This window comes from Eublepharis macularius, chromosome 2, assembly GCF_028583425.1.
Source record: "Eublepharis macularius isolate TG4126 chromosome 2, MPM_Emac_v1.0, whole genome shotgun sequence".
In the NCBI taxonomy this organism is placed as follows: domain Eukaryota; kingdom Metazoa; phylum Chordata; class Lepidosauria; order Squamata; family Eublepharidae; genus Eublepharis; species Eublepharis macularius.
In genome coordinates, this window is record NC_072791.1 from 152268519 (window position 1) to 152337947 (window position 69429).

The 69429-nt window shown below is 42.1% G+C and overlaps 2 protein-coding genes across 7 annotated transcripts in view; one reads left to right on the plus strand and one right to left on the minus strand.

The window, feature by feature from the left end:
* The window catches only part of MAX (MYC associated factor X), a 22149-nt gene extending 8222 nt beyond the window's left edge, over positions 1–13927 (plus strand). For 2 of the 6 annotated variants that reach the window (XM_054972354.1, XM_054972355.1), the window contains 4 exons: positions 1360–1467; positions 2763–2859; positions 8108–8231; positions 12728–13927. In XM_054972354.1, the coding sequence (XP_054828329.1) occupies positions 1360–1467; positions 2763–2859; positions 8108–8231; positions 12728–12915 (517 nt within the window). In that variant the 3' untranslated portion in view covers positions 12916–13927. Of the gene's footprint in view, positions 1–1359; positions 1468–2762; positions 2860–8100; positions 8232–12727 lie in introns of all 6 variants that reach the window. The other 4 variants (XM_054972357.1, XM_054972359.1, XM_054972356.1 and 1 more) reach the window with 2 other exon arrangements.
* A 2986-nt stretch (positions 13928–16913) lies between these two features.
* FNTB (farnesyltransferase, CAAX box, beta) lies at positions 16914–48240 on the minus strand. The gene is made up of 12 exons (XM_054970857.1): positions 48093–48240; positions 38819–38883; positions 34470–34542; positions 33822–33913; positions 30958–31104; positions 27899–27982; positions 26515–26601; positions 26204–26333; positions 23690–23822; positions 21593–21704; positions 19669–19783; positions 16914–17762 (listed from the first exon to the last, which is right to left on the minus strand). Exons 1-12 carry the CDS (start codon positions 48210–48212, stop codon positions 17655–17657), a joined length of 1266 nt encoding a protein of 421 aa, XP_054826832.1. The 5' UTR covers positions 48213–48240; the 3' UTR covers positions 16914–17654.
* Between the last annotated feature and the right edge of the window lie 21189 nt (positions 48241–69429).

Below are 69429 nucleotides of genomic sequence, written 5' to 3' on the forward strand. Positions count from 1 at the left end.
GACACTCAACCTCTGCTGCCTGTGTCAGGAACTGGGTGTGGGATTGTTGCCAAACCTGTGTGACTGCAGGCTGACTTGACATCTGGCAAGTGGAGTTTCATTACTCATAATTTGATTTCACTGGTGCCACCTGAAATTGTAATGAAAACTAGGCACTAGGCAGTTTGAAGAAGAGAAGTCAGAAGTGAGTTGCTGCAAAAATATTAAACTCATAAAATCTCAGTGTCATTCAGACTTGTGTTGCTTTAAAAATCTTAAAAACTGCTTTTTCTTGAGGTGCTGGATCTTTCTATAGCAATACTCATAATTATAGAGGGTTGGATTAAACTCTTTAATGAAAAATTCAGGTATGAGATTTAAATTCCATGTCCTGCACTATATTTGGCTTTAAATAACAATGGCTTATTAGGGTGTCCCTTTCAGTCAAAGATAGTAGATGACTTGTCTGCATATAAAGTTCATTTTAAAGTGCCTGAAGAGATTACACTTCTGTACTTGATAGGGACTGGCTGATAAGTATTGAATATTTGAGCAGTCTCTCAGGGATGCAGTGGGAACAGAGAACTGAGCTATTCTTGTGTATGCTGTTTGTTTTGCTTAAGCAGTCTCTTGCAACTGTTTTCATATTCTTTGCCATTCATAAATTTAGGTTAGAAGCAGCCTTTCTAATTATGTGCATGGCACTGCTGAATAAAAATAATCCAAATGTTTGCGCGTCAGGTCAATTACTTCTAGTTGAACAAGGACACAATCTTTGATGTAGAAAGACAACTTAGCTATGATGCTGTGGCTGAGTCATGAAGTTGCAGCTCCTTTTGTTTCCTGGATTATATGGTTAAAATCAGTTGCACTGGATAAAACTACATTCTGGGGTCCCGCCCCCCAGTGTTTTGGTGATCCTATGAGCTCTGATTGATTTATGTTGCACGTCTTTGTACAGTATTTGGGGATGCTAGCAATGGGAAGGGCCCATTTATCTGATTAATCTGTGGCATAATTAGAATGCTTGAAACTTTCTCCAAGCATTTTGGAGAATGCTTACAGATACAGGCTCTTTGATCTACGAACTGACCCTGGGAACTTTCTGAATAATCATGTGTTGATCACTTACACAAAATTAAATGTTGCAGGGCAGAAGCTCACACTACTTTAACTAATCACAATTGATTTGCACGCTGGACCAAACTGCCTTAAATGGTTACTATCACTGACTCCCTTTATTTCTTCCCCTCAGTTCGCAGGGCTTTGATTCTGAACTTCCTTCTCACCTTATGATGGGCATCCTAGGCCAAGGATGCAGTGCAAGTCACCAGTTGCAAACACTAACATATAGCTTATTCTCCTCCTTGTCTGCCCTAGGCTGATAAACGTGCTCATCACAATGCGCTGGAGCGCAAGCGTAGGGACCACATCAAGGACAGTTTCCACAGCCTGCGGGATTCTGTGCCATCACTTCAAGGAGAGAAGGTGAGTTTATTGAGAGAAGTGATGTTTTCCCTGATTTCCATCTGTGTATAGAGCAGGAATGGCTTTATAGCCCAAACTATTGGGTTAGATTGTATGGTATGAAAGAGCCAATGCCAGTAATTCTGCAAGGGTCTCAGTCTTCTCAAAGATAAGTTCACCATTAGCCTCTTCATCCTGTAAAATGTAAGTGAAGCATCACTTTGCATTAGACCATATATTTCTAAAAGTTTGACAGTCTCTTCAAGCCACTCAGGATTTTGTGTAGCTTTGCCCCTCGTCTCTGTCTGCTTTTAGTGTTGCTTGTCTTGTGACAGCCTCATATATAACCTTGCAGGCCTACTGAAATAGTACATGGACAACAGGGCTCTGTCACTTTATGCAGAGGCTCTGTGGCTTCTGCTTGTTACAGTTGCACATTTTGTGGAGAATGTTTGGTCTCTACTCATCCCTTGTCGAACTCCTTACTTTCAACAATGATGTCCCACCCTGTATATTTAGATGACAGTATTGTACACATTAAAGTGAAGTCTAAAATGGCAAAGGTCATGAAAGACAAGCAGAACCACCCTCCCAACCCCATTGCTTCTCTATACCTTGCGCTTCAGTCACATTATTTCCAATTTGTTAATACCAAAAAACTTCCAAGTGACCGTGGAACTTTAGCTGGTGGCAGAACCTGCTCTTCCACTTGGTTTTCCTGTCCCAGAACAACTAAGAATAGAGTTTGTTCTGCTGGAAGGAGGGTTTCTGGCTTATTCTGATTAATGACTGGGTGGGCAAGGCTGATCTTTTCCCTTGCGGAGGTGTTCTTTCTGGGAGGAAGAGGTTATGCAACTTCCTCGTAGACTGTGTACTGGTGGCAGAGGGTAGGGTGTCCCCTGTAGTCCCAGGGCAGCACTCTCTAATCCTGGTAAGTCTGTTATTCTCTTAGCGTTTTTTCCTGTGGCACTGGTGGTCATTCAGGTCCATTGTATATGACCACTTTTTTCTCTTGCCCAGGTTGAAGTATGCTCAGGACAAAAGAGTTTCCTGAATTATTTGTCCATGAGCACATGCCACCATTCAATCTGTGTTTGGAAAGTTTACAGTAGCATGCAGAATTTCAGCTTGAGTATATGGCAGTCACTTCAGATGTGGATATTTCATGCTGTGGGATGGGGGAGAGAATGACTACTTAAAAGTTACATGATTGTGTGATGTAGCCCTAAGTCTGTTGAATGTGTAAAAGCTGGCTTTCCTTCTTCCATGGGCTTTAAATGTAATTATACTAGCAGGTAACTTGTAGCTTTCTATAGGGCTAACGTGTGTGTCCTGAAAAGGAATGAGGAAATGACCTGCTATTCATCAGTGGCTGGAATAACTACAGAGTTGTCTGCAGAAGCTCAGTACAAGGTACTTAGCTTGATAGACAGCATTTTTTTGTGTGCAATCACCTCTGATGACTCCTAGACATCATCAAGGTACACCCATTTACTACTCATGTCATGTAGACAAAGATCTTCGGACAGATGCATAACATTTAGGTGAACTAAAATGTGTGGTCTGGCTTTCAGTGGTTTTGGTTCTCCCTTGAAAGCAGAGAAAGCTGCTGAGTAGTTATCAGCCTGGAATTTCAGGCTGTCTCATGGAAGGTTGCTGGAAACATTTTTGCATGAGAATTGTAACTGCACCCAAAGTTTTGGAAGCCACGCCACATAAACTGCAAAATACATGTTGGCATGGAATCAGTTCTAATGCTTTTCCTAAGATGTGACTCTTACGAGTTACTCCAGTTTAATCCCACTGGTTTTAGTTAGCTTCGACCGGAGTAACTCTGATTACACTGTAAATTTCTCCCTGCAATGTTGGAAGCATTAAAAGGTCTGTTGACCAGCATCCATGGGGAATAGGATTCTAGTTTATCTGCTAAGCTAGTTGACAAAGCTTTTACCTGGGAACGAGAGGGCAGCAGCGTCAAACGTGTGGCCGCCGTTCCAAGACCCAGCTAGGACCCACAGGCTGCTCCCCCAACAACTTGGTAGTAGCAGATCTGGAAGCAGGTCCCAAACATGCTGGTTAATGGCGTTATCAGTTAAAAGGCTTTTAACCATAAATTTTAGCCATGTAAGTATGCCAGTTTTAGTCACTTATATGTGGTACTATTGAACGCACATCCCCTCCATCTTTTAGTGTAAGTAGTCAGGTGTAAATACTTTATTAAAAGTATAAATGAAGCTGAATTGAAATGCGAGTGATTTGATCAAATTAATCTTGCTTAATTCAAGAAAAAACTCACCTCTTTGTATTCTAGACTTTTAGACTGGCCCATCTCAACAATTTGCGACAGATTTTTAAAAAAATAAGAATTAACAGAATAAAGCAAGATTAAATATATGTATGAATTCATTATAAAACCTTAGCCTTCTACCATTTAAGACTTGGCTTCTATTAATCAGCTAAAGAAACATTTTTACAGTGCTTCTGAAAATTGCCCATAGAAGAAATTAACCTCTGAAGAAGCCACTGAGAATGGCTTTTTTCACATCCTTACAGCTTGAATTTGGCACACTGATAGAATCAAGTATCCTTTATTTTAAGGACCCTAAAAGAATCTTGGCAGTCTCGATGGACATGCCGCCCATTATGTTAAACTGGAAGACCAGTGTTGGCAAAGCACGTGAAAGTTCTTGGTGCATTAGGCAAGGGTCTGAAATTTTCCATTCCAGATAGTGATTTTTTTTTAAAGAAAAAAAAATGGCATCTCTGATACTGAAAGCTGCTTCATCATAGCTCTGCTCCAGTGGGGGTATACTTGGCTGGAATTCCATCTGCTTGAAAATCCTTCTTATGGCTTGCTATTCAAGAAGATAAAATCCAGGCAAGGCAATTATTAAAGTATTGCAGAATTAAATCTTATGCTCTGGTAAGCTGAGGGCTCAGCTCTTTACCATGCTGGGAGTTCTGTGAATGGAATCAGATGGGGGAGGTGGGGGTATATGATTGGGATTGTGGCACAGGGGATAGGGTTTAAGCCTCTCCCTGGAATTGCCTTTGAAGCTGCTGTTTGTCCTAGTTGGACAAATATACAGGTGCTAATATGGGTATGCTTGCCAAACGGGAGATATTTACTTGTGGGTCCATTTTAGATTCCGAAAGTGGCAGGATGAGGGGGTGGGTTCTTAAAAAACAAACCCTCCCCATATGGTATGGACCTGATCGTGGTGGTGGGGCTCAGTGTGATTTTGTAAAGAGAATAATTCTGGGAGTTTTCTGAGCACATTTAATTGAGCTGTAAAATGTGCCATTGCATAAAAAATTGAGACAGATTACCAAACAAGATCAAATCATCAGGAAGAGTTTACTTTCTCTTTGCTTTGGATTCACCAGTCTGTAGTAGAATATGTGTTTATCTAGCCCCTCTGTGTAGGTCCAATTGGTTAGAAAATAGCATTTGTTTTTTTCTTCTCCAGAACTAAGTGACTTTCATTACAATTTGAATTGTATACTACCATATTTGTTAGTGACTTGGAGATGGCCAGGTAGCAACATCTTTGCATTTAGTGTTAAGTACTTTGACAGAGGCCATAAGTTGCAGGTGTTTGTCATGATATGGGAGCATGGACCATGAAGAAGTAGATAGTGCCTCACTGGTGCATGGGAGATGGGAGAAATCCAGTCCCTGGCTTGCATACAAACTGGTCAAGTTGCTGTTGTCGTCTGTTTTTATTTAAAGACGTCTTGTCCAACTGAGCTTGCTCTCTGAAAATAACACTACAGTCATCAGTATGAGAAAAGGGAATGGGCATGATTCTGCCAAAGTTGAACACTTTCCTGTCCCGCTGATTTCAGTAAGAGCATTAAGCATGTGTTTAACCTTCCATTTGACATGAATGTTGTGAAATATTTTAATACAGAAGAAAATTGCATTAAAATAGAACATACACTGCAAAACTGGTGGTACACTAATGCACAGAAATCTGTTTATATTCCTTGGATCCCCCATTGGAGAAATTAGATACATTAACTGATTCAAGCTGGAACCTAGATTGCCCAGGTGAGCCTGATCTCATCAGATTTCAGAAGCTAAGCAGGGTCGGCCTTGGTTAGTAATTGGATGGGAGACCTCCAATGAAGACCAGGGTTGCAGAGGCAGGCAATGGCAAACCACCTCTGATAGTTTCTTGCCATGAAAACCCCACTAGGGGTTGCCATAAGTCAACTCTGACTTGAGGGCATCACACACACAACTGGTTCAGATTGGACATGGGAAAAGCTGGGTGCTATTTACGTATAAGTAAAGACGATAAACATTGTTTCCTACCATGATGTGTTTTAAGAGTTGGGGTGAATGGTTACTGAAGGAGAAATTAATTTTAGACAATAAAAAATGCCAGTCATCAGAAAATGAAAGCTGTTCGTTGTGTGGATTTTTGTAAAAGCAGTGCTTGTAATGCATTCTTGTCCAGTTTTCTTGACAGTGTAGAACAAATAGTATCAACTCCTTAGATACTCTTGATCTCTTTATCACATCAGAACAGATGTTCTGTTAACATGTTGCCAGATGGGCCCAGACTGATGTCTAAGTTTCTTTTTCCTTGTTTAATATTTCTGTTAGAACTGTGGGCTCTTGATTTTTTAAAAAAAAAATTATTAAAAACTAGAATGTCTTGGAATACAGAATGTTAATCTTAAAAAAGTATTAAAATGTGTGTATATTCTGCTTATGTGACCACCATAAACCTGCCTTTGATATTTATAATTTGAAAATGAAACTAAAACTTAACTGTATAATCAGTCTTGTTTTTATGAAGAGAACGCTTCTGCTAATGGAAGATAAAATAACCCTCTGGTGATGTTAAAACAAGGGCTTTTTAAAATGGGTTGGGTAGCTTTTTTAGCGTGTTTATATTTATTCAGGGCATTTCAACTTGTCTTTCTCTAACAAAAGACTTAAGGTGGCTTGGCTAACCAACCCTACTCATGCTGTTCTGCAACAATGTAATTGCTCTGCTCTCCCTGTGTGTACACCCAACTGTTCCATTAAGGGGCCCAAGTCCTTTCTGCTTGTAAGGTTTCACAGCTTCACATGCTGTAGTGAGAATCATTAGTACCTTTTGCACAGTCCTCAAAACAAGGTGCATACAACAAATTCTACTCCCTCTAGACCAATAAAATAAGTCCATTAAACTAAGTGGCTCCAACCTGTCTTTTGGGCACTGACTAGATTCATCTTCAGCAGGACAAATTTGTCTCAGGTGATCAGTAATGAAGAATTTTCTTCGCAGCAAAATTCCTCCAGTCTGTCCTCTTTTCTGTCTAGCTGTAATTCCTTTTCTGTCTAGCTGTGAATTCCCTTTCTTAATAATCTCCTTTGCACGAGTCTCCCAAATAGTGATTTCAGTACAAAAGACATGTTGCCATGCAAACTAGTATCTTCCAGAAGCATTTCATAAATACAAGTGTGTTACAGGGGAATACCCTCTCATACAGCCATGTACTACTGTAAAGTATACTGCCCAATTCTGCATTGTCCCAGTTGTTGAGAGAGCTTGTAAGTCTAACTCCTAATTTATTTATTTATTTTTATGTCCTTTATAGTCTGCTTTTCTCACTGAAACTCAGGGCGGATTACACAGTGTGAGATTAGTACAGTCAGTATCAAGGACATTTCTATAACAATGCAATAGGGTAAATAAATACAAGTTCACTTTATTATTGTCGAAGGCTTTCACGGCCGGAGAACAATGGTTTTTGTGGATTTTCCGGGCTGTATTGCCGTGGTCTTAGCATTGTAGTTCCTGACGTTTCGCCAGCAGCTGTGACTGGCATCTTCAGAGGTTTAGCACCGAAAGACAGGGATCTCTCAGTGTCAAACACTCTCAGATCCCTGTCTTTCGGTGCTAGACCTCTGAAGATGCCAGTCACAGCTGCTGGCGAAACGTCAGGAACTACAATGCCAAGACCACGGCAATACACGGAAAATCCACAACAACCATCACTTTATTATTTATTACATTTCTAACCCGCCCTTCTCACAAGCGGGCTCAGGGTGAGGTACAGCTGTTATAAAAATACAATACAAATATTAAAAACAATTCATAAAACAGTTCATCATAAAATCAACAGACAGATAATAACTATCCCAAGATGGGGTCTTGCCTGTTTATCAGTTTGAGTATTTTTGCGTATTTGATGCCCTGTCTGCTAACCCCAGGACATTTAAGTTCACACTCTGGTGACATATGGAACTTATTTGTATTTAGTTTTATCTCTGCTGCAAAAACTTAGGAAGTTTTCTGTGTGCTGAATGGCAGTTGACAGCCTCTCCATTGCTAAAGAAGTTCTTGGAAACATGAGGAGATCTGCTTGCAAAGTTGCAGGTGCAAGGAGTTACCCAGATGCTGTTGCTCCATCAAACACTGTGTAACGCCGAAGCCTGATACCATTCAGTTGTTTCTGTAAAATAAATGATGCAGGGCTAGAACACGCTTAACAGAACCTGGGTTTCAGTACCTCTTATCCTCTAGAGATTAACTCTTTGCTTTAATGCATCAAAGAGAGCTAATATGCTCCCTGGTCTCCCTGCAGAAAGGAGAGTTGATCTAGCTCCCTGTGTGAAGTAGGACTTTATCTGGTTTTTTTTTCCCTACTATTGCAACAGGCATCCCGGGCCCAAATCCTAGATAAAGCCACAGAGTACATCCAGTACATGCGCCGAAAAAACCACACACACCAGCAGGACATTGATGACCTAAAGCGCCAGAATGCCCTACTGGAACAGCAAGGTGAGTGGGGCTGAACTGGAGTTCATTATGTGTAATGTCCTGGATTGTACTATTTTATAGCTCTGCCATATTTATTTTCCTGTGTTGGCTGCCTAATGATCAGGTCTATCAAGCCTTTTTCTACAATCAGTAAAGCTGTGGTTGCTTGCAAGGACTTCATATGCAAGTAGTATGTCATTGGACCTCTGAAGTCAGTTGAACCCAGTCTCTCCAACAGCTGAAGCTTTTATTGTGAATGGTCTTTTTCTCCTTTGTCAAAGCTTCAGGACTTTGATCAGGATGTGGCCCATAGTTTTGATTGGAGATGCATTGGATAACCATAAGGCCTCTAATTATCAGGCAGGATACTTGTGTCACGATAAAAACAGACTGGTAACCTGTTCACTAGAGATAAATAGATGCCAGCAATCAGTCTTGTGAGATGGAAATATGTTTTTCTACTCTTAGTTCCAATCTTGGCCCTCTTTCTGGCAGTTGAATTTGTAAAAGTGGACAAATGTATTAATGTACAGTGTTAACTGCAAGAATGTATTAATGGAAGATGAAGGATATATTAGTGCTGGCTATTTGTCATATTTGTATTCCAAAGAGCTCAGAGTGACTTACATATTGTTCCCATGTAGTTTCCGATTCAGGTAGGCATAGAACTGCATCATAAGCTACTGGACAATTCTCAAGCCCTGTTTAGACTAGATCAGGGTAAGCAACTCCTGGTCCATGTGCCTAACTGATCCTTTTGCTTGGCATACTTGATTGGGTTCTTGGCCCAGGCATGGAAGGCAAGTCCCCGAAGTGCTGGTAGTAGCTTGGGAGAAGGTAATGGTCATGGCTTAAGCCCGTGCTCACCTGAACCCATGCAGCTGCTGCCCAGGTCAGACACAAGCCCATGAGGCACTGGCCAGACACAGTGAAGCACCACCATCACTGCCAAGTACAATTCTTGTCTCCCTTCCCCAATTTTGTTTGCCAGCACACATATTCACAGTCAATGTGGCATTTTCTGGCACTCAGGCCAAAAAGGTGGCTTACTTCTGAACTAGATACTCTTTCACTGATAAGTGTGAGATTTTCTGTTGCTTTCTTAAGTGGGCAGAATGGTTTGGCTGTTTTTAGTCACCCTTAGAATATTCTGACATAGGTCCCTGCCTTTACATACAAGGCTGAGAGGGTGATCACTCAGTCACCATGGGCTTCTAGTATTTGAATTCATGCCTACTAAATCCAAGTTTAGCGTTCTGTTTATAAAACCCCTCTGCCTCTTTAGTTATCTGATTACTTCTATGCACAGTTTCTATTTAGGTGGTTCATGCTCAGTGCTTGCTGAAAAGACCTGAAATGATTTGTTTGAACACTCAGCCTTCAATAAAGGGGCAGGCTTGCTAGTGCCTGCTTCCAGTAGTGTGTTCAGAAGGCTGGTCTTTCCTTTTCAGACATACAAAGAAAGACATGCTAGCATCACCCCAGACTTGTGCACTGCCATGGTGCTTATTCTTTCACATGTGGATTCTTTGGAACCTAAAGTACAGAATTTTCTGACATTTTGAAGTCGTGCAGAAAAGGCCTGGATTTTTTCCCCAGGCCTTCTAAGGAAAAACAGAAATAAATGCAATGCCAGCTGGCATAGTTTGAGATTTACCATTTTAATAACACGTAGGACTTGGTAGCTAACATATAAATTAGTACAGTTTTAAATTATTTATGAAATACATAAGAAATATGATGGATCAAACCATTGTGCCATTTAGTCCAGCATTCTGTTCCCACAGTGGTCAGACAAATCCCACAGCAGGACGCAGCAGCCAAATTCACCTTGTGCTGCTCCCCCAACTAGCCATCAGAGATATGCTGCCTCCAAACATAGAAGTTCCATTTAGTTGTCAAAGCTATTGATAGACCTGTATCACATGGCAGCGAGTTCCTTGAGTTAATCATGAAATGTATGAAAAAGTACTTTCTCCGCCCCCCACCCCCTAAATCTACAGTTGTGTCTCAGAGTTTTTGTATTTGGGGAGAGGGCAACGGTTTTTTCTTTCCACTTATAGCAGCCCATGCACAAATTGTAAATTCCTTAGTTGTCATCATTTCTCTAAGCAAAAAAACCCTGAACTCCTTAGTCTTTTCTTGTAAGGAAGACTCTGCAGATTTTTGATTATTTGGTCGCCCTTTTTTTACGTTTTTTTCATTTGGACCAACCAAAACTGAACATGTACATGGTACTCCAGCTGCAACTGTACCACAGATCTGTTCAAGAGCATTATAGTACTGGTTGCTTTATTTTCAGTCCCCTTTGTAATAATCCATAAAATAGCATTTGCCACTTTCATTGCTTCCATACACTTAGTTACATTGAACCTTATTTGCCTCTATGCCACTCACACAATTCATTGGTTGCTTTGGTTCTCGCCATCCTGAATAACTGGGTGTCCTCCTCAAAGCTGGCCATTTCATTGCTCATTCCTGAGTCCAAATGGTTATGAATACATTAAAATAGTGCTAGTCCCAGTATAGATCCCTGCTGAATTTTTTTCATTGAAATTGTCTGTTTGCTCCTACTATCCATTTCTTGTAGTTTAACTGGTTACTGCTTCATGATGAAACTCTTCCTTATATCTCATGGTTGAAAAGTTTATTTAGGGGTTGTAGGCGAGGGAAAATATAATCATTTTAATTATGTAACGTGCATAATATATACAAAGAAACCATCAATATCATGGAAAAGGGAATATTGTTCACTAAGATTTAGAAATATTATGTTACACACAAACATTAGAAGCAAGAGACGGGGATGGAAGAGGAGCTCAGAAATTAATCTTCCCTTATGGTATAAGATAATAGGATCTTTTTAATGGATTAAAAGTTAGCTAAATGGAAGGAAGTAGAATGTAGGAATAAATGACCAGTTACCACAATTGAGGAGCAGTTGGATCCCGCAAAGATTAGTACTGTTTAATTTGTGCATAAATTATTTGGAATTGGCAGTGGACAGTGTAGTGGCCAGGTTTGCAGATGGTACCAAGTTATTCAAGATCATGAATACCAGGTCCTGATTTTGAAGAGCTATAGGACAATGTCTCTAAAATGGGTGAGCTGGGTATCAGCATAGCAAATACATTCAATATTCATAAGTGTAAGGTGATGTACATTGGAACAAAAAATCCTAATTTTAAGTACATGTGGGTGGGCTTGGCTGAGACCAAAATTGTAAGAGATCTTGGGGGAGGGGAGTTTATAGGGTATAGCTCAATTAAAATGTCATGTCACTGTGTGGCAGTAGTGAAAAAGGCAAGTTTCATGCTGGAGACTATTGGGGAAAGGATTGAGAATAAAACGGCAAATATTGTAATGCCATCGTACAGAGCCACGGTATAGCCTCATTTGGATTACTGTGAGCAGTTCGGGTTACTGTGGCTCAAAGAGTATTGCAGAGCTGGAAGAAGTACAGAAGAAGATAATGCTTTCTTTCTGTAATTCTTACACTCTACAATAACAGGAGCTCCTCTTATGCTAAAACAAAGGCAAGTCTGGGGCTTTTCAGTCTAGAAAAAGACAGCTGGGAGGGGCATGATAGAGGTTTATAGTATTATGTATAACAAGGCCAAAGTGGGCAGAACTTTTCCCCCCTCTCCCATAATAGTAGAATTTAAGGGGCACACAATGAAGTTTTTAGGAAGTAGAATCAAGACAGGTAGGTAAAGTTAGTCCCCTTTGTAAGCACTGAGTCATTACTGACCCATGGGGGGGACGTTGCATCACAACGTTTTCTTGGCAGACTTTTAACAGGGTGGTTTGCCATTGCCTTCCCCAGTCTTCTATACTTTACTCCCAGGAAACTGGGTACTCATTTTACCGACCTCAGAAGGATAGAACGCTGAGTCAACCTTGAGCTGGCTACCTGAACCCAGCTTCCGCCAGGATCGAACTCAAGTTGTGAGCAGAGCTTGGGTTGCAGTACTGCAGCTTACCACTCTGCGCCACAGGGCTCTATACTCAAGACAGACAAAAGGAAATACTTTACTCAGTGAGCAATTAAACTGTAGAATTCACTGTCAGTAAATGTAGTGATGGCCACAAGCATAGATGGCTTTAAAAGTGGGTTAGACGGATATATGGAGGCCTATCAATGGTTATTAGCCATAGTGAGTCAAGAGAACCTCTGTAGGCAGAGGCAGTGATGGGAGGCAGGATGAAACAAACTACTGGACTAGATGGATCACTGGGCTGATGCAGCAGGCTCAGCTTACATTCCTATAATGCAGTTAACAGTTTTACTGATAACTCTGAAATAAGATATTTCATAGTGAGTTTTCTGCCAAACTTCCCATTTTTCCTTCTCCGATTTTGAAAGAAGTGTGTTCACAAAATGCACTGGGTTGTCTCTCTCCCCCCACCCCTCCCAACCAGGTGATAACAGATGAACATGTGCCATGTCATGGTTTATGTATAATGTTTGCCTTTTCCTCAATCCATATTTCTGTATTCTTGGTATTGCATTTTAGTTCGTGCACTGGAAAAGGCAAGATCAAGTGCTCAACTGCAGGCCAACTATTCCTCTTCTGACAACAGCCTGTACACCAATCCAAAGGGCAGCACCATCTCCGCCTTTGATGGAGGCTCTGACTCCAGTTCAGAGTCTGAGCTGGAAGAGCCTCAGAGCAGGAAGAAACTTCGTATGGAGGCCAGCTAGAAGAGGTCGCTGTTCCCGCTGCCATTAGACACTTGCTGGCTGCTTAAGGACTTTCTTTTCCTTCTTTAGTAGAGGCTCTTGGACTGCAGCTTTCCCAGTTTCTTGTCCCTTACTGACCCCTTCTGAGTTAATCTTAACCCCTGGCTTGGCAGCTTATCCTCTGGAAGACACCAGCCATGGCTTGGAGCAGGATATCGCCCTGTCTTGTCCTGCCCTGTGGCTGCAAGTTTCTAGTTCCAGGAATGCTCGGGCTATCTGATGAACTGACGATTGCCTGTGATTGCCTGGGCTGCATGAGGACAATGACTGCTCCATTTGTCCACTAGAGTTGCACCACTCTCTGTTGTTTTGATCAGAATATTTCTATTTATGTCAACAAGGCCAAATATCCCCCTGAAGAATCTTTGAGAGGGGTGGGGTTGCGGGGAGAGGTTATGCACAGAAGCATTTGTGTATATTCTTGCCTGAAGTGGTGGTGCAGGATTCAGGGAGATGAGTTTTCTTTTGTATTTGGCAGGTGATGAATTGGTATTTATTTCCTCTTATGGAAACTCAATGTGGTCAGGTTCCTCCTCCTGCTGTGGATATTGGTGACATGAAGCTACAGATTCATACTATGAACTTCCTATCCGTTTCTCAAAAATAGAGCCAGCTTTTAAAATGTAAATACACCATAAGCTTTGTTACCTGGTACTAATATGCATCAAAGCGTGGACCTCTGGCAAATGGGCCAGTTACCCACATAAGTTAAAGGGGCATAGGCTGTGAGTGAGCAGAGGCCTCTGTATGTGTGCGTGCATGCGTGTGTGCGTCCTTATATTTTTGTCTTCTTCCCATTCTTGTTTGTGATGTTTTCTGAATTTAGTGTATACAAATGTAGCTTGGTCTCTGTCCAGGTGTGAGTCTATTTCATGGAACTGAAGTATGTTGTACATACTGCCCAAGAATTGTCTTGCAAGTTAAGGCTTCCCTTTACTATAAGACTATAAATAAAAAAAAATATTTTATCCTTGTAAGTGGTGGTAGTTTCTTTTTTGGGACAACTACAAGATCTTTTAGGAACAATATGCCATCATTTCCAAAACACAAAGCTAAATCCAGGTCTGGGGGTAAGATCAAGTGTCCCCCCTTTCTATTTAAATGTGTGCCAGCAGCGGCAATGCTTACAGACAGCCTGAACATATTGGCCAGGTAAAGTACAGATATTACTAAAGCTCAGATTTATTCTAGATCCAAAATGCTGTATTTCTCTTATGTAACAGGCTGCTTCATCAGGGTGCCAAGAACTGTATCTTGGAACAGGTGAGTAAAGGAGGAAATTTGGAAAGTACACCTTTTCTGTTATTGTTCAAAGTAGTTACTTCTACTAAATGCTTTCAGTTGTTAAAAATGTTTGGACCTTTGTTTTGATAAGCCAAAGGTCTGTGATAAGCCTCATAGAAGAGTCAAGTTAATACTGTATTAGACACATAATATGGAAAGGTTGGCAAGATTTCTGTAGTTTAAGAAGTGTATAGGAGGAAGACTCTAAAGAACCACAGCTTATTGTGCTGCAAATAATCAAATATTAAAGGAGCCCTGATAGAAGGAACATTTTTGAAATAGTTCTTTTGGACTGTAATAGTAGATCCTTTATCGGTGCATAATTTTGACTAAGCCTTTTTTGGTGCACAATTTTTACTAAGCCTTCTTAACTGGTGTAATATTTCAGGAAGTGGTACTAGTTCCTAATTTCTAATTTTTTTAAGCATCGGAATTGCAGCAGTTCCTGGCCTGTGCTTCTTTCTGACATTTCCTTTCATGTAAACATTTGAGTTGCTTATGTAGTGATGCCACAGGCTTCTAACAGTTAGTTTACTATACCATTTTGTAGTGGAAGACTCCCTCACTCCATGCTGTACATAGTGGTTAGGTGGAAGCTCCTTGCAAAATCTGTTCAGGTAGCAGAGTTTTTATAACAGTTTTTGCTGTTGTACAAATCTAGAGATGTTGTGATACCTATATTGAATGTTTAGATGAAGAACATGTGTGGCTCATTTCTCCTTCCCTCAACTGTCTACTGACCTCCAAAAATCCAGCGCTCAGGAACAGAAAAAATGCTATGGGGTACAGCTGTAAATGGGGAGAACTGGCTTGCCCCTATTTCCCTTGTGTGCTACTGGAGCCTCTTCCATCAACAGAAATTCTACCAGTAGATTAGCAAGGAGGGCCAATGTCACCAAATTTCTCCTCTTGAGAGGAGCCACCCTGTGGTATTTTGTCCATCCAGGATTTGCTGCATCAGCTTTCCAGAGGTTTTCATAGGCTGCTGGGGAGAAGTGCACCCATGAATACCCTTGTACTTATGGCTTGTAGGATCCACCTAAAACTATATGAATTTAGCCTCAAGAACACTTCAGTGTGTGTTTTTTTTAACTTCATTTCACCCATAAGAAACTGGCTTTAGGGAGGGAAGGGCTGAGGTTTCTGGCTGTTAAATTTTGCATTCAATATCACATTCTGTCATTTCTCCTGTACTTGCATGGAATACAAGCATAGGCTTAGTTCTGCTAGTACAATAGCTTGACAAATTCAGCAAAGCGATACCTCTAATAAGCAATTAACTTCATATCCCAAGTTACCATCCATAAAGGACTGGGGCTCAAAACAAGCATTTGACCCAGGATTTACTATGAATTAAGGGAGAGAAGTACTTTGGATTTTGCTGTGCTTTGAGCTTACATGGATTTAAAGTACTATTGCTGCAGAAAATGGATGCTGTGCACTTGCTTCTGCAGCACCTGTAACTCCCACTCAAATCTGAGAACCAGAGGGGGTGGAGTGTTGTGACTAGGGCCTGCCAGGAAACTTGATAACCTTCTGCCAGTTTTTCTTTCATAGCCTAACGTACTTCACAGGGGTTTGAAAGGATAAAATAAGAGGACAGGAGAACGACTTGAAAGAAGGATGAGATAAAATGCACTAAAAATAAAGCAAATTAATTTACAAGTCAGTATTCGGAGTACTGTTTCCTATTATAGAAGAATCTGCTTAATTCAAGCTTCTAGGTTGATCCCCTTAGGCACCCAGCCAGTTAGTCTCTCAGCACCTATTTGCTTCTCACCCAGTGCAAGTAGCCAGTTCTGGCTTTTCCCCACCTTATTGGAACAGGTGAAACTTCAAAAGAACTCTGGGGGCACCTCCTCAGAAACAGCTGCCTCCATTGTAAGAGGAGGCTTGGCTTGCAGCCCCCATGGCAGCCATTACTGTAGTAGTACTCATTCCTTCTCAAAATTTCAAAATGCCTACAGATACCCAAGAAGTAAACATCTGTATCAAAATATTCCAGCTCAGGGTCAGACCTCATAATTTCAGCAACAGAACTATCATGTTGTTTCAGTCTTTTTTTCTGGAAGAAGGTGCCACTAGTGCCAATAATCAAAGATCTCTCACACAGTTCTAGGACTAGTACTTGTGCCCATAACTGTTCCAGACATAAGTAGTAGTTTAGATTAGTGAAGGATCAAGTTTATCAAATCTCTCAAATAAACCAGTACATCCTCCCAAAATGGAGGGGAGGCATCACATTAAATGTTTCCACACATCCAAGATTCATTTTAACAGCAGTTGAGCAATTACATAATCTCCTCTTACACCAGTAAATAGTGCAGCAGGGCAATAGCCTCTCCGTAGGTAAGTCATACCCAAATGCCCTGACAACCTTTAGGAACTGAAGTGACAGACTTTCTCTACATGAGATATCTTACAAGAGAATGCTCAAGTGTAAGGAGACGCAATGCTAGCTGGGAAGTGTAGTTTAAAAAGGCAGAGTTCACCTCTCTATAGAGCAGGCAAAGATCTTTGCCTCCCTAAAGGTTCTGTCAATTTCACCTCCCCTTTGGAGAGGGGAAGAGGAAATTAACAAACCTGCATTCTCATGTAAGCATTCTCATGTAGATGCACTTAGATGCATTTAGGTTGAAAAAATTTGTGAACATATACAAGACTGGGCAAGGTAGTAAGAAAGGAATTAGTATATCTTTAATAAAATGCAGAAACATATTGTCAATTTTCCCCAGGAGGGATATTAATTTGCAGTGAAAAGTTTTATCCAAGAGTCTTGCCTTCAATCAGTGCCAAAACAGAGCTTCTAGGCACAATTTTATATCATAAGAAAGGGAGTGCTCCCTGGTATGCTCCAGCAGCTCATAGACAAAGGAATGTGTCTACTATTCTTTGTCTAAACTTGTTTATTTCTGATCTGTTGATTTGGAATACTCTTTGTTTATAAACTGGAGTCTCACCTCCTGGCCCATAGTGCTTGAAATATCTCAGGGAGTGTAAAATGGACAAAACTCGTATTGCCTAAATGGGGTCTAGAGTAGGGCATCTGCAGCCAGACCAGTATACAGCATAGTGCAAGTGCAGCAACAGGGCTGGTTTGCCAGACACTAAAAATATTAACATGCTCCTTTGTTTGGAAACCAAAACCGCTCCTGCTAGTGAGCAACCAGCACATCTAACCATATACCATCACGCAACCAATTTGCTATCAGGTACTCAACACTGCTTGTTTTTGGTATGGCTAGCAGAGCTCTCACACATACAAAAAAAAAGACGCATACAGTCAAGCCCAATTTTGTAAAAACGAGAAAGTTAACTCTGTAGATGGGCTCCATGGTGGCTGAGACAATTTGCAGCGCCATGTGCTGAATGGTAGGAAGATGCATCACAGCATTTAGCAAGGGCAGCAGCTCCTATTAATCAGCAGCAGTCTTCTCTCTGTTCGGAACAGGCTTCTTCAGAAAGTACATTACAGCTTGCATCACTTTGTCAGGGGAGATATTGTATACAGGATGTATAGGCTGCTGTTTTGGAGAAAGGGGAACAAACAGGAATTAGAGTTCAGGAAGCTCAAACCCTCTGCTGCTCTTCCTCCCCAAGTCAACAGCAAGAACAGCCAGATCTGGCAATCAACCTGCGTTACACAGCTGTGTACATAATTCCACGTTAGTGCAGAATCCTGAAGTCTTGCCCAACTGTAACTACAGAGAATACACAGTGTCCAAATGGTTTAAAGCGGATTTTTGCAGACATAAAGGATAGATAATTGCTTTTTACAGTCAGAAGCCATGAATCCTGAATACTGTACTCCATATCAAAAGGGGTGGGGGGGGGTAGTTGTGAATTGCCAGCAACATATGCTGCGGAAACAAGGAATGTGCATAACCCTGCTCAGACAGTAAGTTAAGCTCATACTTTCACAGAAGAACACCATGATATAAACAGAACAAATAAACTAAATAATAAAGATGATGCTGAGGCAAAAGTATCCCCATGCAATGAGTAAGGAGCACAAAGAAATGCAATCTTTACTGGTCAAAGTTAATTCACATCAAGGAAACTAGGCTCAGAATTTGCCTTCCTGAGACATAGAAAGTGCATCTCAACTATGGGTGCTTATCAGAAAAGGTCTGAAAGTGGGTAGGTAATGGAAGCTGGATGCACAGAAAACTTCCATCGAGTCTCTTGTACCTGGAGGATGAGGCTGTTGTACCTTGTCAAAGACTTGTCTTCCACCATAGTATCCATTGCCATTTCCCAGTATCCCTACTGCCTCCCTACCCCAAATATCTGGAGTGGCCATGCTTCCTATTACAGTGATTTTTTTTGTCCTCCCCCCTACCACAAAAAAGTGTTACAGCAGTTGTCTGAAATTCTTTGAAATTAATTAATGTCATGACTTGATTAAATTTGGCCAGTATGTGGCAGCAGATGCTTATACCAAAGAGACTATTTACACCCAATTGCTGACACATTTCACTAGTGAAATATGTTAAAAAGTATAATCAGCCGTTTTCATTTTCTCAAGAAGGCAGGGCTACACAGACACTGGGGCAATCAATTTTTCAGGCCTGTGGCTAGCGCTGAATAGCCATTGTCAGAAAGACAGCTCTGTTCAAGGGCTTTTATGATGCCTGTGGATTCTTGCCCCAGGCTGGACTTCTGTGTCCCCTGCTCCCCCCCATCTCCTCTTAAGCAGCATTGGCACTGCTTGAAAAATATGGACAAGCTGGAGACGGGTGAGGCATTGCAATACCTAAGAAAGATGGCAATGGGACTTCAGACTCACCAATATGGAATGGCCTCACCTCCCATAAGCCATTGTGTTATTTTCTGCCATCACAGTAAATGAAATTAATTTGCCATTGCTACAGCAGACAGAAAATCACTTCTGGAGGCACAACTGCACAGGTTCTACCCTACACATGGTGTAGGTCTGCAATTACTCACCTCCACTTTGAAAACAAAAAAAACTAAAATACAACTACAGGGATTGGAATATAAAGGGGGAGAACTATTTCACTCCCTTTGCACCGTTATCCTGCCAAAACTTTCTATTCTGCCCCTCCCCCTAAGTTGCTTTTACCCCCTCCATCAGGGAAAATTTACCACCAAGATTCATTCCATGGAAAACAAGTTGAGGAAAAGTCATTAGAGCTACACAGAACAGAATATATCATTTTGTCCTTCTTTCACAGTTATGGGAGCTACTCGCCACACACAGCCTTTGTTGAGGCCTCCTATTTCCAAGTGGCTTCCTAAAAGCACCAGTTTGATTTCCTCTTCCTCCATTCAAGTGAATGTCCACAATCACTTCTATGGGAATAAATACAACAAAATGGGTGATGAGAATGCCTGTCAAGTGGCTGCGCCTACACGCAAAGGGAGCACAGCATGCAACACAGCCCAACTCAACGAGGCGCAACTTACCAGGCGGTTCTCTGGCACTCCTAGCACAACTTCATGGAGGAAGTCCCCACTGCCAAAGTGCTGTGCTATTGAAAGGCCGCTCAAGCAATAGCAGGTATGGTAAAAGTCCCGTGACCTAGACGGCAAAAAGATGATCAGTACAGAGATAATCCTGGAACAGAATGCCCCATTCAACAGCCATCATGCACTTTCATTATAGAACTGCCTTCCTCTCTGACTTCCCTTTAAACAGAGTACATCCCTTCCTGCAAATACTGGCTTGCATTCCATCAAACTTCTCTGTGGACCAAGTGCAGCTTCTCTGCCTGTTTACTCTTGCTGCAGGTCAAAATGCCCTCTGAAATGTTGTTCCTGGAGAACATAATGAGGGAGAGCTGGAAGTCTCCGGGGGGGGGGGGGGTCAGCAAAAGTGACCACATCCCTTCCATTAGTAGAAATGATTGGCAGGGTCCAGCTTCCTGGAGGAAAGTGGACCTCAGGGTTGACACCAAGAGTCAAGCTTTTTGTGAAGACAACAATGCCTTTCTCTACTAGAAGTTCTGGAAATCTGCTGTCCATCAGATCAGACAAAACTATATTAGTTTGTGTGTGTGTATAATATGTATAGTTTTGCTCTCACTGTAAAGTAGCTTCATATGTATTCTAAATAACAGCAGAGAGGCCATAGAATTGTACATTGTAATTCAATATACAGAGACGTTTTTTTCCAGGCAAACTCTTAGACCTCATAGCTGTGTAGATAGGTTGTAATCAATGACTAGTGAAATACCTGAAGCCAAAGGAATTTGGTCGGGGTGAGGTTCCCATATTCCTACATAGCTAATCATTCCTCCTCGTGACCAACAGGTAGGATATACGATGCAAACTAAGGAGCTTACAAGCAAATGTGCCTAATTCAGCTATTCTCAGCAGACATTGGGTCAGTCTCTGGTACAGGACTGGAAAGTTTTTTTCTCAGTGTGAAAAACACACAACCTGAGTGAGGCCTTGGTTCCACCTGCCTGCTCCTCCTCTTCCCCGTAGCTCTTCTACCATCATCAAGGCTTTTTCCACATGGGGTGTTTTCAGCAGGTTTTCTGGGTATTCAGCCTGTGAGAGTTGGATCTGCTTTGGGCTTCTATATTTCTGCAACTGAGGGAGTTGAACCAAAGTGGTGCCTGGTTTTTATTTCTACACTGAGAAAAATGCTCCGTTTCTCCTGCGGGCTTTCTAGGGAAGGATGACGTCAGTGGTTTCATCAGTTTCTTTTGTTTGCTTGTAACATGCATTGTAATGTTTGGTTATTAGAGAGGGCATTGTGGTTAACCTCTACCTCACCCTGTTTGTGCTCTAATTTTTTTTAAAAAAAAAATTCTGTTGATCGAGGCATTCTGGAGGACAAGTTTAAAATACTGAGGATTTTTTAAAACTTAAAAAAACCATGTTGCAATGTTGTTTTTTAAAAAACTTAAAATGAGGGGGGGAGCTGGACTAAAAAAATACAGAAAACACAACACACTCCCACACAATTTAACTGTCAAGGTTAGCCTGAACACACAACACATAAGAAACGATGATGACTTTTTTAAAAATGATGAGGCCTGAAAGTGGTGAGAGGGAGAGAAAGGGTATGGGTACATTACACATTGCTGTTGAACCAATCTGGATACAGGGAGATGAAGGGGAGAGTAAAAGGCAGGGCCAGGGCTCACACCAGAGAAAATAATTAATTCCAGCAACACCTGTTTGGTTCAGAGTACAGGAGATCTGGGAGATCTTAAGAGCCTTTGCCCTTCTGCTGTTAAAACATTTTGTAAATGTCACTCCATTCACGGGCATTCCCTGCTGTGTGTGGAACCACCAGAAGGAATTTTCTGATTATGGTGACCATTCCTCAGCAAGAAAGACCACCATAAAGAATCAGCCGATGACTAAAGATACTTACTTGCCAGGTTTGTCCAAGAGGCCCCCTGCAGGACACTGGCAACATAGCAGGATGTACTCCTGCAGTGCTTGCTGGTCAAACATCCAGTGTGTCTTACTGAGGGCAGGTTCGCCTAAGGAGAACAAACCATAGGGAGTGTTGAACTGCCCGCTAGGAAAACAGCTGATGTGACACCAGCACAGCATTCCAATAGGAGCACAGGAAAGGAAGGATTAGATCACATTTAAGCGTCACAGGATCATATTATTGCAATTCCCTCTTCCAAACCTCCCTCACCAGTATAATGTAATGGTGCAAGACTAGGATCTGGGAGACCCGGGGTCAGTCATTCTGTCACACTCTCTCTGCCTAGCCTACCCATTGAGAGAACAGCAGGGCATAAATATATAATCTTGCTCCTCACAATGCAGAACAGCACTGGCCACTCACTGCCCTTGTCCTCAGAACAGCCTTGCTTTCTCAGTGCCAGGCAGTATTCTTGCTCCTTAACCTGGGGAGAAAATGCAAGTTTGGTATAAGGATGGAGAGCAGCCCAAACCAGTGGCAGCTCTCTCCTTGTGAGGCAAGGGAGAGCTGAAATGGAGCAATTCCAGCAGCGATAGCCTGAACAGGAGGACAGAAGCTTCTATTCACATGAACCTTATGAAAATCTGTTCTTTTTTCCTACACTGAGCCTACTGGTTTATCCAAGTTAGTATTCCACTCTGAGGCCCAATTTAATGTGTGTTAATACATGGTAACAATGAGTGTTGTGCTTGTGTGCCAACATTACACCCAAAGGAACCAGTAACCTGATTTAAGAAGAATGCAAACCCACATGGTAATGGGAGGGGGGTAAACATGCTAATCATTTTAAATTGTCAGTGGGCAGATCCAGAGATTTCCAAACATCACAGGGGACCAACAGAGTACCCTGCAATCCACAGAAAGGAAAAGCAGCATTAGGGACAATGTACAGCTTGTCTAACAACTATGCCCAATCCTCTTTTCCACAGTTCTTTTTTTACAGTGGTTATATCCTGCTTTTTCTGTTAGGCAACAGCTCCACAGATCAACTGTGTATTCTGCTAAAAATATAAATCTATCTGTAATCTTCTGTGCCCAGATGCAAAGGGTTGTAAATGGCAGGGAGGAAAGACTAGGCAAGACAGGCAGTCTTAATAATCCCCTAATTTGCTCAAACGTCAAATATTCACAGCAGCAAAGAACAGCATGAAGGTGCTGGTCCCATGCCTGTGCTCGCTTGGCCCCACCTGGTCCTTTGGATCATCAGCTCCACAGAGCCATTGGAAAAGAGGTATCTGTCTTAAGGTATCAACTGCATCTCATTCTCAGCTGTTGTCCATTGGCATTGCCAGGTGGCAGCAGCACTCTTAAGGCACAGCAGCAGCAGAGGAAAGATGGGGAAGGGGAGAGGATTACGAGAGGCAGAGAGCAAAGACAGAAGGTGAGGGAGGGGGGGAATGAAGGAAACAAGGATAGTTGGGGTGAGAAAAAAAGCAAGGCAAGGCAGGAGGTGCACCACAAAGCCTGGATTTTTCACAGATTCCCCACTTGCTATCTTATTTTGAAGCCTACAGTATGTTGATTACATTTTGATTACATTGTAAAATCAAAAAGGTAATACTGATTATTTATAATAAATATTAGTATTTATTTTATTTATTCATACAAGCTCAAAGAATCCTTAAACATAAAAAAGTGAGCCTTATTCCCGACGACTCACCTCTTATCCTGGTGCAGGTGCACTGAGGACCCTGTGGTGCACCTGCGTCAGGCTGAAAGGAGAGTTGTCGGTGGCAGGCCTCTGAAGGGATGCAGAGCCAGCCGGGAGGTGCATTGCAGGGGAGCCCCCCCACCCACGCAGCCTTTTCACTGCCTCCATGGCAGCAGCAGGGCCTTGGACCCACTGCTAGAGCCCGTTGTATTTATTTTTACAACGGGCCCTGTTGCTAGTACACAATATACAGTTAAAAACACTCAACCTGTATCTTGTGACAACACTCTGCTCCAAGCAACGTTGCTTATCTGCCAGATTGGGAAACAAGTTAAGAGTACATTTGAGGAAATGGGGAAGTTGATGATGCTCAGACTAACCTCTGGCATGTAGTGCTCGATGTAGGAGAGGTAGCAAGCCAGCCTGCCAGAATGAGTAGCAGCCATCCACCAGCTTGTTACAACGGCCCTGAAAGCCTCCTTCGAATCGCATCTGACGGCTTGTAACCCAATGCTGGCAGAAGGAGAAAACAACCCTCATTACAATTCAGTCTATGCCTCCTTTGAATGTGTCCACTACAGTTGTAGGTCCCTGGAACATGCCTTAAAGTATGTGGTTTGTTTACCACAACCTAAGACCATACTCAGGCTGAAATGTCTAAAGTTTTTCAGAAATTAAATTTACAAAAACAAGCAAATGGGAATTGGAAAAGAAGAATGGTGATGTCAAAGCTCCATATCAAATTTGGATGTAAAATACTGGCAGTCTGGCACAACAGCCTTATGAAAGTTACCTAAATAAAGAAAGTTATTTAAATACAGAATAAGGGGATTGACTGGTGAATGAGTAAATAAGATTACCTTGCTTCCTGCAGCAGATGAAAACATATTTTCCATTATAAATAAAATAATTAATGCTCAAATCTGCAAGTAAGTTCTCAGCTAGTTAAATATTCTCAAATGATTATGGAGAAAGTCTGGTTATTTTTCATCCATGCTTGTAAATATATGCATTTTTTCCTAAATGTTATTAACGTGTGTGTGTTATGTGCCATCAAGTCACCTCCGACCTATGGCGACCCTATGAATGAAAGACCTTCAAAACATTCTATCATTATCAGACCTATTCAGATCCTACAAACTGGAGGACATGGCTTCTTTTATTGAGTCAAGCCATCTCGTTTTACGTCTCTCTCTTTTCCTACTGCCTTCCACTTTTCCTAGCGTTACTGACTTTTCCAGAGAATCTTGTCTTCTCATGATGCAACTGAAGTACGATAGCCTTCGTTTTGTCATTTTAGCTTCTAGGGAGAATTCAGGCTTGATTTGATCTAGTACCCACTTATTTGTCTTTTTGGCTGTCCATGGTATCTGCAAAACTCTCCTTCAGCACCACATTTCAAATTAATCAATTTTCTTCCTGTCAGTTTTCTTCACAGCCCAACTTTCACATCCATACATAGTAATGGGAAATACCATTGTTTGGATTATCTTGATCTTGGTTCCCAGAAAGACATCTTTATCTTTAAGGATCTTGTCTAGCTCTCTCACAGCTGCTCTACCAAGACTCAATCTTCTTCTGATTTCTTCATTGCAGTTTCTCTTTAGGTTGATGATTGAGTCAAGGAACAGAAAATCTTGAACAATTTCAATTTCCTCATTAGTAAAGAGTCCAGTAGCACCTTTAAGACTAACCAACTTTATTGTAGCATAACCTTTTGAGAGCCACAGCTCTCTTCATCAGATGCAGAGAGCTGTGGCTCTCGAAAGCTTATGCTACAATAGAGTTGGTTAATCTTAAAGGTGCTACTGGACTCTTTACTATTTTGCTACTACAGACTAACACAGCTAACTCCTCTGGATCTAATTTCCAACTTTAAAATGGTGTGACTCCTAAGTAGTCATTATTTTTGTCTTCTTGATGTTCAACAGTTTTAAATTATTTATGAAATACATAAGAAATATGATGGATCAAACCATTGTGCCATTTAGTCCAGCATTCTGTTCCCACAGTGGTCAGACAAATCCCACAGCAGGACGCAGCAGCCAAATTCACCTTGTGCCGCTCCCCCAACTAGCCATCAGAGATATGCTGCCTCCAAACATAGAAGTTCCATTTAGTTGTCAAAGCTATTGATAGACCTGTATCACATGGCAGCGAGTTCCTTGAGTTAATTATGAAATGTATGAAAAAGTACTTTCTCCGCCCCCCACCCCCTAAATCTACAGTTGTGTCTCAGAGTTTTTGTATTTGGGGAGAGGGCAACAGTTTTTTCTTTCCACTTATAGCAGCCCATGCACAAGTCTTCACTATTTTCTGCCAGTAATGTGGTGTCATCTGCATATCTCAAATTGTTAATGTTTCTTCCACCAATTTTCATTCCACCTTCTTCTAGATCTAATCCAGCTTTCCTTATGATATACTCTGCATAGAGGTTGAACAGGTAGGGAGATAATATGCATCCTTGTCTGACACCCTTGCCAATTGGAAACCATTCTGTTTCCCCATCTTCTGTCCTGACAGTAGCCTCTTGTCCAGAGTACAGGTTGCACATCAAAACAATCAGATGTTATGGCACCCCCACTTCTTTTAAGACTCTCCATAGCTTTTCATGATCCACACAGTCAAAAGCTATTAATGCAGAGCACAAAGGTGTCGTCTCATCCTTAAGTGTGCCGATAGAGGGAATATTTTTAAATAGGTGAAGAGTAATGAAGAAAAGCTCTGGATCAAAAGACATCCCCAGTCCTGGTTACTAGAAATCTAGCTGGCTAGTAAAGCAGGCAAAAATGTTGATATTGTGATAGTCACAATTGTCCCCTAGAATTTATAGTTTAGACATTTCAAAAAAGCTAAACAAGGCTGACACAAACCAGTGACAAATGGTTACTTACTAATAAGCTTTTCAGATTCAATACATGTTCCCTTTTCAGAATGACCAATGCTGCCAGTCCACAGAAAGTATATCCACCATGGGCCTCCATGCCAGGGACTCCTCCAATCCCACCTTCCCAGTTCTGACACCTAATCCAAAAACAAAAACATATAGGAAAAGTCAGACTAAACATTCATATCCCCCAAATTGCCATATAAAAATGCATCTCCCATCTACCAGATTCCTATTTCTGGAAGCTTTGCATAGTCAAGTCCAGCAGCCCAAGAGGTCTCCAATTATGTAGGGCCCAGAGACAGAAGATCTTCTTACCTTGCTATCCACTCTGCTGTCCCTTCAAAAAGTGTTGGTGTGATAATGTTGGTAAGAGAAGCTACTGATGCAGCACAATAGGCGCTCCTGTGATGAGACAGGACACTATTTAAATTCTGTAGTTAGTGAAAGGGTATGAACTGACTTACTACTCTTGTGAGAACTGCTTATTGCCTCCGCAACAGTGAACTATACAATGTACATTCTGCAATCCAGCCAGGTTGCAGAGCACAGGCCATATGGATCAGTTAATTTTCACACACTCAGAGTTCAGCTTCAATTTCTAGTTCAAAGACTTGGATCCTATGACAGCGTTCCCTTGTGCATCTCTCCAGTTACTGCAGAGGGTTTTCTCCACTGCAGCACTCACTTCCTCTGCCACTAGCACTTCCATGTGCATAAACCTCCTGAAGAAACACTGAAGTGCTAGCTGAAGAGAAAGTGAGTGCAGCGGAGAAAGAAAGCCCCCGCAGCAGCCCAAAAAAAGCACAATGGGGACAATGCCATAGGATCCAAGCCACTCTATTTTGCAGCTTCTCTCCCAAAAGTAACATTTGTTCAGTGTACTAAACCAGCATGTTGCAAAGAAATGCAAAGCTTTAGTCTAATATTGGAGAAAGAACTGAGAACATGACCCTGGAGGAGACCAGAGTTACACTGGGAGCTGCATTCAGAAGCCGTTCTCCAATGTAACACATCCTGGATTGAAACCTCTTTCAGTCAGCAGGTTGATGTTCCAAATGATTGGTATTCTAGATTTATATTAGTACTAGTAGCTATAAAAAATACTAAAGTAAATTCAGTATGGTTAAGGTTGAAAATCTCCTTTCACATTTTTCCTTGGAAACACAAAAGTCACCAAAAATGTATTTATTGTCAAAGGCTTTCACAGCCGGAGAACAATGGTTGTTGTGGTGTCACTGTGACACTGAGAGATCTCTGTCTTTTGGTGCTACACCTCTGAAGATGCCAGCCACAGCTGCTGGCGAAACGTCAGGAACTACAATGCCAAGACCACGGCAATACAGCCCGGAAAATCCACAACAATGGTATGTGTTGTTTGTCCAAAACCAAAGAATCTCTTCTTTGAACTACGGTCAAGGATTATTCTTTTCTGCCACCTAGAGAGGCAAGTTAGCACATACCTTGCAATGCTGAGAAGCAAATTATGGTTCTGTTTAATCACAGACTTACATGAAAATAAGCATAACAGTAACCATCTTCATAATTTTAAAAGCCAGAAGCTCCCCTCAAGATGAGCTACACAATGTCAAAACAATAATGAACATTAGCAGACCACTCACTGATGCTGCTAGAATCTCGTAACACACTAAAACTCCTGTTTTGCCTTGTGCTGAAAAATATTTGAATGTTTCCAACATACCGGACATCTACTTCCCCTCCTATATGCATGATGAAGGAGCCATCAAGCTGCTTCAAGGAATACAGATACTCCAGAAGCTTCTCCCTGAAAATCAAAATCAAGAAGACTACTAAGCACAGCAATGAGTACTTAGGAGAAAAAATCAAACTGAACTCAGAGGCCAGAACTTTAACATCTAGCCAGAATCACATGGATTTTTTGGGTAACATGTCACTTTCTGACCATTCCCAGCGTTAGGAACTTGTACTTCTAATCTCTTCCTTTAAATCCCAATAGAGCAGTCCGTATCTTTTTAGGGTTGTGTCAGGAGGGTAACCAAATGGACACTGTATGTTAAAATTTTGGTTTCTAAGGAGAATTCAAGCTTGATGTGACCTAGAACCCACTCATTTGTCTTTTTGGCCATCCATGGTATCCACAAAACTTTCCTCCAGCACCACATTTCAAATGAATCAATTTTCTTCCTGTCAGCTTTCTTCAATGTACAACTTTCACATCCATTCATAGTAATAGGGAATACTATAGTTGAGATTATTTTGATCTTGGTCTCCAGAGAGACATCCTTATCTTTAGGGATCTTTTCTAGTTCCCTCACAGCTGCTCTTCCAAGTCTCAGTCTTCTTCCGATTTCTTGATTCCAGTCTCCCTTTTAGGTGATGATTGAGCCAAAGAATAGAAAATCTTGAACCATTTCAATTTCCTCATTGTCAACTTTAAAATTGCGTAATTCCTCAGTAGTCATTACTTTTGTCTTCTTGATGTTCAGCTGTAATCCTGCTTTGGCACTTCCTCCTTTAACCTTCGTCAGTAGTTGCTTCAAGTCTTCACTATTTGCTGCCAGTAACATCGTGTCATCTGCATATCTCAAATTGTTAATGTTCCTTCCAACAATTTTCACTCCATCTTCTTCTAAATCTAATCCAGCTATCCTTATGATATGCTCTGTATAGAGGTTGAACAGTTAGGGAGAAAATATGCATCCGTGTCTGACACCTTTGCCAACCGGAAACCATTCTGTTTCCCTATATTCTGTTCTAACAGTAGCCTCTTGTCCAGAGTGCAGGTTGCGCATGAAAACAATCAGATGTGGCATGCCATCTATAGCTTGTCCTGATCTAATTAGAATTTAGAGGCATCATATACAACATGAAGCTACTCCTTGTTTTTCTGCCACTCATGGATCTTATTTTTTTATTTTAATTTGTTTTTTAATTTCTATCCCAGCTTATATCCCCAGACTCAAGATGGCACATGTGAGGAGATAAGTACTGCCCCACTAGCCATATGGTGACAATGCACAATTCCAAGAGGCAGTTCTGATGGCTTGTTGTCTAGAGCACTGTGGTACTTTCACTAGTCCTGAACAGCAAGGGAGACAATACTCCAAGATGTAGCAGCATGAACAGAGGTGGCAGTTTTGTTTACCAGAAATACTTTTGTTCTCTTTGCTTTGATGTAGGAGCTATCCCTGATGAAACAACATATTTTACTCTCCAATTAGTTTTATCTTCGGTGAGGGGGCTGACAAACCATGTTCTAACCCATTTGCACAGGCACTGCATTCTTTTGGAGTCAAAGTCTCCATTGTGAGAGGCTCCACCACCTGGTATCATATTAATCCTCACAATTATCTACCCAGAGTGGAGAATTACCTGTCCCTGGCCCCAATTTCCCATACAATTTTCTGTACAATTACACTCTAGAAATTTCTCCTAGTCTCTATGGTAAATATCTCTGGGGCATGCACCTAGAGTGACATCCAGAAATGTCCCAAACTCCACCCTCCCAACGCACTGTCCCACAAATTTCTCAGCATTTTCCAAGACAGTACTGGGAACCCTAAATCAGACTGGAGATTCAACTAATCCCTCCAGGAAGCATTCATAGAATCATAGAGCTGGAAAGGTCTTACAGACCATCTAGTCCAACCCCCTGCCCAATGCAGGAACAGCCTAAAGCACCCCTAACAAATATTCATCCAGCCATTCCTCAAAGATTGCCAATGAGGGGAAAACTCACCACAGCTGATTCTACTGTTGAATTACTCTTAACATGAAACTTTCCTAATATCCAGCTGGTACCTTCCCTCCTGTACTTTAAACCCATTATTGTGAGTCCTATCCTCTGTTGCCAACAAGCACAGCTCCCTTCCCTCCCCTAAGTGACAGTCTTTTAAATACTTGAAAAGAGCAATCATGTTCCCCCCCCCTCCTCAATCTCCTCTCCTCCATACTCAATATTCCCAAATTCCTCAGTCTTTCCTTATAGGGCTTGGTCTCCAGGCCCCTGATCACCCTGGTTGCTCTCCTCTGCACCCATTCCAATTTGCCCTTATCCTTTTTGAAGTGAGGCCTGCAAAACTGCACACAATACTCCAGGTGGAGCCTGACCAACGCAGTATATCATGCGACAATGACATATGATTTGAACGTTATGCCTTTGTTGATATACCTCAAGAGCGCACTGCCTTTTTTGCTGCTTCATCACATGGATTGCTCATATTTAGCTTCCCATCCACTCATACTCCAAGATCTTGTTCACACACACTGATATCCAGAAGTGTATCCTCCACCCAGTATACAAGCTTTGTATTTTTGTTACCCAGGTGCAGAACCTGGCACGTCGTTGTTAGATCGTATCTTATTCAATCCTGCCCACAGTGTGTACAGATCTCATTGAATTCTCTTTCTACTTTCAAGAGTGTTTGCTACTCCTCCCAGTTTGGTGTCTTCTCCAAATTTAATGAGTAATCTCTTTATACTCTCGTCCATTAGGAAACTGCAATGATTTCTGTTGCAGGAGGATGTGGTCTGATGTGCAGATATCAAAGAACACATTGTGGCAAAGTCCCATCTCACATCCTCTGGGTTTATCAACTATTTATTTATTTATTTAATCGTATTTGTATTCCGCCCTCCCTCCAAGCAGGCTCCTTCTCCTTAGCAAGTGGGGAGGTTAAATAATGGGATTTAAGAGACATCTGACAGGGATGTTTTAGATATCCATTATCTTGTTTCGAAGCAAAGGCCCATGGGGTTCTGCCCTATTCTTTATTTTACCTGTTAATAACATTGTATGCCTCTTCAGTGCCAATGATGCAGAGAGCATTGACAGCAGCGTATGTTGGAGCAAGATGCGGATGCTGGCCCGGTCCTCCTCCAAAGCCTCCTCTTGGGCTTTGGCAGCGACTCAGAAATTGGCACACACTAGACACAAAAGGAAGCTTAATTTTAAACAAGCATTCAAATTTCTTTCACCATCAGTTTGGTTTTAGGGCTGCTTCTGCTCTCTCCATATGTCCACACATGTTTATCCAGAACCATTATTTAGGGCTTTTCCAAATGATGTTTCCCTCCCCCATCCCATACCCCCTCCCAAAATCATCACGAAGCTTTTATTCCAGCACCATCTCCAACCCCCCCTCCAGTGGCACTATGTTCCACTGCCACATAATATTTAGAAGGATAACTTTTAATTAGGTTAAGAGAAGAATGGTAAATCACTTCCTTTAGTGACCTTTGCATGTAACATAGAATCCAATCCAACCTCTGTAATGCTGGCAGCTAGGTACCAATTCTGAAGCTAGATTTTAAGAATACAGACAGATTTATCCAGATAAGACAGAGGCACTGAAGGTCAGTAAACTGAAAACTTTGGCAGGGATTGTCCTGCCAACTTTGGAAGGTGAAGGGTTGAACTGCTACCTCTGTAAAGAGCTTAGGAGTATTAATGGATCCTGCACTTTTATTAGTAGATCAGAAAAATACAGTGGCAAAGAAAGTTTTCTATCAGCTGCATTTGGTGTGGAAATTATCTCCTATCCTGAGTTCTGCAGACCTGGTCACACTGATATATGCTTCACCAAGTTTTAATTATTAACTGGGAAAGCCTTTGTTAATGAAAATATTGTAAACAGGAGTATTAGGAAATGTTTGCATCCCGGCATCAATGGTTACCCCTCAATGTACAAGAAGGCTACAGCCAGTCAAGATCAAAGAAAGTCCAAGGCCCAAAATAATGTAAGTGATGACAAATTTGCAAATCAGAACCATAAAAGCACTTTCTTTCTGTGATTCTTGTATTCTGCAGTAACAGGATCTCCTCTTATGCCAAAAGAGAATTCCAAAGACCCAGAGGATGGAAACAAGATTTTTTTAAAAAAAGTTATCAGACCTGGAGTTTTGTGGCCATTTTGACTCCATAGAGCAGGCAGAAGTGGCACTGGAAGGATCTCTGCCCCACAGCACTATGTAGGATTGCCAACTTCCAGGTGGTGGCTGAAGATCTCCCTGAATTACAACTGATCTTCAGGCCACAGAGACCAGTTCCCATGGAGAAAATGGCTGCTTTGGAGGGTGGACTCTACCACAATAGACCCCTCTGAGATCCTTCCCCATGCCAAATCCTGCCATCTCCAGGCTCCACCTCCCAAATCTCCAGGAATTTCCCAGTCTGGAGCTGGCAACCCTAATAAAAACTTCTATCTAAGTATTGGGCAATAAGATTGAATTTGAATCATACTTTTCAGCATATATACATGCAGCAAAAAGCATGCACACTTGTGAGCCACAAATGAACTAGACACAGGCACCACATCCTTCCCTAACACAGATGTGTGAAGAAAAGCCTGGGGGTATGAAGGCTCTAATCATCAGTGATTCTCTTAGAACAGAATACCCAGCCAAACAGCCATCAACTTGGACTTTTTTAAAAGGTTCATTTTCCTAAAACTGTTGCATTTCTGGGTATGCAAGCCTGCAACACTTATGAACAACATCATTAGACACCATCTCACCTATTCTGCATGCTTTTTTTTTAATGATAAAAGGAAAAACCAGTGAATCCTGTTGATCTCTCTTTCTGGAGAATCCACACCTGCTTGCACTTCCTCCCAAGCAGGACAGCCTGTCTCTGCTGCATTCTAGCAGCACTCCTGCTTTCCCATTCCCCATGAGATCTCTCCCCCAACTCACAAAAACAACCCTTTTTCCTTAGTTTTTTTCTCTGCAGAATCATTCGAATCGCAACATCATTTTGCAACCAATGTGTGTTTCTCAGACATAAAAAGGCTTCACTTATCTGTTCTTCCCACCACCACCACCTCCCCTCCTACACTTGCAGGCTTTCTACTCAACAAGGAACTGGGTTTCTTTGCCACAGGGGCTGAAACAGAGCTCCTTACCAACATCATTGATGCAGATCACAAGATGCACCAAAATCCTCCACCAAGTTAAAAAAAACTATTGAGAGGTTATTGTTGAAGCAGGATGAATGAGACAATACACTGTTGTGTTTCAAATACACTAGAACATTATTATGGATAGTGCAAGGATGATGGGAAATTAGCCCAGAATGCTGCACACTGTTCACAGATAATGAGTCCTTCTTGGAGACAATGTGTATTCTATTTTATAGGCAGAAACTGTGGAGCAGAACAAATTATTTCAAGCTAGACTTAACCCTACGTCTTCTTGCAGGAACTTTTCGCATGAGTTCTGAATTTACCTCCAGTGCTTTAGACAACAGAGAGCCATGAAGGGCACAGAATTCAAAGCCCTCTGATTTCTGAACCCTTCAATGGACACACAAGCTAAGTAGTCTACTGTTTATAATCTGAGGGGCCTCTAAATACAACCTCCTCCCCTCCATTACTAGCCTCTCCTTTGTAATGCTACAAGGCCTCTTAAACTTGACATAGCTTAGGGCCTCAGTGTGTCTTACTCTAGCCCTGGTGTCTATGCAATTCTCAAATTACTCACAGTATCCACACAGGTTAGGAATTTTTTTTTTTAAGAAAAAAGTTCAGATTCTCAAGAGTCATATTCTGCCATATATTACCAATTCTGCATTTTGCCATGTTTGGAAGAAGTCATTAGGTGTTTTGCAAGAGAGGTCAAAATTGTCAACAACAACAAAAACTTACTCTGAAGCTACAGAGTCTGGGATGGGCTCCTCTAGCAGTTCCAGACTGTGCAGGATCCAGTAGCACAGCCACGGGCGGCTGGCGTCCAGACACTAGAGAAAGAAAGCAGCAGTTGTTTAGAACCATGACAGTGACTCAGCTGGTAATTCAGTGTGCTTTATATCGTAGCAAGAGGAAGGGGAAGACCACCCTATGCAAGGGGTGAATCAAAACAGAATTACTGGAAAATAAACAGCCGTTCCAGAAGAAAAAGAGCCAAGTTATGAAGGGGATGTCTGTTTGGCTGTAAAAGTACTTTTAATGTCTTTCTGTTTATCATTTCATGGCTAAATCAAAGGACAGTGGTATCACATCAAGGAAGCATTGAATCCCAAGACTACAAGTAAAATAAGAATAGGAGAAGAGATTAATAAGACCAGGAAGACCCAACACTTGTTTATATTGCCCATAAAAGGGCTCTTCAGTAAATGCAAGTCCTTTGATATTTCAAGTTCCTGAGAAAAATGAAAGATCTTGAAAGCTCAGGAACGAGCAAAGGAAACTGCTAATGTAATCTTTTTTTCTTTAGCCAAGCTATGATTAGAAACCAATATGGTATTCAGAGAAAATAACCACAGGAATAAAATACCTCCATTCTATAAGAATTACCTCATAAGCATCTGTCAGTTGCCTCAGCCCTCTCTTCAGATAGTGGAAGTGCTTTTCCCGTTGCAAAACAAACCTGGAGGACGGATCAAAACATGATGATTAATCAAACTTGTAAATTCATCTAGTGATGTCCAACTTTGTTTTTCATTCAACAAATGTGGAACTTTTTTTTTTAAAGTACTGGTATTTCACCTATTTTAAATACATATGTGTCTTCTGCTCCAGCCCTGATCTTTGACCGCAAATCCTTCATAAGAACATCAACACTTCTGAGCTGGGTCAGATCAAACAGTTCACCTAGACCAGCACTCTGGTCAGTATCCAAAGAGCTGCTCAAGCTCAGTGGGACAGCAATGCCTGGCATGTAGAAAGTCCCAGCTTCAGTGTCTGTCATCACCAGTCAAAAGAGTCAGGTAGAAGGTCATGTGAAAGACCTCTACCAGAGACCCTGGAGAGCTCTTCTACCAGTCAGGGAAGAGAATACCAATCTGATTGACCAATGACAGCTTCATGTGTGTTCATGAAAAGAGCTTATGCCAGCACTTGTAAAAAGTTTTTTTTTCCTTTGAATACCTAACCTGCCTCCTTCCCATGTCACATCACAAACTGCTGTTGGGATCTCATTCCATTTCAAAAGTTCTCTGCCACTTGATAATTTCTATTTGCACTCTCCAAATTTAGTAATTTTATGAACTTCTCTCATGTCCCTCCCTAATTGCCTCTCAAAAAACCCCCCCAATTTCTTTATCCTTTCAGCACACTGGAAATATTCCTAAATCATGGGATTTTCAGCTTAATTTCTAGTTCCTTGAGACAAACAACCTCATGGCATTGTAAATGTGGCTGCACCATGAATTTTTAGAATGGCTCTTACTTTTACTTCCATTACCATTTCTAATCTCTGGAATTAATCTCTGGAATTAAATTTGCCTTATTGCATTGCCACAGCCTACTGAGTTGGCAATTTCAGTGTGCTTTCCACTATGAAAGCAAGACCTCTTCCCTGGGTTATTATACTCAATTTAAAATCTATGCATCTATATATAAAATTAGAATTGTTTAGACCTAACATGCATTGCTTCACACTTTATTACACTAAACCTCAGCTGCCACTCAGACAAGAATCTATCAATTTGCTTTATGCCCAACACAGCGAGGGGACAGTTAATAAACGCACCTTTAAGCATCACTCCAACCAACATAGATCTGCCTTTGCTACAATTTCTCAACCATTACACGAGTCAGAAACAAAAGCTGTCACACTGTATCTTGAAGAAGCTAAACTTTCACAAGCATTGCACATACAGGTATGATGGGCTAGATGGCCTAAAAAAAGTATACTTCAGATCATCCAGCCACAGTTTCACAAATGCAGCTACTGGTTTGCATTAAGCAGTCATCAATTTTAACTGAGGATGCATCAGTGGCATCACCAGTGATATCACAACATATACTTCATTTTAAAAAAATGTGTGCATGCTTTTATCAATAGATTGATATAAAGGGTGATTTTTTAAAAAAAAGATTGAAAATGAACACATGGGGAAGTCTTTGCATGGGTAAGCCTAAAAGGGGAGGAGTTCCACCACTCATACCTAAGTTCCCCCCATTCAAACCAGAAAGCCCCTCCTTCCCAGACTGATCCAGAGCCAAGAAGTGGAGGCTGGAACCAGCAGGGCAAACTAACCTCTGCTGGGATGGAGCCCAGAGCAGCAGCGGCGATGTGCTTTTCAAACCATGCTGCTTTTTCTGGTGCCAGAAGTGGACACCAACCTCCTCCCCTGAGCCTCCAGGGGATTTGCAATTTTTTTTAAAAAAACATCAATTTCATATTGATAGGTCAACCTAACATTGTAATAAAAGGTGCAGAATGCCTACTCTTCCAGTTCAAAGCCCTGCCCTTCCAGCTAGCCACAGCCCCAAGGATTTTTCTCCAAGGTGATGGTGGCCTTGGTAGCACTTCTTCATCAGCAGCAAATCCATATTTATCCATACCTGGACAACCTGTAGATCAGACTTCTGAGCCTATAACAAGCACACATGCCTACCACAAGTTTTTCATCAACTCCAAGAGCAACTTGAATCCATCACAACCGATAAAACACATAGGGTCATAATACAGTCCTCCAGAAACAGGCTGTACCTGCCAGAGGAGAAGGTCCAGGAAATCTCTGGCATGGCAACTGATAAATTCCAGTTCATCAACAGGAATGACTCTGACAAGGTGCAGGGCCAAATGATCACTTGTCTGGTTCCTTGGGTAAGATTTCGCTCCTGTCCTCTGCAATGATTTCCAAGATCCTTCCAGCTGCAGATTCTTTAGATCTGAACTACCCACTACAGGGTCTTGTCTGGTAGACTCAGCACCCCAACCTAACCAAGGGCAAGAACACATCCAGTCCACCATAATCCATCTATTTACAGATGCGAACCTGAAAGGCTGGAGAGTAACTTGTCGGGAAAGACAAGCACAAGGAAACTGAAGCCATGCAGAGAGGAAGATGAGCATCAACTCTCTTGAGATCAGAGCAATAAGACTGATTCTAGTCAGGTTCTGAGAGGTGATCAAGAACAATCTTGTCTTAATAAGAACAGATGATGTTCTGATGAATCCCCACAAAATGGGGGACACAGCCTTTGGTAAGGGGGTATTACAGCAGGTGGTGCAGGTGGACTGATTTTCCCACCTGACATGAGATACAACTGCTTTTGGCTCTCCCATGTCAAGATGCCCTCCCCCTCAGAGCAAGAAAGGAACTCCAGCATTTACCATGAGGGTTCCTTCTGCTTTGAGAAAGGGAGGCATCTTAACCCACCCTGATTTAAGAAGGTTTTAAAAACCCTGCTTTTCTGTTTATTGCCTCCTTTGCTTTCTGTCTAAATAATTTACTAAAATGGGAGTTACTGAACTGAGGAAATGGGTGACTCTCTCCCAGGAGACAGGAAATCTGGAAGACTTTAAGTCCCGCTTCCTTGATGAATGGATGGAAATCATCATGCCAAGATGCCCTCCCTTCCTAAGAACAGAAGGAACCTTCAAAGGAAGTGCCGGTATTCCTTTCCAGAAGTAGTATGACAAAGTTAGAATGGGAGCTGGAGAACATTAGGGGTGCTTTTACTATGTTAAATCAGCCACCATGGCCCTTGTTAATATGGGTCTATAATCATGAAGGCTAGCAACTTGCTGTTCTATTTTTAAAAATGAAAATTAAGACTCACTAGTTGCCACATTCTTCCCTTAGCTATCAAAAAGATGAAAAGCCATCCAGAACAATGTAGATAACTGTGGTACATAAACCTGCTTTGAAAAGCACTGATGTTCTTCAAAAATATGTTTTTTAAGTTGTAAGAACAGAAATGGGGCAAGGTGAAACACAAAGCTTTGGAATATTTCACAAAGCAGAAAAATTATGAGGGGAGATTATGTATTTGACATAGCAGAGGAGAACAGGAAAGGATTTGGGCAGCCAGGCAGTAAGCAGAATTAAAAAGTCAAGAAATAAATCCAATTCACACACAAACATGGGGGCTGTTTTTGCTCCCACTGAGACTCGTCACTTCCATTTTTCAACTGAGTCATTGGGGCTTCTGAAGCACACAGGCTTTGCCCTGAATTGGGCCTCCCACATGCCTGCTGACACCCCCGTCCTCCACTTTGGAGGTAAGGGGGCTGGCAACCCTAACATAAAGGCACACTTAAAGTGGTGGTGGCAGAAGTAAAAGACAGAAAAAAGACAGCCTCATGCAACAAGGTTATGAACTTCAGTGGACATGAAGGGGACAAAAGTTATCTGAATGTGCAGGCCACATACAGATGTCATGACAAATAGAGATTTGTCAGCAATGGGCAGGAACAGAGACTGTTGTCATACTGTATGATCCCACTGCTCCTCTCCTCACACACAAATTACAACAGAAACCTTCCATGTCCGGAACGTCATTCAAGGCTTCCCAATCCCTTATGATCTCAGAAGGCAGGTACCTGGGCAAATGGGCATTGTTTCCCCGCCTCCACAAACCAAGATTCTAAAGTGGGGGGGGGATTCCAGTTTGCAAAGGTACTAGTATTTGGGTATCATGGTAAACCTCAATTTTAAAGAATGCTGGTTTGGGAAGTCTTCAAATAAAGACTTCCGACACCAGGATTTTTTAAAATTGAGGTTTGAGGGGGAGGAGCAAGAGGTGCACACAAGCACAGCACCAAACTACAACCAGATGAAGCCATGGCAAAACAGGCAAGACTGAAAAGGACACCACTCAGCATATCCAATCACTAGAATGTAAACCCATGACATTTCACATTCTGGCTATAAGCTGTTTTAAAACTGGTTGGGGTGGGGGATACTTACTGAGAGTCATGATGATTCGTCTTGTAAGCATTGAAGACATCTTGGACTATGTTCTCTACCTTTGTCTGTAGCGAATCCATTACAAGCACAGGAAAGAAAAAATAGCAAGCATTAATATTTAAATAATTCTAATTAACAGCAGCCACCATAATACAAGGGCGCAGTGTTACATAGCATGCCAACAGCAAAAATATCTACAGTGCCAGGGAAGTATAGCGGTTAGAATGTTTGACTACACCTCAGAAGAACTGGGTTCAAGTTCCCACTAGTTATAAAACTTACTGGGTAATTTTCAGTCAACCATTTCTCTCAGTCTAACCACAGGATTGTTTACGAGAATAAAGTGGAAGAGGAGAAGGAAAACCATGTACACAGCCTTCAGCTCCTTCGAACAATTATTATAGAATAAAAATGAAATAAGACAAAAGATTATTTTTATTAAATAGATGTCAGTGCAAGAGAACTGCTGCTATTCCATTTTTTTTAAATCAACAAAGGAAGTTGAAAAATCAATGAATCGTAGCAGATACCAAATCATAGCTACTTTAATACAGAATATCTCCTCAGGACAAAGCTACATGGCAGCTAGCCATAACTCCTGTTTAAAATCTCCAGCACTCAAAACCAGAAACAGAAAAAGAATCCCTCAAAAAGGCAAATCTCTTCAGACTCCCAGCCCTGAGAATGGTTCTTGCTATGTATAGGTAAGGTTCCAGCATCCTTTGAGTGCACACCACAGAAGTCAAGACATACAGTGAAACAGCACATATGCAAAAAAATATATATATATATCATGGGAGGATACACTGTCAGTGCTTGTACAAATCAAACTGAAACCATTTCTCTTAAATAATGTGAAGCAATCTTTGTTCTCCACTTTGAATGTGTGTCTGACAACCGTAACAGTAGAAAGCTGTTTTCAAATACGAATCAACATTGAAGACGGAACAAAGTATCTTCCTCTGAAATGAGAGACTAAAAAATTCAGTTCCTCAGAATTTTCTACTGTGGTATTTACAACAATGTATTTATTCCATTAATATTAGGGTAGGTTTGAGAAACAGAAAGAGCATTACCATACTTGATGCTATGCAAACATTTTATTTCTCTGTTTCTTTGTAAAGATACTCTGAGCTTTCTGGAAGGGCAGATACTATAAATCTTATAATAAAATAGTCTTGGGCCTTGACACTGTTCTCCTGGATGTAGCGGGGAAAGGGGGACAGAGCAGAACCTGGGACTAATTTGATACATGCTGGACCAACTACATTTTGGGATAAATATAGGCCACAAATTGCACCTTTAATGTCTTCATTTGAACCAATTATTGACCATGCTGATTTTAAAATGGCCAAGCAAATCGATAATTTTTATATGTGATTAAGGCATGGCTGGACCAATAACACATTTTAATGGTACCCAATTGATAACACCCTTTGACTCAATGCTAGAAAATGTAACCCAGAAGAGTCTATAGGTGTTAATATATACATTTAAGAACGTTATACAAGTTTGGGGTAAAAAGTTTTTTCCTCAAATCTAACTCAAAAAGGGCTACCAGAAAAATTCTACAAGGCCTTTATGAAACAAACTGTGACAGGATTATTATTTTGGGACATGATCTTTTTAAAAAATTAAGTGAAATATATTGTGTTGTTGAATTACCAAATTATTCCTACTATACCTAATTGAACAAAATGATACACTGTAACCACACAAGGGACTTTTTTGGCTTTGCAGTAAGCAGATAGAAACATTCCTCCTCACATTATGACTAGATGAATAAACTCTGGGAAGGCATGATTGTGCAAAAGCCACATACACTTGGAAGGTTAAACAAGAGCTCAAGGGAACCATCCATCAGTACGTATTATGCCACATGGCTTCCCCCCACTTCACAAATCTCCAGAAGGAAGGACAAGTACCCCATCACAACTGAAATGTATCACCCCATTCCATGATCCAATGTTTATTAGAAGATTTTATATTTGACATTTCTAGTAAAAATAAATAAAGTAACTTACAATATTAAAAATTCAAACTAACAGTACAATCCAGGGGGGGGGGAATGCTTAGGAAGCCACCGAGCCCCCACAATGGTGTTATCTGCCCTATGCCATAATAAACCCAATGTATCAATTTAAAGACAAATAACAAAAACCATAAACACATTTATTTTATTTAAAATGTAATTATTTAAAATAGTTACAAGTCTGCATTTTCCCTGAGCGTTTAAAAATACCAGAGACAAAGTTTAACCAGAAACTAACTTTTAAAAAGGCCTTCCAGAATGTTTTGTAAAGGCCTGGCTCTGGAAGGCCTCTAAAGAAGGAACTATCCATAGTCAGTTCCACAGAGCAGGTGTAAATGCCAAGAAAACCCTTGTATGGGTTTTCTACCAACTGGATTTTTCTGACAAGGAAGAGGGGGCGGTTCTGCTGTAAAGCTTCCCTGGATGACCTCAGGCCATAAGCCAGTACATACAGGTGGAAGAAGTATGCCAGGCTGTTTAGGTTTCTAAAAGTTATCACCAGTTCTTCATTATTTGTCTTGAAAAATAGTAGCAGCCAGTGTAATTGGTACAAGATGGGAGTAACATGCACACTGCAGCCAACCCTTATAAGCATCCTAGCAGCTATGCACCAACATCTGTTGAAACATCTGAATCATCTTCAAAAGGATGAAGATCTACAAAAGACATCTTACATGGGAATGTTCAAATGTAGGGAGACGCAATGTTAGCCAGGAAGACAGAGCCTGCAGAGATTGCTCCTCAGAGAATTTGTTAATTTCATCTTCGCCTCCCAGAAGGCTCTGTCAATTTCACCTCCCCTTCTGGAGGTGAAGATGAAATTAACAAACTCTCTGAGGAGCAATCTCTACTGGCTTTGTCTTTTTAAACTATGCTTCTCGGTTAACATTGTGTCTCCCTACATTTGAGCGTCCCATGTCTTGTGTAGAAAGACTCACACAGTGTGACAGTACTCCAACATGGATCTCACTAAGGCATGCCTGACTATGACTAACTCCACATTGTCTAGAAAAGGCTGCAGCTAGCAAACCAAGCTAAGCTGGAAAAACAGAGTCCTGGCTCTCTTCATTACTTGGGGTTTCAACATCAGTAATACATCTAGGAGCCTGCCTAAACTGTGAGTGTGCATCTTCAGGGAGAATACAACTCCATCTAGCACAAGCTGAACATCTTTTCCTAGCTCAACTTCATCCCTGACCCACAGCATCTGTTTGGTCTGCATTTAATTTCAGGTTTTTTGCCCTTCCAGACTCCAGATGCGGGTTAAACTCATCAATATCTTCCCTGGATCTTGATGGAAAGGAAATACAGAGCTGAATGTCATTCATATATTGATGACAACTCACTGCAAATCCCCAGGCAATCTCTTCCAGCAGTTTCATGTAGATATTAAACAGCAAGAGGAAAAACTGCCTGATTACCTGTGACTTGTGTTCTTCAAGTGATCATCTCACACTCAAAGTTTTATAGTTTTCACAGGTTCTGTGGTAGTCTCCACATGCATCCCATATGTGTGATGCATGGAGACCACAAAGAAGAAGATGGAACCTTGCAGGATCCTCTAGGCCAACAGCCAAGCAAAGGTCTCCTGGCACCACTTTTTGAAACCTACCCTCCAGAATCAACTTGAACCACTACTTGTTTTATTTTTATTATTACATCACATTCTAGAACATGCTCACACAAATACTAAATAAACATTCGTTGACACTGCACTTATGATTTTTCCTTACCTTTAATGTAGGGCAGAACTTAGTGTTTTACCCTGTGCATTTGAAATGCATTTAATGAATTCACACATGAAGCTGCTTTACCATCAGTCCATCAAGGTCAATATTGTCTACTCAGGCTGGCAGTGGGTCTCCAGAGTCCCAGGTAAAAATCTTTCACATCACTTACTCCCAGTCCTTTCCACTAGAGATGCCAGGGACTGAACCTGGGATCTTCTGCATGCAAAGCAGAGGCTGTTCCACTGAGTAACAACCCTTCTCCATGAACACCAAATGAATGGACACTAGAATATGGCTTGGATATACTTCGTTTCCACTCCTCTTCATCTATAGTGGTTTTCTGTTCCTTTAGCAATCAGTACTTCCACTCATGCAAGATCAATGTATTTCAAGCAGCACAAAACACACTCCACAGCAGAGAACCACCTCTGCAATGGACAAAAGAGAACGCAAATGGAAATATGATATAGGATCCAAACCAGTATCAACAATCACTTTGGGGGAGAGAAGTCTGGAGGAGAATAGTTAATAAAATGGTCAAGAACTCAGAGGAGGAAGAGCATGAGTAGATGACAGCAAATCACTAGGGCCCAAGGACCAGAATCATCAAGAGAGTCCGTGTGGCTGGCTAGCGATAGCTATGAGATGGGGAGCAGAGAGAAGCTCCATATGAGTTTAAGAAGTCACAAAACTTGGTGAGGAAGAATGAGTACACCAAGGAGCTCTTGAATCTAGTGAAAAATTTGTGTGATCTATTTTAAATAAGTTAAAACATTAAAATATTTAACAGCCAGCCCTGTTTTCCCCAGCACAGGCCAAGCAGAAGCCAACCACAAATTACCAGGCAAGAACCGGAATACTTATGAGAGCCTCCAGCCAGCTCATGCAACATAGATCTTTCTGGACTCCTAGAGGAAGACAGAGAGCCAGGTTTACATTCACATCCTCATTCTGCAACTCAGCTTAATTGAGGACACAAAGCCACAAGTGACACATTCCTGCCAATCTGCCCTCCTCTCTAGTATTTTCCTTGCTGCCTTCAATTTGACAAGAGCTCTCTTCAGCCATTAAAGGTCAGATTCTGGAAAGAGATAATGAGCAGCAATTCCTCAGAAATGTCTCAGGCCTCCAGCAAAGCAACTCAAATCCAGCCAGCAATCATGTCAACTGGCTGACAACTGTAATTTCAGACACTTAGGCCTTAACAGCTGGAGGCAGTGAAGTCAGCAACAACCAAACCTGAGACTATTTCCTAAATACGTTGGGCGGAGGAGGCTTTAGGAAAAAGAACTGTTTGCCAGCCACATGTGCTTTACATTTGACAAAATTCTCTCAAGAGTCTTAGGAGCTTGCTTCCCCCACATTCTCACAGTTTCACTGATGTGTGTAACCCAAAGGATAATGCCCTGAATGAGAGGGAGGTGAGTGCATGAAATAAAACTTAAATTTGGCAGCTTTGGGCAAATCATTGTCTCAGAGCACTTCTCTGTTTGGCAAATGGAACAATCAAGACCAAGTCTGAGGTGCACTTTTCCCACTGAATGGGAGACATACAGGATCAAAAATAGTAATGTGTTCACACTAGCCAGCTGAGCTTTTAAAGAAGGAAGTGTTTCCATTAACAGGAAATTGGTGTTCCTCCACTGGTTGTAATTGAGTCCTGTAATTCTATCAAGCAATTTCCACTGTTGGTGTGGAAAATATGTAAGTGGTAAAATGTTATGTAACCAACTAAGAATAAAAGCCCTACAGGTGCTATTTCCTATTACTACTACTGATAGTGTACTCAGTTACATTTCTCCAAGATGTAACAGAACACTAGTCAATCCATGCTTCAGTTCTAATTAAGCTGTGCTGTTAATCTAAACTCCTGTAAATGAACTATTTATGCTTGTTTGAAAAAAGGTTGTCAGTTGGACTTTATTTCTCATGTACATGGGAGAGGAGGGAAAACTGGGAAAGCAACTACTCTGTTTTATAGGATCCATTTATAGTCTACAACCACACATCAATTTACTACAGGCTAAAGTTGACATAGTATTCAGTCCATCAGGAACTTCTCAGCCACAATAAGACATGAGCGAAAACACAGCTGCATTTCAGCTAGCTGTTAAATTTCTCAAAATTCATACACCAAAATCTAAAACCATACAATGCTCTAGGCACGTACACATCCTTGAGTTGTCTTAATTTGGAAGTATGTGTCAATATTCCAAACTTTTTACATCTGCAAGCCAGTGGAGTATTCGAAGTACAAACTCAGCCTTACCCTTAAGGCTTACGGAGTCAACAGTTGCTTGGATGAGGGAATCACCTAACATGCCTGTGAAAAATAACAAAGCATGATATTCTGACAGAACCAGCAATACATATATTCATGTTCAGGGCCAGCATGTATGCATACATACACTGCTTGAGGCTTGCAACTTGGTTCTTGCTTTCAAGTACCCAGTTTATCAGTGGGCTTGGTGGCCATGAGGATGTAACTATATTTATGGGAGAACCAGTGCAGCATAGTACTTAAGTATGCTGATGTACTAGGGCTGGGGAGACTTGGGTTCAAATCTCCATACTACCATGAGGTTGTTAGGTGACCTTGAGCCAATCACACAGTCGCATACAAATCTACCTCAATGGGTTCTAAGATTAAAACAAGGAAGGAAAAACCATGTACATCTGAGCTTCTTGGAGGAAGGGATAGATGAAAATGTACTTGAGTATAGATAACCACTTTCCTGCTAGCTGTATGCCTCACTGAGCATGTCTACAGTATTTTAACTACATGATAATCATAAATGGTGGGTCCACCTACACAGATTTGCACAATACTTTCAATTTAAAATACAACACTGTTAGAACAAACCAGGCCTTGCCCTGGCCTTGCTTAATGCCTGTAAGTGACCTTGAGGGCCTATATATGCCCTGGCCTTGCTTAATGCCTGTAAGTGACCTTGAGGGCCTATAGATGCTAAGCATGTGCCCTACCACTAACCTATAGCCTCCTTTTTCACAGAACTGTAAGTGAAATATCCTCCACAGGGGAACAAACCAGTATGATATCATCAAATTAGAGGGACCTTTCAGTAGGTATCCTGGATGTGTACAAAACATCACTATAACAAGCAACAATTTAACAAGGGTAACTGCAGTTATCTAAAGAAAACCAGTACCTCATTTGTTGATATACACAGGATATCAGTGTTTGGATTGTGAAGCAATTTATGTTAAAGGCCTAGCAACAATCACAGTTCACTAATCAGGAAGCAGTATTTATGGGATAAAACTGTTAAGAGGCTGGTTATTTAACAAGTAAACCTGAATTTAAAAAAATAGATGTGGGTGATGTTGGGCCTTAACATCTACATAGTGCATAAACCTCCCCAAAAAACATTCCATATCATATGTTGGAGCTTGAGGGACTAGCAGTCCTAGAGCAGTCATCCTATGGGGCTTAGGTAGTGGAAATATATCATCAAGTACAATACTAGTAGTGATAGGAAATAACTCCTATGCAGCTGGAGAGAATTAGTTGGTTAAGACTTGATAGTGAAGATATTTTCCACTTCAACAGTAGAAAATGTAGAATTATGGGACTTAATTACAAATTGTGGAAGAATACTGACGTTCTGTTAATGGACATGCTTCAATCTTTAAACTTTCAGCTTGCTGCATAGTATGAAAACATTATTTAACATGATTGACAGGAAGAGTGTATTACAACCTTGGTCACAGTTCCTCCATTTTCCACTTGGAACTGAAGCTGTTTGCCCTACCATCCCCCTACCACCAAATTTAGTACATTATCCTTTGGACTACACTCATGAAAGCCAGGGTGGTGCAATGCATCAGTTACAACATCAGCCCCAGCTCAAATCCCCGAATGAAAATGGCCATGAAACTCTATGAGTGGCCAGTCACACTCTCCCAGCCTAACTTACCTCTGAGACTTCTTGGGAGAATAAAACAGGGAAGGGAGAACCAAGTATTTTTTCCTGACCTTCTCAGAGGAAGACTAGAATAAACTTGTATTGGGGGGGGGGGGAGAGAGAGAGAGAAACTCTGAAAGGAAGGGGGAGATCTGGCAGTTTTATTTTTAAAATTTTACATCTCCTCACCTTTTTCCTAAGCCTGATAACCACTCAACTCCTAGCCTTCCCCCTTCTGCCCCCTATGGCTGTTGTTGCCTCACTCTCCCTTGTTTCCCTAGTTTTGTTCATTTTTCCCTCATCACTTTTTGGTGTATACAATGCAGTTGCTCATGAACAGCAAGGAATGGAGATGTGATTCTCTTAGAAGAGCCTACACATGCAGGGTTCTGTCCAAGACAATTGTTTCAGTGCCATCCTTTTACAATCATGTGGCCTTAGTGCAGCAGATAATGCTCCTCTTCTGGGAATACCACAAAAAAGTCCACGGATCAAATATTTCTCAACCTTAATAAAAACATTAACGCTCTTTAATGTACAACAGCCTGCCAACAGACAGGCTTGTAAGTGATTGCAGAGTGGATTTCAACAGATTTGTAAAGGCAGGAAGATATCACCACCATATTTAGGCACAAGAAGGACTAAATACTTAACCATTATAACTCATCATATTCACATGCTACAAAATTGCCCCTTTTCTTCAAATGATTTTCACATCTGCCCTCTTCAGCAATAGCTAGAAAAATCTGGGAAATATGCAGCATTCTAGCATATTTCCAGGGATTCTCTAACTTTGCCCAGTTCAAAAAAATAAAGTTTCGTGCAGCACCACCCCCAGCCTACAATAAAACAAAGGCATCAACATCACATTTAAAATTATGTATTTTAGTAAAAGGACGTTGACGGAGATGTGAACTGTAGATGGGGGAAGGGGGTCTGAAGGAAATACGTTTGCGAGACATCGAGATACATTTTCCCTAAAGAAGAGCTCTTCTCTAGCACATTTCCTAGGACAGATACATAAATATAAGAAGCAGTAAAACGATAAGCCAGGATGGACAGTTCATTCCATTTAGAGAGGAAGTGGGTACCTCTGGATATGTATAATTAGCAAAAATAGACAGGAATAGACAAAGGGAAAGGTGGTGGGGTTTAAGAACCACCCAGTTTATTATCCAGACAAGTTAGCCGTGTTAGTCTGTAGTAGCAAAATCAAAAAGAGTCCAGTAGCACCTTTAAGACTAACCAATTTTATTATAGCTTATGCTATAATAAAATTGGTTAGTCTTAAAGGTGCTACTGGACTCTTTTTGATCCAGTTTATTATGATACGAACTTCCGTAGACAACAGCCTATCTATAGTGGGCCAAAATGAGTAGGGGCAAAAAAAAACCCCAACTCCTTCTCCCCATCCCCGCACACAAAACTATAAATGTGCTATACATAACGCCTATTCAATGCGACGCTACATTCCCCTCTATCTGACCAGAAGAACCGACCAAACCCCCTGCAGCCACAGGAGTGCGCTGTGCACGACGGGATTTGTAGTTCCATCGCAAGGGAGGGTCTATGTCTCCCGGCCTCACCTGCTCAACCGAAGTGAGGGTCTGAACGCCGTCATCCTCCAGTCTCTCTCGGCCTGCTTCCAGGCCTCGGCAGTAGCGTCGTCTGTCAGTGCCCGGGTGCGTAGAAGCGGAGGCCGCCATGATTCAGGGAGAGTCGCTCAATCCACGCGACTACCCCTGACGGACCAAGAGGCAGCGGGTAGAGCCCGGCTACGGCTCCTCGGTGAGGACATGAGGCTTCCGAGAACGCCGCTACGCTCCTATGTGTTGAAATTCGCCTAAAAGCGAAGGTGCCGGTCAGCAACTCACTGCTGCCGCTGTGTGGCACTTATTTTGATCTGTCAGTTGAGCTATATAGCCTCGAAGAGGTTAGATGCGGCAAATAACGATCAAGCTCGATAACTCATCCTGGAAGGAATCCCCAGCTATCTCCCTAACGCGCTACACAGTTTTGGTTTGGAGTGGAGGGCTCCCCCAACTCAGAGCGCAATTGTCTCTCCTCCCCCCTCATAAACTAGCTGGTTTCAGGCGCGACGTTTGGAGGGGGGGGGGGCGTGCAGAATGGCGTAATACGTTGTAGAAATGTCTAGGCAGACTGCATGGAAATATCTCTCTCCTCTCCCCCAGGATAACTAGCTTGGCTGGAGAAACTTATTTTACGAGTGTGCGGCAAATGGCCTTGTTGACAAACTCGTTGCAGGAGGGCTCAGGTACTTATTGCAGACAGGGAATTTCCCTTGGAGGGAAATCTGATTAGATGAAGAGCCTGTTCTGCGCAAAGCAGAGGATTTCTTACTGCAGCATAGTTTTCCCACTTTCAGGATAGCCTTACTTTGGGGGAAGCGGTAAACGCTGGAACACCATGGAAGAGGCCAGAACGAGCATTAAACAAATAGTGGTACCACAAAAAACAGTGGGATGTGTTAAAGACACCAGAGAACAATACTTTAGAAATGAAAACATGGCAGTATCATGCTTTTATTAACCCTTTCCCTGCTCTCAGAACACCATAGAACAGGCTGAAATGGGCACTAAAGAAATGATACGATCACAAGAAACAGTGGGAAACATTAAAGGCACTGGAGAAGAAGATTTTAGAAATGAAAACATTGAACTGGCACACTTTTATTAACCCTTTTCCTGACAAAATATTCCCATAACACCACAGAACAGGATGGTAAAAGCCAAAAAAGGAAGGAACGGTCTGGAACCAGCATTAAACAAATAGTGGTGCCACAAAACACAGTGGGATGTGTTAAAGACACCAGAGAACAATATTTTAGAAATAAAAACATGGAAGCATCCTTTTATTAACCCTTTTCCTGTCAAAATGTTCCAGGAACATCATAGAACAGGCTGTAATGGGTATTAAATAAACGCTAGTACCACAAAAATCAGTGGGAAGTAATAAAGACACCAGAGAACAATACTTTAGAAATAAAAAAAATGAAATATCATGCTTTTATTAACCCTTTCCTTGCCAAAATGCTCCCAGAACACCATGGAACAGGCTGGAATGGGCACTAAAGAAATGATAGGGCCACAAAAAACAGTGGGAAGTAATAAAGACACAAGAGAACAGTACTCTATAAATGAAAACATGGAAATATGCTTTTATTAACTTTTTCTCTTCCAATATGCTCCCGGAACACCACAGAACAGGCTGGAATGGGCACTAAATAAATGTTAGCGCCACAAAAACCAGTGGGCAGTAATAAAGAAACCAGAGAACAATGGTTTAGAAATGTGAAAACACTGAACTGGCACACTTTTATTAACCCTTTCCCTGCCAAAATGTTCCCAGAATACCACGGAACAGGCCAGAACGTGCACTAAAGAAATGATAGGACTATTTTTTTTAAAAAAGGAAGCATTAAAGATACAAGAGAAAAGTATTCTATTATTCAAAACATGCAAATATCAGGCTTTCATTATCCCTTTCCCTGTCAAAAGGCTCCTGGAACACCACAGAACAGGCCAGAATGGGCACTAAAGAAATGCTAGTACCACAGGTAACAGCGGGAAGGATTAAAGACACAAGAAAACAATAGTCTATACATGAAAACATGGAAATATCAGGCTTTCATTAACCCTTTCTCTGCCAAAATGCTCCTGGAACACCATGGAACAAGCACTAAATAAATTACAGTACCACAAAAAACAGTAGGAAGCATTAAAGAAACTGGAAAACAATATTATAGAAATGAAAACACTGAACCATAATGTTTGATTAACACTATCCCTGCTAAAATGCTCCCAGAACAGCACAAAACAGCCTGGAACGGGCACTGGAGAAATGCTAGTACCACAAAAAATGTAGGAAGCATTAAAGACAACGTGGCCTAGAGTTATGGTTACCAACAGTTCTGGAGAAAAATGTCCATTTAATAGAGGAAATGGGCAGTTGAAACTTTTCATGATATGGAGTGGATAGAATTTATGTTCCTACAAATATCAGTTATACCCTTGTTCGCAGAAAAATCTTGAACCAAACATGGAGGTTACAATCCATCTAAACTAGCCATCAACTCTTCCACACCCCAAATCTCCTGGTTCAAGCAAGAGTCTGCAAACGTAAGACTAGGAAGGCTGAGGATGGTGGAGCTGCAAATGTCATACGCTAGGATATAACAGATAAGAGCCATTTTCCATGGTTATTTTGGCAACCCTGTCCACCCCTGTTGCTAAGTCATAAAGATGATCCATTTCAGTCTGATTGTTGCTCTCATCATGGCAGACAAACATCATTGGTCACCCTGATGAATGTTCTACACTGGTCCTCTGATTGGGAGACTGCATCCCTGTTTGTGTTTCTGTACTTCTCAGTGCCTTTTGATATTGTTGACAATGCCATCCTGTGACAGCACGCATTCATATTTGCTAACACTGTAACCTAGAACCAGGTAGTTGGGCCATCTGGAAATGTATATCCCAAAGACAGCTCTGTCTGCCATGCAGCCACAAAGATGTAAGTAGATGACATGCCCAAATGGGGTCATCTTCACCTACTGTTTTGCAAACTGTGGGTTGGTGAACCCCAAAAGAGCCAGTTTGGTGTAGTGGTTAAGAGCATAGGACTCTAATCTGGAGAGCCGGGTTTGATCCCCCACTCCTCTACTTGAAGCCAGCTGGGTGACCTTGGGCTAGTCACAGCTCTCTGGAGCTCTCTCAGCCCCATCCACCTCACAGGGTGTTTTATTGGGGCGGGGGGTGGGGTAATAATGACATGCTTTGTAAACCGCTCTGGGTGGGCACTAAGTTGTCCTGAAGGGTGGTATATAAATCGTTGTTGTTGTTGTTGTTGTTGTTGTTGTAATAAAAATGGACCCATATGCAGAAGAAAAAGGCTTCTTACACATGCGAAGAACAAAGGAATTTAGGCTTTACAGGCCTAGAGACATGGCTACTTTCTCCCTCCCTCCCACATGGTATCTAAAGAAGGCCCTGTTCAGATGAGCAAAGCTGCCATGGTGGAAAATATGGAAAGAGGTGGTCCTGCAGATATGAGGGGCCAAGGCCATGTGATAATCAAAACCTCTGCCTAGCTCCTGCTAGTAAATGAGCTGCAGTGTTCTGCAGCAGCTGGAGTCTCCTATATAGAGTGCATTACAGTAGTTTAGTCTTGATATTACCATGGTATGAATCCAGGTGGCCAGATTGGCTGTGTCAAGGTAGGCTAGTCTGTGTCCAGGCTAGCCTGAGTTTGGAGAAGGCCTTTTTTGCAGCTGCATTAACTTGCTTTTTTAACTACAGTGCTGGATTCAGTATAACCCCTTGTCTCTTAACTGAGAGTCGCTTAGAGGAGGCCTTTCTGGAGGCAAATATGAAATTAACAAATCATCTGAAGAGTGATCCCCGCCAGCTCTGTCTTTTTAAACTACGCTTCCAGCTAACATTGCTTCTCTCTACACTTGACGAACAGATTCTGAGTCAGTCAGGGTCAACTGAACTCCACTGAAGATGGGCAGTACAATATTTTCAAAATCTCTGCCTTTCCAACCAACATCACTTCCATCTTATTTGGGTTCAATTTCAATTTGTTTTCTGTCAATCATTTGACCACAGCTGTCAAGCAATGACTCTACTTCATCACCAGGCAATCCTTAAGTGTACTTGTGTCTGGTTAATTCCTCATCATAAATGCTTTTGTTTGGTTAATTCCACACAGTGTTAGCAGAGTTATCTGGAGGCAGCAAACCCAGACTTCTCCCTCCCCTCCACCCCCCCTCCCCATTCCTCTGTGACATTTTTCTCAGCAGCAAGAATAGCACCCTCCACAGGATGAAAGCCCCACTTTATGTTAACACTTTGGTTTCTGGTCTGCACCCTAGACATGCTCAAAGTACTTTTATTAAGGGAAGGGGTACATATACAGGTAGCCTTTTGGGTAACAATCTTTCAGAACCACATGGCAGATGGACCTGATCAGTGCTATGCTAGACTGGTTTGAGCCCTTTCTGGAAGGGAGCTTTCAAACAGATGCTGCTGGGAGAAATCTGCTTGCCCTCTTGGCCACTGGTCTCTTTAAAATACATAAAAATAAAAACAGAAAAAACACGAACAAGGATGAATCAGTGAGGCAACACCAAACTATAAGGTTCCATCTTGTCTCTAATGCTTTTTAAGATCTATACAAAACTACTGGAAGAGATCATCTTGAGATTTTGGATGAGAGTCACCAATATATGGATGACACTCAACTTTCTCTCCTTTCTATTAAGATACAGAGAAGCTATGGATGCAATTTAACCAGGGTTCATTTCAAGGGGGAATGTGCCGGAATGCCATTCCGGCGGTTCTCCAAAGAGATCACTTGTCTGGTGGCCCCGCCCACCTGATTTCCAGCCATTTTGGGTCCGTTTCTGCCCCAGGCTGAAACGGCCCAGATTGGGACCAAAACAGCCCGGATCATTTGGGTGCCGGATGGGGGAACCCCCCCCCCACCCAGCACCGACTTGCTCCAGGCTCTTTCGACCCTGCTCTGGGCCCAAACCGCTAGGATTGGGTCAGTGCCTGGCAGAGGAAGCCTCCTTTGCCTGGCACCAACCCAATCCTCGCTGTTTGGGCCCCAATCAGGGTCAAAACTGGCTCCAAAATGCCATTTTCGGCCCAAACGGCCCTGATCAGGCCACTTCCAGGTGTGAGACACCCCCCCCCAATCTGGCAGCAGCCAAATCCTGGCCATTTTGGTCCCCTTTCTGCCATTTTGGGCCCAATTCGGGCCTAAAATGGCCAGGATCGGAACCAAAACAGCCAGGATTGGTCCCGAAACAGCCAGGATCGGGCCTCTTATAGGTGGTGGATCACTCTCCCGCTCAGCAGCGGCCTGATCCTGACCATTTTGGTCCCCTTTTCAGCTATTTTCAGCTCCTTTTTGCCATTTTGAGCCCAATTTCGGCCCTGAATGGCCAGGATTGGATCCAAAACAGCCAGGATAGGTGATGTCAGGGGGTGTGGCATATGCAAATCAGTTATGCTAATGACACACTTCCGGTGATGTCAAGGGGCATGGCATATGCTAATGAGTTCCTGCAGCTCTTTTTCTACGAAATGACCCCCTGAATTTAACCATATATGAAGAGTCCCGTGGCACTTGTCATTGTGGCAGGTGTGGACTAAGGGGAAGTGTTCTTTCTATATTATCTTTCTGCAAAATAGTACATTGCCTGAAAAGGGTAGCAGAAAGAGTATTCTGTGGGACTTTTGTGACTGGTTGCGCTGTTAGTTCTGTTGCTTCTACGAATTTGATCGGTGTATACAAAGAAAAATCCATTCCAAGCTGTTTTTGCACAAAACCAATTAATTGAATTGGAACTTTTGTAGCTTGGTATATCACTGTCATGTACAACAATGTACAATATCTATTAGGCTGGTTGGTATGCCTTGGCAACTGTTCTAATAAAGTATTTTTTGTTGAAAATTAGTTTAATTTGAAAAGAGGTTAATAAAATTAAAACATTGCCCCATTCTCATTTCTAATATATTGTTCTCCAGTGTCTTGAATACTTCTCACTGTTTTTTATTTTTTGTTTTTGGATCGTAGCATTTCTTTAGTGCTCATTCTGGCCTCTTTTGCGTTGTTCTGGGGGTGTTTTGGCAGGGAAAGGGTTAATAAAAGCATGCCAGTTCAGTGATTTCATTTCTAATATATTGCTGTCCAGTGTCTTTAATGCTTCCCACTGTTTTTTGTGATACTAGCATTTCTTTATTACCTGTTCCCGCCTGTTTTGAGCAGTTCTGGGAGCATTATTGCAGGAAAGGGCTGTCAGGTTTTCTCCTGGGCACTGCTGTGTTGGGCGCCAGGGTACCTGGCTTTGGCCCTGGGACGCTGCTAGAGATCATGCAGGGTCCTGCTTTGTGGAAGAAGGGGGAGGTATACATCACCCATGCACCCTCTCAAGCCACCAGCCAACCCCCTCAACCTAACCCTGCTCCTGTGTCCACCTTCCTCCTTCGTCTCCATCGCCACCTTCTTTCCTCGCTCACTCATTTTCTCCATCCAACCTCCAACAACTCCTACTCCACTCCTCCTACACAACCCACCCTGCCCTCTGGGTGGACTTCCCTTTTATCCTTTCAGCCTTTCCCTGCTCCACCTGTCAACCATGCCCTCCTCCTGCCCTCTAACCACTGCCCTGGCTGGCTCAGGCAGCTGCACCTGTGTTTGCTCGGCTGGAAGCACTGGGCTGGCACACCTGTGTTTCCTTGGCTGGCTGCCAAGCGTCTCAGGCAGCTTCACCTGGGGTTGTTTTGTTCCTGGTATCCCCTGGACCAGGCTATTGACTTCTAGCTGGGTTGCAGGCTGGGGCGTGGCTTTGAGCTGCTGTGGCAGTCTCTCCTCCCTGGCTGGTAAGGTTTCTGTTTGGTTAGCTGCTGGCTAGCTGTCCCTGCTGCCTTGGCCCTCTCCCTCTGTTCTGGCCCCCTCTGGGTTGACCCCTCTCCCTGCCTGACCTCCTAGACTCCCACTGGAGGGTGGGACTAGCTGGCCTCCACCTGCCCCTTCTAACCCTCTGGGGCTTTGGGGCTTCTTTCCCTCCCTCCTGTGTAGGTAGGTTCTGGCCCTGGTTGTCTGCTGGGGCATGGGGCGGCTGTCTCCCGACTGTCTCCCATCCCCTCCTCCCGGCAAGTCCGGGGGCTGCACCTCAGACACCGGACAAGGGCTAATAAAAATTGAATATTTCCATGTTTTCATTTCTAATATGTTGAACTTGGGACATACTAAAACAAAGGACACCAATTGCACATACACAATACATGATTTCCAGTAGAGAACACATGCTTGCCCATTCTACTATATAAAAGGCAAACTGTATTCCTGACAACTCACTCTGGTGTGCCTCCAGAGGGTGCTGCCATGGAGGGAAGCCCCATCCCTCTAGAGAGCACACCACAATGGGAAGCACAGGCAAGAATCAGGAGCAGAGCAGGTGGCAATGCCCGCCCCCAACTTCACCCAGCTGGGATCAGGAGCGGAGCAGGTGGCCATGCCTGCCCCCGCCTTCACCCAGCTGGGATCAGGAGCAGAGCAGGTGGCAATGCCTTCCCCCCTTCGCCCAGCTGTGATCAGTAGTGGAGCAGATGGCAATGCCTGTCCCCCCGCCCCCGCATGCCTTCACCTGGCCGGGATCAGTCACGGAGGAGGAGGAGGCAATGCCTGCCTGCCTGCCCACCCCTTTCTAGAGCCCATTGTATTTTTTTCCCAGAACGGGCTTTGTTACTAGTAGGAAATAAGGGAGACTATGCTTCCCCCTAGTCAATAATGGAGATGACACTTGCCCATAGGGAATAATGGAAGGCACACTTGCCCATAGGGAATGATAGAAAGCACGCTTGCCCACAGGCAATAATGGGGACAGCAATTGCCCACTGGGAATAATGGGAACATAGACAGCACACTTGACCACAGGGTCAGCACACTTGGCCACAGGGAATAATGGGGACATAGATTGCCCATAGGCAAAAATGGAGACCACACTTGCCCACAGGGAATAATGAGTACAGCCATTGCCCACAGGGAATAAAGCCTATGAGATAGCAGTGGTGACAAAAGGAATTCTACACTGCTTCCATTGCGTCCACAAGCTCCACAAGGCTGTGCACAGCCTGATCTGGCAGCCAAACATGCAGTGTGGTCAGGTTCCTGTTTGCCGTGGTTTCTGCCTGGGATTCCTCTGTGCTCCCAATTTTGTCCCTGTGGGCTAACCTTCATGCTACATTTTCATCTGGCACATTTGTCCATAGTCCACTCCTTGTCCCCTGTCTGGAAAGCTCATTCGGCTTCCCCACAATGACAAAAGGGTGGGGGGTAGTGCTGATTTAATATCATGGAATGCCCCTGAGTTTTATACGGTGACAAATGGTATTGTAATGTTTTATAACTGGTTGTGGATTTTCAGCACCTTTGGGTTTATGATTCCCTTTTTAGAAATTGTAAATGGGTTTAAAATTTTGTTTAGTGATAGTGGATGTGAGGTCTATTATAAAGCAGAGAATTTATACTTTATATTATTCAGAGTAAGTGGGATTGATAGACAGAAAAGGGGGAGAAAATAGGGATATTGACCCCAGGCTGATGAATGAAACAAGTGTGTGATTAAAGAGATTTAGGATGGGCCTATGCCCTCCCTCTAGTCATGTTACACTTAAAGGATATTTTTACAATTTGAAATCTCATACACTTTCAGAATTGTCAACTGTTGCCTCTAATATACGATCCAGCTGAGTGCACTTTTAAACCACCTTCATGAACGAGTTCTGGGCCGAATCCACACTCACCTATTTTCCGTTTTTTTAACGGAAAACTTCCATGTGTTTCCAACCCGCAAATTTCACCTCTCTGTTCACATTCATGCTTAAACTGCGTATTCCTTGCGCGACCTACTGTTCACACAGCCGTTGGCAAAGCTGTCTTAGTGGGCGGGGCTTAATCTTCCCGCCCAATTTTTTTTTAAACAAAATTCCGTTATTTTGAAATCGCAATATACTGAAACATCAGCAAAGTGATATATCATGTGCCACTTTTCGTAGCGATTAGTTCATATTTCTGGCGGGGGTACTTAAAAATCCTATAAAAAGGAAGCACGCAGGAAAGATCTCTTTGGGGGTGATAGTGGCTAGTAGGATTCATTATCATGGATCCCATTTAAAATTTCAGTATTTATAAAAATATTTAGGAAGTTGCGGTGGCCGTGGAAAAAAGGGAATCTGTAGTGCCTATGTGTTCCGTGATATTCTGAATTGCACAAGAACATTTAGCGGAATTTCGATATTACATTAATCAGATTAAAAAAATTTTAAAAGGACAGAAAACATGGGGTGGTCCGCATCGCACCACTGAGGATAGAATTCTGCAGACCGCTTTCCCCAGCAACGAGATTTTATTCTGGCAACATCAAAATAATGTTTTCAATAGAACAAAGTAAGCTATGAAAGCCCAGCGTTCATGGAGTACGGAGCATTTGCGGGGACAATAAGCCAATCGACGCGTTAGGAACGGGCTTCCTATACAAGGTAGAGAAACGGAAGTGGGGGTGGTTTCAAGAAAAGGTGCTCAAAATCCGCTTCTAGGCATTCACGTCCACCGTGCAACTCCCACAAGAGACCAGTAACTGGCGATGAAAACCAAACCGAAAGAGAAGCGAGAGAACTGTGGAATGGAAAACAGGTAGTGTGAACAGCACTCAGATTTGCGCAAAAAAGGTTGGAAAACTGTGGGAAACTTTATGTAGTGTGGATTCGGCGCTAATCTCCCAGTTTGCCCCAACAGACGTTGCTGCCCTTGGCATAAAGAGCCTGGAGACTTGGTCCACTAAAAGTGAACTGGACTCGCACCAAATGGGGAAAGGCTGTATTAGGATTCTTCTGGCTAGGAATATTGTCCTTTCCAATTTACAAGAACATTGCCTGATGAAGGACTTATAAATGCTTCAGAAACCGAACAACTAAATACTAAATCAACCCAAGAATGGACTTAAGAAAATCCATGGCAGTGTATATGAAGACGGGCTCCAGCAAAGTTTCATGCAGCTCACAGCCTGAACGGCAGAAGAAACAAAGAAGGAATTGTGTATGCTGTTATGATTATTGTCTTTGGCGTTTTGGGGTTGATTTTGGCAATTTTGATGGTAGTGCATTTGGCACACCTGGTATTTCCTTGAGGTATGAATAAACAGAGGGAAGGAACAGTTCATGATTGGTAAGTTTGGTTTAAAAAAAAAAATCCTCTCTTTTGACAGTTATAGGCATGAGTGGATTGATAGACTTGGTTTCTATCTTTCCAGTACTTAGAATAAGTAATATAATCAACTTTAACTTCAAATTTACCACATCGTTCAAAATTATTCGGATTTAAATGGGAGAAATCTTTTACACATTAGACTAAAATTGATATCCAGTTATTGAACTCTGCCCCCTAAGCATACATGACTTTATATTTTCTGGAGTTGTTTTATAGAGGGCTTTCATCCAGTAAAGGTACATTTGAAAGAAAAGCAAAGGACCCAGAACTGATAACAATATGAGAGATATTTTGAAGTTTTACATGCTGATTAAAGTTAATACCTGAGTTGTGGACAATGGCCCTAAATTTTCTGGCCTGTGTGTGTGTATGTAAAATCTGGCTGATGGTGCTCTCTTCAGCTTTATGATGTTATCAAATGGGGGGAAGGGGTGCATTCACCCTTGTTGGTTTAACTTACCCCACAAGTTTGCCCAAGAGAATATTGACACGTCTGCCTTAATTTGGAAAAGGATATATGGATGGCCCTTGGCTTGTGTTCTTTTGGTCCTTTGTATTGACACTACCAAAATGCTGAGAAGAGCTATTTTAGACCTTTTAAAGTCATATTAAAGATTTGAAGATCATTGTATCAATGCAGCCTTAGCTCTGACAATTTTGTCATTTGAACAATTTTTAAATTGGACAAATGGTATTATAAAATTGGTTTGCATTGGACACTGATGATACCAGCCAGGTTGTAGACAATTACATCAAGCATATAGTTGTCACTTAGTTGTCACTGTACATTCAAATAACCTACATTATTGTATACCCTATCTGGTAGAATGTAAGGATCATGCCAAGACACATTTCCAAAAGTCTCCACAGGATTTGTAAAGCTTTATTGAACAAATCTAGTATCATAATCTTATGATGGACATCCTACGATGGTCTTTGTCCAGAATAAGGCACTACAACAGCATAGACACATAAATCCCTCCCAGGCTAGTATTCCTCCCCGCCCCCTTCCTGCTGGGAACTATGTGTACAGGGCCTTGAAGCCTCCAAGGAGGAGCAGGTTAGTGAAAACAGTCAGTTCATGGGAACCTCCATCTCCCTCCTTCCATCATGGTTATGGCAGATGCTAGCATCTGACATAGAAAGCTTGTGTAATTTCCTAAAAGGATTTGGTTTTTGGTCACCTCTTTTGTTTTCAGGCAGCTGTCTCAGATATACTGCTTGGATGCAGGATGAGCTACACAACCATGTGTAATTATAGTGATAGCATTATTAAGACATTATTGGGTTTGTATAAACCGTGCCCAAAATTTAGAGAGACATTGCTACCTGGCCTGGCTATATTCTAGGGTTGCCAGGTCCCTTTAGTCCCCCAGTGGGGGACTGGGAACCTGGCACTCACCCTCTGCAGTGATCGCCATCCTTTCTCTTGCACATGCATATGCTCCCGGCATGTGTGATGATGTCACTTCTGGGAAGTGATGTCATCATGTGGGTCAAAGGCCGGCCCAGTGTGTGCTCCTGCGCTTGCCGAAGGGCTGACTCCCCCCCCCACTCGTGCGGGGGCAAGCCACAGCGGGGTGCAGGGGTGTACCACGGCGCATTGTGGGGGTGCGTCACACCGCCGGGTGGCACCTGTCATGGCCCAGTCTGAGAGCGAGGTCTCCTCTGCAGGAGAGGAGCCCTGTGTAGCCAGCCCTAGCCTTGATTCAGCAGAAGCCAGCAATCAGGAGCAACAGCTGCTGGTTGATCAGAGCTTGCAGCCAGCAGCTGAGACACCAGCACCCTCTAGCTCCAATACCACAGGGGGAGCTCAGCCAGGGACTTCTACAGGTGCAGCGCAGCCAAGAGCCTCCACCCCCCCCCCCAGGTTCACCCACGCCCAAGGAACGCCGCAGGCAGCGCCAGAGACTGGAACTGCAGGAGAGACGGCGCAGTGCTCGCCTCTTGAGCCAACGCCAGCTGCTGGAGAGTGACGATGAGTAGCGTCAGGATGGAGCCCCCAGCAGCTGGCTGAAAACCACTCCCGGCTATAAGAGCCAGTCTGGAGGAACTGCCGGGCGTGGAAGTGATGTGTCCTTTGCTTGCAACCACTCTATGTTCTGTGAACCTTGCCTGTGCCTGCTTTTGGACCTGATGCTATCGGTGACTGACCTCGGACTGTGCCTGACCTCGCTCTTGGACTCTGGACTCACTCCTGGCTTTATCTCGTGCTCTGACCACCGGTTTGACTTGGCTTTTGCTCTTGGAACTCCCCTTTGACTTTGGCCTTAAGGTTTGGACTTGAACCACCCTGCTTGGGCTAGCCCAGCCTGTGACAGCACCCCAGGGGTGCAACCCCCCCCCACTGGCCAGGTAAATGGGGTTGGGGGAGGAGTTGGGAACAGGGGATCCCCTGCCCCAGGCAGGGAATTGGCAGCCCTACTATATTCACTTAGTCAGATAGTGCCAGTTGCCATAATTATTGCCTCTGCACTATGGGTCTTCCTGAGGGGATGCAAACCTGCCAGCTTTAATATGGACAAAAATATACGGATTGACTTTGGCCTATGGATTTTATTCCCTGTACAGGAACAACTGTTGGGATGTTGGGAAACAGCTATTTTATGACTTTAAGTTATGTTTAAAATTGTGACTAAAGATTCAGCTACAGCACTAGCAACCATATCCTTTGAACAGTTTCAGATAAGACTAATGGTGTCCAGAATCAGCTTGCCCTAGACTTTGTTATAGAATGCTGTATCCTTATTGATGACACTAATGGGTTAGTAAAAAAATTTACACCAAACACATGATTCCCACTGCACACTATCACAATGGATATAAACTAGCTTGGGAAGATTTCATTTGGTCCTGGTTGTCTGACCTTCCTGAATGGACCCTGGCCTGCCTTAAGGGTCTTGTCATCACAGGCAGAGGCCTGTTGATTTTATTAATGGAGTTTTTGTGTTTCATCAGTTGCTCACCTATGTTGTGTAGAAAATGGAAGAGACGGTTCCAAGTCCAACTATCTCTGGAGGTTCCACGGGATCATGATAATGACTTTACATTTTATGAGCTTCAATAATGCTCAAAGAGGGGAGCAGTTAAGAGATTTTTCTGAAGACTCCTCTCCTAAATACCTATAAGAGCATTATTGAAGTTAAACACCCACACAGGAGGTGAAGTTTGCCTTGGTAGGCAAATTCTCCCACATTTTAGAGATTAAGCTGCAGGTCAACTTGGTCTTACAGTGAGGTGAGAAAGTTCCTTCTAACTCTAAACATTTTCTCTTGTTTTCACTTTGCAACTAAGTTGTAGAATTGAAAGAACAGTTTCTCAGAGAAGTTCCAAACTTATAACAGACATGTGGCTCCAAGCATTTAAGATGTTTATATTACAATAAAATCTGACTGTCCTGTCACTCAGTGCCATGTACCCAGGGAAATGTAATTCTGAAGAATTGTTTATATTAACCCTCTTGATATTAAACCTTTATATTAACCCTCTTGATCCTACAAAAACAGCAAAGGAGAGAACCTCTACAAACACAAGGAAACAGTAACTAAAAATTGCTTCTTATTAAATGGAAGAGATATTGCCCTTCCTCCAAGACTCAGAGACTTGGGCAATGTGTTCTTGGGAAAGATACTGAAGGCCACCATGATGCATCCTGTAACATTATGGGCACAGTTATGTAGCAACTTCTATCAACAATACACAAAAGGCTACTTGATTGTATTTTTGAAAAGTGTGTCTCCTTTACAGAATTATATCAGGTAGCGTAAATAGTTTTGAAAAGTAGATCAGAGAACAAAAATTCTAGGACAGAATAGTTGTGGGGATAGAAAAAAGAGGAGTACATCTAAATCCACAAACACTGTTGTCCAGAAACCTGCCTAACAACCACCTAAAAGCTTATTACCATGAGATTCCCCAGATATAAACACTCCACCAACCAGCTAGAACAGCATGGCTTTATTATTTATGATGGCCAATCTTCTGTTGCTTCAGGTATTCCCCACCCTCTGGTCCACCTCACTACCAGTATTAGAGCTGGGCTAGAAGAAAAATGCCCTGGCAATGGATCATGTTCAGCTCTCCTCACCTGTGCCCCCTTCAGGTATAAAAATTAGATGTACTTGTCCTATAAACATGGTGGTCAGACATTTGAACGACAAATTTGACTGTCCTCTTCACCTTTAGTTTAATCTTCACAACATATATTTTGAGCAAACCTGACTGGATTTTCAGAGATAAAACAAGGCACTTCCTTAAATATCAAGTTTCTGACACATACAATGTGATGAGTTTAGAATCTTTTTACATTAGCAGGGACTGTTGCATATGGAAGAGCAGGCAGTGCCTTCTGATTGACTTTTTGTATCATGCCTCAGACTGTAGGCACAATAACCAATAATAACAATACCTCACTCTCATGCTTCCGTATGAACTTTTTCAACAGGAATCCTTGAGATGTTATGTGAAAGTCCTTTTTTTTAATCTCCATTTTCTGTGTGAAGTGAGCAGGCTACTTCAAGATCAGTGGCACGGTCTGAAACAGACCCCTTCAGAGTTGTCTCAGACAAACAAATTGAATTTTCCCATTCTCTACATGAGATAAACAGGGCTATGTGCTGGCTGTGCATAACAACCTGAAGCATTAGGTATTACCATCATCATAGGAGTCTCCATCTACTTGGACTCTATCCCATCTAGCAATCTGACACAGTCCGTTCAAAACTAGGGCAGCAATGTAAAGATGATGTCATTTATGCTCCAGTATCCTGTCAGTCACAAGGAGCTGACTTTCTCTGTACTGGTACACATGCCATATTGCTTGAACCAGAAAGGTAAATACCTGCCTGTTTATATTGAGCAGCTCAGAGAACAGTGGGAGTGAGGACACTGTCATGGAAACCTGCCATAGCAACCAATGTGAGTACTGACAGACTCCAAGAAGGGAACACACATCTATGTTATTATAGAGCTTCATACATAGAAAACAGAACTGTGTTTGCTGTGGGTCCTTCCCATCTAGGGTGAGACTAGTTTGGATGTAGTTTGGGTCCTGTTGTTGGTAAATTACTCTATAATAAACAAGGAATGCTTTCATCTTGCTGCAGATGTGCTGCATAGCTTCAGAAAACAACTGTCAGTCTGTACCAAGAAGATAACAGCCTTGATCCTCCCATTTGGGGTGCTGCCTTTCTTCATCTGCCCCATGTGGAGCTTCATATTGCTATCTGTATACAGTCCAAGAGAGAATAAGCTTGCCGGGAGGACAGAAATGCATTGACTATCACATGGTTGTGCTGAACAATGAAGTCAGAATGGCAGCTAGCTTTATACCTGACCAGCAAGGTATATATTATTTTATTGATTGATTAATTTACTTTATTTATAGTTCGCCTTTCTCACCGAGACTCAAGGCAGATTACACAGTGTAAGTCAATACAATCAATGGCTGGGGCATTCAATAAACAATACAATAGAGAATGGATTGCAGAAATTTGAAAACAAGTAGAAATCGGATATAAAGCTGAAACAAAGCATGAATGCTTTAACATGACATATTAAACATCAAAATGACCCAGTAGAAACATTCCTGCAGCAACGGACAGTACACGGTTTTATAGTCTACAGTCCCTCTCCCTTTCTAAACACTACAGAGTGGGAGCTTTCCTAACCTTATCAAGTAGACCATTCCATAAGGTAGGAGGCACAACAGAGAATTTGCATGTAGAAGCAGTTGTTGATTTTGCCCATTTGCAGGGAGCCACCTGCAGAAGGCCCTGTTCAGATAAGCAAAGCTGCCATGGCAGAGCACAGGGAGAGAAGCAGTCCCATAGATATGAAGGATCAAGGCCACAAATGGCTTTGTATGTGATATAACCAAAACCTTGAACTGAACCTGGTAACTCATGGGTAGCCAATGGAATGACTGTATAGAACGGAAGTAATATGTATGCTCCGCCTAATAACTTAGCTGCACCATTTTGCACTAAACAAGAATTTCTGAGGAGTTCAGTAGGCGGCCTATGTAGAATGCCTTTCAATAGTCTAGTCTCAATGTTACCATGACATGGGTCCAGGTGGCCAGATCAGCTGTGTCAAGGGAGCCATCTTCTAGGCTAGGCTGAGTTGGGAGAAGGCATTTTTTGCAACTGCATTAACTTGCTTCTCTAGCAGCAGTGCTGGATCCAGTATAACCCTTAGGCTCTTGATCTGCAAGGATCAGGCAAACTCCATCACAAGTGGGGGGTATAATGCCTTTCAAGGTGTCTGCCTTCCCAATGAGTATCACTTTAGTCTTGTGTGGGTTCAATTTCAAAATATTCACTTTCAGCCATTTGACTACAGCAGTCAAGCAGTGGTTTAAGACCTCTACTGCATCTCTAAGGGATTTATAGCATAACCATAAGAATGTGTACTTAAAAGTAAACACCACTGGGTTCCGTGGTGATTATTCCAGTAAGTGAGCTTAGGACTCTAGCAGGAAAAGAAAATACATTTGCATTCCAGGATAGCATAAAAGCATGTTTTTCCTTATTTTTTTTCATGCTCTTCCTTTTGAAACTTCTTTATGTCATTCTCTTCATTGTCACATTCCCCCCCCCCATTTTAACCACTGTCCAAAATTTCTATGTCTGCATCTGCACATCACTGGACATTGTGCTCCTGTTGCAGTATAGCAATCATTTGCATCTGGATTGTCTTATCCACACAGAGAAATTCAGCTGTGAATGATTGCTACAGTGAAATGATAAGGCTATATCTGTGTGAATGCAGCCTATGTCACAACATTGTTACTGTCTTTCAACATCTTGATGCTTAATCATAGTTTATGGACAACTTCATTCTACATTAAACAGAATGTGCATTCATTTTAAGTATGCACTCACCTGCTTGCTGCTCTATATTTGCCTCGTTCACATATGACAAAGTCAAGAGAAGTTCAAAGAGACTTTTTATGGTCATTTGACAGAAATCTCTGTTTAATCAGAAATGTTGCTGTGCTTATGCATAGGGGAGAGGGAAAGTAATGTGAAATAGGCTATAAACATGCATTAATTTCACCATGAAGATTTCTCCTAAGCATACACCACAAGAGTTCATTCTTGCCCTTTAACAATCCAGACTGTTTACTTGTATGTAAATCCCATAATTCACTGTTAAGTAAATAAGCTTACATCTGTCCTACAATCTCTTTCATGAGTCCTATACAATATCCAAATATTGTCCAACCTGTGCTACTGGGAATCTGTCTAGTCTGTAGCAGCTAAAACACTGAACTGTGTATATTTATCATCTTATCAGACAATGCATCTTATAAAGAAGGCTGCTGCCTCTGGCTTGTGCAACATAAAACTTGGCATTTACATTACACTTCTCTATCTGGGAGTATTTAGTAATTTCTCCAAGCCTCTAGAGAGAAAGAGAGAGAGCATAGTGGAGCTTGAAAGTACACAGCACTACAATATAAAAAATAGCACGTTCACAGCCATGTCTGGATTCTTTTTGGTTCTGAAAGCTTCACTTTGGATGGCATCCTCTATAAGAATGTATACCACTTTCCAGTTTGGGGTTCCTGATGTTAACTAAGTGTGGGATTGTTGAGTCTCAAAGCATGAAATCAGCTATATGCGCTGAGCAATGCTCAGCAGCATTCATAATGTTGAAGCTTACACATCACAGCATCATAAGCCTTAATGAAACAGGGAAAGGATCCATCTAATCCAGCATTCTGTTCCAACAGCAGCCAGCCCAGATGTCTCCGAGAAGCTTACAACTAGACACGGGCTCGAACCACATTACGAACCAAAAAAACCCAAACAAACCGCCTGATCATCTGTTCGCGATCCGGCGGTTCGTGAGGGTCCATGGCCAATGAACCAGCATTAATTGGAAGCCCGGTTCATTGTGTTCACCTGCGGTTCATGAAGCCAGACAGTCAGGCACCATCAATCAATTCCCTTGGAAATGGAGCCGGGGGAATGCCTGAACTCTGTCTGCACTCCTTCTGTCGCCCTGGAAACCCGAATCAAAGCCCAGCTTACCTTGATCGGCAGGTCTTCCTTCCAACCATGGAGCTGCAAATTGGTTACAATTGGTTACATGAGAGAAGACACCCGGGGGGGAGGGGGAGGGGTGTTCTGTAGCCATGGGCACTCCAATCTCATCCCTGCAAACCCTGATAGGCAGTTCTGACGGCCAACCTCTTGTACACTGGGCCAACGTCAACTGGTGGCTCTAATTGTATCGAGTGGGAGTTTCCTGGGGGCCTCAGACTGGAGAGGGTATAACTCCAAGATCCCTATTGCAATCTTGACCAAACTTGGGTGCTCGCTGGAGGAGAGCCTGCTAAACACTCCCTGTGAATATGGGCTGTCTACGTGCAATGGGGGCCGTTCTGATGCCCACGAACCACAAACTTTGTAGGTTTATGGGTCATTAACAAAGAGGCAGAGTTACTAGAATGGCACCAGCTGTTTTGATACTTGAAGCACCAAATGGCACCCCAGCCCATGGTAATAAAATAAAATAAAATAATAGATTACATTTTTTAATTATTATTATTTGAGAAAATTTGTATTCTGCCTCCATCAAATAGCATGTAGGAAGATCAATAAATACAATGTGGTGGCATTACATAGTTAATAATGCAATTACTTGATTAAAACATCAATAATTACAACAATAAAATAGTTACTCTTCAGAAACACCCTCATCCCTTTTCGTTTTCTAGTTAAAAATTTCATTTTAAATGGAAAGTTGTGAGGTTTCTTTAGAAAATGAACAAGACTATCTTCCTTTCCTCTGTAGGGAACTGATTTCATTACCTAAGTATAACTGGTAGAAATTCTTAATTTCTCAGAGATATGGTTCTAACCCTTCAGTGAATGGTAACTGCCAGTATTGATGGCTTTCAAAAGGGGTGTGGACTCACAGAAACTACGTAGTGTCCACTCTGTAGCCTGCAACAAGTGTGCAGCTACAAGCCCCGCCCCCAATGGCTCCTGCTGGTCAATTTATTTGGTCCTTTTCTGGAATTAGACCTACAAAGTCTATTAACATATTAACAAATGCTTCACTAGCATGATTCCCTTCCCGAAGTATGGCCTGGCTTCAGCTGGTTCTTATGCATAATGCGCAAGGATTATATAAGTGATCTATCCTGGCCTAGCCTGTGGATTCCTTGCAAATAGTTTAGTTTACAATTTTTGTGCCCTTTAGTGGTACCATGAAACATATGATTGGGAATAAAACCTATTGAAATCAATAGGACTTACTTACTATGAGTAAATAAGTCTACATTTGGGCCTCTTGTTGCACAACTCTTCAGGAAGGAGATATGGGTAGCTGTGTCCAGGCTTTGAATCTGATGCACTGTTGATTTGGACAGAGTTAATTGTTTTGGAATGTGGCCATTTGGTGACCAAGATATGGTCCAAATATATACAATACAGCAACTTTAGTTAAACTAAGCGGATTTGTATTTAGTCAGTGACTGGACATCTCCTGGGAACCTTATGTACATCATTATCTTCTATGATAAAAAAATTGGACAACCTACAGAAAAATGATCACTAGATTCCAATCTATAATACTGGTGTACAAAATATTTCTCTCCCCCCATCATCTTTCACTCAACCAAACACAGCTGCTTTGCCACTCATATTTCTATGAGTTTCCTAATTCTCTATAGGCATAGAGCTAAAATTCCTACAAAGCTCCCTCTGATATAACATGGTAAGGTCAGCAGATCTGATTCATAAATGTACATTGCAGCACAATAGCTGCAAAGATGAAATATATATGTAGTGTTATACTTTATACCGGAGATGATTTTCACACCTTCACATCAGCACTATTTAGTAGAGTATCAGACTAGAATCTGGTGAGATTAGAAATCCCTACTCTGCTATGAAGCCCACCGGGTGATCTTGGGTGAATCACTCTGTCTTCTATACCTCCTGTGCTGCTAACTTACATATCAAACAAGCACTGCTTAATTTCTAAAGAAGATTCAGAGACTTCAGCATTACCTAGAAATCATTGCTTATGAGCCTAGAAAACCTCTCCCATAACCTGTACTGAAAAGCATTCTCCACATGCTCAGAGACATTTCAGTTTGATAAGGTTCAAGGCTCCACAATGGCATTAAGAAGTTGGTTGTCAGTGACTGAAATCCTGAGCCCACTTATTTGAGAACAAGCCCCATTGAGCTCAGCAGCAGTTAGTCTTCCATAAACATCAGTTTCACCGTCCGACATAAAAGTCACAAAATAGAGACAACTGGATTTTTCTTAACATCAGTGTAGGAATCTAACTTTCAAGAAGATATTTACTTATTTACTTCATTTATACTGCGCCTTTTTCCCCAATGGGAATCCAAAATAGTTTACATCAGCCTCCTGTCTTCCATTTTATCCTCACAACTATCCTGTGAGATAGATTAGGCAGAGAAAGTGTGACTGACACAAGGTCACACAGCAAGCTTCCATGGAAGAGTAGGGATTTGAACCTGGTCTTCGAGATCTCAGTAGGTGGTCTCAGTAGGTGGCCACTCCTCTCAGCCCCAGCTCCCCAGCTATATTGTGGGGACAATAATAACAATAACTTGTTCACCACTCTGGGTGGGGCACTAATCCGTCTAGAAGAACAGAATATATCCTGTGATTATTACAGCACTCTAATTACTATACAACATTGGCTGTCACATTTTAAGAGAACTTTTAAATATTCTCTAATAAACATGCCTTAATAGTCAGTATAGTGTACTACTTGTCTAATGACAGAGGCTCTCTGAATCAAAATGGATGCCTATTCAACAGACATTGGGTCAATAAAAAATATTCTCCTACTTCTTTTGCACAACCTGTTTTGATTTCTAAGACTAAAGGATTGAACCACAACAGCCTTTGACATTCCACTTTCATTTAGCCATCTGGAAACCTTGTACTCCAATCAGAACAAGCTTACGACATGCTGAGACTCTCGTAAACTATGTCAAGTTTAAGAGGTCCCATTACCAAAAAAATTAATTTAACCACTCTTTTTTATATTTAGAGGTCCCTCGTAAACGGAGGCCCTAAATTGTAGCTTATTTCGGTTGTGCCTAAATCCATCTCTGCCTCC

What these genes read in the sequence shown, in the direction of transcription:
- FNTB (XM_054970857.1), bottom strand. Translation starts at nt 48,212, where the DNA reads ATGGCGGCCTCCGCTTCTACGCACCCGGGCACTGACAGACGACGCTAC. An exon ending in ACAGCAGAGTGGATAGCAAG is followed by an intron (nt 26,334 to 26,514) that starts GTAAGAAGATCT and finishes TTTTTGGATTAG; the next exon opens with GTGTCAGAACTGGGAAGGTG. An exon ending in TGAATCTGAAAAGCTTATTA is followed by an intron (nt 23,823 to 26,203) that starts GTAAGTAACCAT and finishes TCCTTCTGCCAG; the next exon opens with CATTGGGTTACAAGCCGTCA.